Below are 69,365 nucleotides of genomic sequence, written 5' to 3' on the forward strand. Positions count from 1 at the left end.
AGAAATATTATGCCTGAAATATTTTCCACTTGCAGACTCAGCCCCAAATCTTCAGAAATAATTTTGTAACCCTCTCCAGTCTGATCTCTACCCCTTTTCTGAGGATCTTGGATCAAAGGAAATCTCCTTTGATTGTGGTATGACATTTTCACTTATGTGTATAAAGTTACCCAATTAACCACCTGCTTCCAATCACTCCCTTAATTGTGCTAAGTAAAGCAGGGGTTCACTTATTGTTCAGTACATACACTGATTATTTATTATTTCTTCATCATACATGGTTGAATCTAAAAAAATATTAAGTAGGTTAAACATGAACTCTTTTGGTCATTAAAGAAAAGGCTGGTTTTGATTGAATAAGGCGATCATGACGAAAATATACATTTCCCATAATTATATTGGGGGTTCACAAACTTTCTTGGAATTGTGATACTACCTGGGCATCTTATTTCACACTATCTGTGCAAATACCAACCCCTTCAATGATATCTTGTGCTCATGTTTTGTTTTTTGAGATAGCTTTAGGAATTCAGGAAATGGAGACATGTAACTAACTGAATTTCCTGGTATCATCCCCCTTGGTAAACTAACACAGTGGCTTTTTTTGCTTGGCAAGTTCATTTTCTGCAGAACCTAGCCTTTCATCTCCTGTGCTCCCCTATATGAAGTTAATTTTCCCATGGGTGTGACAGCCCTGCCCGCTGTGACACTAGACACCATGTTTTAGTATTAAATTTCACACTATTGTCCTTATCTGCCGAATCAGCATTGTTCTGTTTGTCACCAATGCAAGCCTACATTGAAAGTCACCATCAATGTCCTCAAGAAACGTGAGAGTGTCACAGTTACATAAACAGGGCCGATGACTGAAAGGCTAAAAGGGAAAAAAAGAATATTGAGAAATGTATTAAAAACCACACCAGCACAGCCTCTGATGGAGACTTAAAAAGGGGATTCTAGGCTCAATAGGCTGACCTATAATGTGCATATAGGCAAAAGAAGCAATATCATGAACTGCAATTAAAAAAAAATAGATAATCTCTGAAATTCTAATGCCTGTACAATGTATGGAAAAAGAGATATAATCTCTGCTTACAGGGAGAGTTCATTTTTAGACAGTTGACAATATTGAATTCTGCAATAATAAAGGTGACATGAAACAGTCCTCTAGTTTTGATTCACATCGTTGAAAGAATGTTGAAAGACTGTAAGTTTGAGGAAACAGGGTTTGATAGCAATATTGCATTATCCTTTCTCAACCCTTTGAGCTTGATGCAAGAGCACCTTTGGATTTGTTTCTATAACAGCAAGAATCCTTTGGCATGTACATTTAAAGCTTCAATTTACTGTATGTAAAGGAGGCAAGTTAAAAAACAACAAATAAAAACTTGTGGTCTGAACGTTCTTAAAATCTGTCATCTCGAGGGTCACAAATCGTCACGCAGATCTATTTTGTCAGAACACAATTATCAGAATTCCAAGCTCTAGGTTCAGGCACTGAGCTCTTTCCATGTTTAGGAGGAGAAAGACATTGTTGCAACTGGATTGAGGTCTACTTCGGAATGACTGGAGATAACTCAGCAGATTCATCATACATCATACATTCCTTACATTTATACAGAACTTTTCTGGACACTCCACTCAAAGTCCTGCACAGGTAATGGGGATCCCCTCCACCACCACCAGTGTGCAGCCCCGATGAGCCAGTTCACTCCCCACACACCAGCTCTCAGTGGGGAGGAGAACAGAGTGATGGAGCCAGTTCAGAGATGGGGATTATTAGGAGGCAATGATGTTACGACCACTCATGGCACCTGCCACAGCACCTCATCACGTCGTTAATCTAGCACACCTTCCTCCTTCACTATTTAAACCCTCACATCCCGCATTCCCGATATTCAAGTCTCTCACCATTGCCTGTGGGCAAACACCTTCCCTGCTTTTTCTCCTGATCTACAATCCGAGCTTTTCAACCCAGATCTTGACCTTTGGATTTCACGCCCCTCAGACTGTACTTTTCGGATTTGTTTGCCTTCAAGAATACCAACACGCTCTGCATAGGGTCCTGCTTGTTCATCGGTGTTCATCCCTAACAAATGATTGGTAAGGGCCAATGGGAAATTTGGCGAGGATGCCGGGGTTAGACCCTTTTCTTTTCAAGAAACGCCCTGGGATTTTTAATGACCACAGAGAGTCAGGACCTCAGTTTTACGTCTCATCCGAAGGACGCCACCTTTTTACAGTACAGTGTCCCCGTCACTATACTGGGGCATTTGGACCCACACAGACTGCAGGGTGAGCGCCCCCTACTGGCCCCACGAACACCTCTTCCAGCAGTACCTTTAGTTTTTCCCAGGAGATCTCCCATCCAGGTATTGACCAGGCTCACACCTGCTGAGCTCCAGTGAGGCTGCCAGTTGTGAGTTGCAGGGTGATATGGCTGCAAGCCTATGAAGGCAAGAATTGAAAAAGGTTTGAGCTTGCCATCTGCCAGTTCCCAAATGCAGGGGTGTTTACTTTGGGGCTGCTCCCAAGATATAACCTTGAAAAGCTCAGAACTCTCCTCTTCCTGCTGCAGTAAGGAGAATGGCCTCCTTTGTGCCAATACAAGGTTTCCCATATCTTGACTGCATTGGTCACATAGCCCACTTTAAAAACACTTTTGTAAATAGCTGCCTAAGTTTCTCTTCTGTCTGCACGTGTCGCTTTCATTATGGATGGAGACAGGGGAGAAACAAGGGTGACCTGTAATCCAGCAACTATCAGGAGTAGATTTCAACAGCTGATACATACAGTAATGAAGCTGACACTTAGAATGCTAGATGCATTCTATCCAAAGACTGAGATAAATACTTCCCGTCTGGTCATTGTTTGAACAGCAGAGGAACATCCACACAGTTTTTCTAAATCAGTTAATGCAATTGTCTTGCCTCGTGTTCATACAACACACAGCCACAGGACTCCCCACTGAGTGCTAGGTTTGTGCTTGCCTCTTTGCGATGCAGTGCATTCATCAGCAGAATGCTGCAGAAAAAAAAAAAGCAAAGTTATCGTCATCACCCCTTTCAGCTCTGGGGATTCTTGGTAGAATTTGTCAACAGTGAGGGCTAAATGTTTGGAATGGTTGTTCTACAGTAGGTGATCTCCTTGGTCTTTTGTGTGTGGCACGTTACGATCGGTTTAAGGTTAAATCTCAGAAGGTCACCCAGTCTGTGTTATTTGAAACAGACAGGGACATTGGCTACATTTCAGTTAGAAAATTACACTTTAGAAATGAATTCTCTGTGCAAGTCGTTTCACATTGTTGGCTACAAAACTATCAGATCCTTATATTTCACTGGACATTTGTGTTCTCTCGTTTTGTGATTCCTGTAGCTTCTTTTAGATAACCCTTAAATAGTGGTTACAAGTCTTAGTGATATTTATTATTTATATATAACCTCATTATGATTTTGGAATCATGCTTCACTAAGCACTATATTGGATACTAGATCGGTAAATAGAAACAGAAAATATCTGAGCGGTGGCTCTGTGGCTCAGGATCTGCAGCTGTGGCTGGAAGGTTGTCAGTTCAAATCCCGCGACCAGCAGAGGAATCCTACTCTGTTGGGCCCCTGAGCAAGGGCCTTAAACTCAACTGCTCCAGGGGCGCTGTACAATGGCTGATCCTGTGCTCTGACCCGAAGCTTCTCTCCTTGTCTGTGTGTCTCATGGAGAGCAAGCTGGGGTATGTGAAAAGACAGATTCCTAATACAAGAAATTGTATATGGCTAATAAAGTGATCTTATCTTATAACCACAAGGTGAAAGAAAAGCCAAGAGCAAAGCTAGAATTTACCATTGTCCTTTAATTAGAGTTACATAACAGGTTATCTGGAACCCATCTTTCACCACCTATTCATTCTAATAGCTTTGTTTCACAGAAAGTTTTTTTAAGACAAAATGTTCATTCCCAGACAATCTGGGCAGCTTGTGCTCATTAAGTTCCCAGAAAATGCAGGAGCATAGCACTGTTGATCTTTGTTCCAATTAAACCTTGCCTATTAAAAGTGCCTTCGCTAAGCAAATTAACACCACTTTTATAGCAGCTCAAACTGTAATAAATACTTAAAATTCAGGATAAAGAGAAAATGTATAGAATCTTTGATCACGATTGAATGTGTTGTAGACATAGGCAATGGTTGAGCCAGTTTCGAGAATGCCTTCAGCCTAAACAGCTTGTGTAAAGAAGTAAGAAGCGCTCATTGACTGCAGAAATGCTTCCACTGGAATGTTTGAGATATTTGTTTTTGTACAACAATATTTACAGGCAGAGGGAACATACCTGATAAAATATTCAATGTGCAGAGAGACCTGATTTTATCAAGTTGTCTTTTTTTGTTAAAAAAAATCCTTTTGTTATATGTAGAAAAGTGACAAGTTTCTGAATTTATTCAAGACAACGAGGAGATGTATTCATAGCATCGTAATGCAGGAACACTAACTCGAGTGTTCAATGATAAAATAGCATTGTATTTATGTGCAGCGAAACTTAAAAAAAAAAACGTCACGCAGAGGTAAATATTGCAGATGGCGAGCACTTTAAATGTGAATGAGATTCAGTTCTCAGTGGAATGCAATTTACTTCTGAATTTTTTTTTTTTTTAAGAGCTGAATCCTTGCCAGCGTGCCCCTCGATTCTGCAGTCCAATGTTCTGTGAGCTGTGACATCTCTCCTACTTCCTTTCTGCAAGAGAAAAGAAAGCTGAATTTCAAGTCCCGACGGGCCATAAAGGGTTAAAAACACACACACTTTAAAGGTCTAAAGAAGACATTGAAGCAATTCATTTCCGTTTCTGGACTTCTCACAGGGCAGTAAACATTTAAGTGGGGCCGATAACGCAGTAGACAGGCGTTGGGTGTTCCCCTCCAGCATATAGGTGTGTCCCTGCGGAATAACTTCAGGAGGCTCAGCGCGATGAGCACTAATGCTCTTCAAAACACACACCACAGCTGAATCTACAATCTGGGGAGAGGCTACTGCACGATACAACAAACATGTCCTTAAGGAAATGGAAAAAGAAGGTGTGGTTTTGCATGGAGGCGAAACGTTTTGGAAACAGTCTTGCAGGTCGGTGGAGAAGTCTCTTTTTGACCATCCTCTCCAGTGCTGTTTTGTGCTCCAAACTGGAATCCAACCATCCTCAGTGAATGACCAGATAGAGCCCCTTTTCAGCTGCGGATATCACCCCCCCAATCAGAGAGGTTTGTATGGTTGTAAAACAAAACTCAAAACCCTCTAAGCACATAGAAGGCAATCAGCCAAAGGAAACACCCTCACAATAATTCACTTCCATCATGCAACAGATGTCAACAGAAGCACGAGGTGCGACATTTACCTAGGCTGGGACAGCAATAAACCTTGTAGGTGTCCCTCCTGTATACTGATGCATTGCCAAATCGAATGGAGAAGTTAGGAAAATACATAGAACACAAAGTATTGATGAATCTGCAATAGAAATACATGCCTAGCTAAGTAGCAGTGAACCTGTCTGGTATTCTAAGTGCACAGTCTAAACTGGCAGTTTACCTGCAATGATAAACATTCATTGTACTGTACTCTTACAGCTTTTCCATTTATCATGGCCTGGCATGATTTCCCACACTATCCTTTATCTTTGGCACGTTAATGCCATTAGATCAGTGCGATCACTTGAAGATTGGAACAAAATAAAGAAGCCTGAAGGTTTTTGCTCAAGAAATAAAGAATGAAAGATTTTTAGAACACTTTCTTTCTACTTTGAAGCAGAAAAGGGTGGACTTCTCTTTTCAGAGAATTTGCAGCATGTACACTTAACGCAGAGAATAAATACCCCAGATAAATAAACCTGCGTGGTTCCGATTTGATTTCTTATTCCACCCAAGCACAGAATGGCTCAATAGGATTAATAAAATACAGAGTGGGGGTATGCATTACTATCAGCTTGGGGACAAAATGTAAAAAAAGTCCACACAATTGACAGACAACGCATCTTCTTCCAAATGAGAAAAAAGCCCCAAAACTGGTTTTGGTCTAACTTTACCCAGTGAGAAGTTTAATTTGAGATGAGATCACTTCATTGGCCATATACAATTTCTTGCATTAGGAATTTGTCTTTTCACATACCCCAGCTTGCTCTCCATGAGACACACAGACAGGGAGAGAAGCTTGGGGTCAGAGCACAGGGTCAGCCATTTATACGGCACCACTGGAGCAGTTGGGGTGAAGGGCCTTGCTCAGGGGCCCAACAGAGCAGGATTTCTCTGCTAGCCGCTGGATTTGAACCAGCAACCTCCTAGCCACAGGCTCAGATCCTTAGCCACAGAGCCACATTTGAGTCTAGTGTGGAATACTACATAAAACTAGAATAAGAGTCAATGGGATTGACACCAACAACCAAGCGTGCCAGATAAACACAGCAAGTGACATTGTTAAGGTGGTGCTTGGGCAAACATTTCAAGGAACAGATGATGAGTAGAACAAATAAAAACCGAAGTGAGCACATAACATACAGCATCAAAGCAAGATGAAACAGCTCATGGACATTATTAGGAAAGGTTCAACAGAGTGTTTCATCAGCTGACAGTCAAGGGAAAGCCTCTGTAGTTTCCTTCTAATGGAACCTGTTAGATTAGATTACACCCGTCACAATGAAACAGCCAAGGTCTCTTCACTTTGATCTTCCGATAATTAATTTTTAATGCATTACAAACAGGAAATGAAACACACAGGTGTGCAGCAAATGTTTTCAAAATAACCTTCACGTCAAACATCCTGACCCCAGCTGTTATAACTTTCAAGTCTGGAACAGGTTAATGGACGTTGATCTTCCATCAGTCATATCACCCTGCAATTCACAACTGGCAACCCACTGAAGCTCAGCAGGTGTGAGCCGGGTCAGTACCTGGATGGGAGACCTCCTGGGAAAGTGAAGGTTGCTGCTGGAAGAGGTGTTAGTGGGGCCAGCAGGGGGTGCTCACCCTGCGGCTCACATGGGTCCTAATGCCCCAGTGTAGCGACGGGGACACTATACTGTAAACAGGCGCTGTCCTTCAGGTGAGACATAAAACTGAGGTCCTGACTCTCCGTGGTCATTAAAAATCCCAGGGCGTTTCTCGAAAAGAGTAGGGGTGTAACCCCGGCGTCCTGGCCAAATTTCCCATTGGTCTTTATCAATCATGGCCTCCTAACAATCCCCCTCTATAAATTGGCTTCATTACTCTGCTCTCCTCCCCACTGATTACTCATGTGTGGTGAGCGTTCTGGCACACTATGGCTGCCGTTGCATCATCCTGGTGGATGCTGCACATTGGTGGTGGTGGTGGAGGGGAGTCCCCATTACCTGTAAAGCGCTTTGAGTGGAGTGTTACATGTAAGTGTAAGCAATTATTATTATTATTATTATTATTACCAGAAAGCTGCTGATCTTGGTGAATGTTACAGGAGGTCAGGGCCTCCTCCAGAAGGCTAGATTCTAGTCCATTGAAAGTCTATGGAGAATGGGACAGTTCAGGATAGTCATAGTCAGTATATCTATGGCAGGCGGGAAGAAACAGGAGTAGGAAATGTTAACACAAGCCTTCTGAAAAATATCAAAAGGTGTAAAAATCAATCCCCAACATTTCTCTCGCCAGTTCCTTCAGCATACCCCATTATTTGTTACATTTACATTTTTGGTTTATAAAAGATTTGCATTTGCCACGAGACAGTGCTTTGATAAGACACAGTATATGACCTCATGCTTGAATGTGCTTTGCAGCATCAAAAATTTCCAGGACAGCATTCTTAATTAAGCATTAGTATGGTCTTACTGTAAAAGCCAAAGGGATAGGAAACAGGTTAGATTTTTAAACACTTTGGATAGAAGACTCAGATCATTTCTAAAAACCCTAACGAGACCGCACACTAGAGATAAAGTAAGCAAATTTATGGTATCATGCAGGGACCTGCTCATATAGTTAGACAGCATGGCATGATAAATGTCACATTACAGTCTGGGCCTGTACGTCTGCCATTGTAATTCAAATTAACGGTGATGATGAATGTTCTTTTGTTTCACCACAATCCCCATACACAAACTTAAAAGGAGCGCTAGTTGGAAACTTGGAATATTTACTACATCATCAGTATCCTTGGCACTTTTACCAACAGGCAATATTCAAGATGCATTGTGCTAGACAAAATGTAATAAAACACACATTTTCTTATTAAAGCTCTCTTCAGCTTCCTTTCAATTTGGAGATCCTTTAAGATGCAAGCACATAAAAGCCTACCTCCCAGAAATCATGCCTTCCTTCAGACAAAGGAACGAGCCTACACAAGTGCCTGCAATGGGCCATCCACACACTGAAAAGGATATGTCTGCCTCTCCTTTGAGTCATTAAACTGCGTGCTGTCAACAACGTTTTGTTCAGACACAATTTAAAACGTCTTCTCAGATCTTCAGATGGGGTTTGAAAAGACCTGCAGTGTAGGCAACAATGCCACTGCTCTGAGGACAAAAGATGCCCCTCAGACAAAGTATTAATCTGAGGCAGAAAAATAGAATATCCAGACCCAGCAAGTGTGCAATGAGACAAGTTACTGCAGTGTAATCATGAAATTCAATTGAAAAACAGTGCTGACCATCTATCAAACAAGGAGTGTGTGTGTGTGTGGGGGGGAAAATCCATATATATTTAGACAGAACTACTTGTCCAGCTACTATCAGAAAGCTACTTCTTCCTGGTAAGGATCATGGTAACAGACAGCCCATACAGGGAGCACAGTTCACAACACACTGTACAAGACACCAGTCCATCACAGAGTACAAGGCTGAACTACACTCTGAACAGGACGCCAGTCCATCACAACATACACACACACAGGGACAGTTTAGAGATAGTCCACCTAGATAGCACGTCTTTAGAAAGCTGGAAGGAATGGGAGTACCCAGTGAAAACGCACACAAATAAAGGGCACCCCAGTGCAGTTTCCACCACAAGGCCTAAGAGGTGTGAGGCATTGACACAGCATTCAGTTTACAGAAACTAGCCTTCACAGTCTGGTTTACTGAATTCAAGCATGGTCTCTTCCTTCTCATTCAGCCAGCCTCCTAGAATAGAGCAGAAACCACCGACATCACAGTAGCCTTACCATAACAGATGAATGAAACCCGTTCAGACTGAGCGTATGGTGCAGAGCGCTTTCTCCCACGTCACGCTAATTCTGGACAATTTCCTTCATTTAAAGAAGTGTTTCATTTTGCATGCCAGCCATTCCACACCTCCCAGCAGACTACAAAGGCTTCCTTTCTTCTCAAACCTCCTGTTTTCCTTATCTTCGGTCAGGTAATGACCTTCACCTGGTGCTATTAATCTAATTAAACAAAAGAACTGCTGCAGGTGCAGCTAGTTCAACTATCATCTATTCATCGTGTTAGACCTGAGCTGGATTATAATATATAACTTCAACTTCTCTCTTAAAGTACAGGGTTGGTCAAAATGGAGTCGACAAGTATAAATGCAAAAAATTTCCTAAAGTTTTGTTTATTCCTCCACAGATGGCGAAGGACTGTAGGGTAACTGTTAGGAACTTCGATATCTATGCTTTTGTTTTTCTGCCACAGTAATTCATTTGTAATAAACGGTCAAAGTTGTTGACAGAATTTTGACGAATCCTGGATATTGAAATATGTTGTTTCTTAAATGTGATTAGTTTTGCCTAAAGAAACAAGCGAGAACCCGCCAAATAAAAAAGATACTAACATGAGTAGACATTAGACATTATTAACCTGCGATTAGCTACTATCCCACTGCTTGTGCACTGGCAGACAAGAATGTTTGTCGAAGTCTTTCCAAGTGCTAGACACATTTGTGCCTAATATTCAGTTGATTATATTGTAACATAACTTTATTAACTCTATACAATTTCTTGCATTAGGAATTCGTCTTCTCACATACCTCAGCTTGCTCTCTATGAGACATAAACAGAGAGAGAAGCTGGGGGTCAGAGATTGTACAGCACCCCTGGAGCAGCTGGGGTGAAGGGCCTTGCTTAGGAGCCCAACAGAGTAGAATTCCTCTGCTGGCTGTAGGATTTGAACCGGCAACCTTCCAGCCACAGGCGTAGATCCTTAGCCACAGAGCCACCACTCCACCCAAGTGGAGTAATGTAGCTCTTACATTAGAGATGAAATGTCCAATGGCTTGGATTCCAGCACCTAATTTTCAATTAGCAATTGATTAAGGCCCAAGCAATCTGGTGATTTAATGTTTTAGTCAAATGATTATTTCAATTAAGCAATTATGATCAGAAGTGATAAGAAAAGTAATGGACCCTCAGGTCCTCAAGCCCTGATTACTTATGAATCCCAGGGTGTGTTTTGGATTTTAATTCCTAATTGCATAACTGACATTTTCTGAGCTACACCATTTCATAATTCATTTGAGAGCTGAAAACAAGAAAGGCAAAGCGTCAAACATAGCTGCTAAATCTGAACTGAGCACATAATGAGTTTGATTTTTACAGTTAAGGTTTTCACCTGGAATAGAGACCTGCACTTGTTCAGGAAGTTAAACGATTGGATTTTTAGGATTGCAATGAAGAATGTCTTTAATTTAAAATCTAAGACAAAAGGCACTGACACGGTCAATTTCACTTTCAAACTTAAATCAGTTGAACTTTGTAAGGATGATACATGTAATGAGCAACAGAGTGGACAATGTCATTAACCAAGAGACAGTAAGGTGGATTTCTTCTCTGGTTCAGTCTTGCGGGATGAATATGCAATCAAAGAAAACTCATGTAGAAGCAAAACTTGGTGTGAAATTCTTTATTACTGTTCTTAACCAGAAGATATTAAGATATCATAAGAACAATGGAAAAAAAAATAAGACAGGAACAGTGAAGCTTGTTTTGTTACTTTCTGACAAAATACAGTATCTCAATGCACCATAAAGCAAAAATAGAAACATATAGAATAAAGTCCCTACACTTCACTATGACCAGAAAGGAAACAGTTTAAGGTTTAACAATAGGCATTGGAATATCTGTGCACCACGAAATTTGTCTCATTTTTTCTTCTCTTCAATCTGTTCCACTTCGCTGGACTCATCCACAATCTTGCCGTTAATCATGGTCTGAGTGACAACCTTCACAATCTTTCTCGTCATCACATCAGGCTCTGCAGGAAAACAGACAAGATTAGCAGAATGTGACACTCGAGGACACAGGAGAAAAGTTTTTCATGTACGGGAAAGGCCCAGAGAGGTTAGAAATCGTCCTGCTCCACTGTTATGGTGCAGAAACAACATGATTTCATTTCATTTCAAAAGCTCAGGTTTAAAGGGCATATGCATAACAGCAGATAGGAAAAATGTAGATTTTTGCCGATATATAGTCGTTTCCCCAATAAGGACCCCACATTTGTGAAAATAATTATGTAAACTGTTTAAATAGTTTAAATCCACAAATTCAGGGAGCACTCATCAGTTCACATATGTACTCTCATATATGAATTAACTGTCTTCATTTAGGAGAACTGAGCATGTCTCAGGTATTTCTTAAAATAGGTACAATAGGTAGAGCAATAGTGGTCTGTCTTTATCCTGGGGATCTGAATGTGTCTTTCAGTCATATTTAATCATCTAGATGAGATCATTACTGGTCTTGAGGGACTAATCTAACAACTTTCCACAGCTGAGCCTCAGGTGCTGATTCTTTAAGGAGACCTTCAGGTCAGTTGTAGGAACTTTAAGGGCTAAAGGATATTCAGCGTTTTGTTGCAAATGACCTTTCAATTATTCAATGTAATACACCATTACCCGTGTCCCTAATTAGGATCACAAGTAAATAGCTCCAAGTCTTTAAAAAAAGAGATTAATTTAATGATTGGTTATAAAACCTCCCGATTGGGGGTCTCTTGGAGCCCCCTTCTCCATCATCTCAGAATAAATCAGGCATGAAACCTTCATTCTTAAATGGGTAATTTAATCAAAGTCTGAATCAAATGAAAATACAGGACTTCATATTTCAAGGCTGGACTAAAAATGTCAATAATGAAAAAATGGCTTCAATTTTGTGTTCACAAAGCCTATACAAGGTTCCGGGCTACATTGCTCGTATTCTGTGGTAGTCCTCAAATCTGTAATCCACTCATTCCAGTTACAACCTGGCACATGAATAACCTTTCAGTTTTGCGTTTATTTGTATCAACGGTTTCTAGGGATCAATCTGGCTTCGGTGTCAATTTAAAATGTCATTAAAATAGCATTTATTTATTCAGTGCAACGCTGCATTCTGTCCATGTTAACGGTGTTATGATAAAGCTTTTGGCACAAGCTCTCAAAGCAAAGTGTGTCAAAGTTCAGCCCATTCAAAGAGCTAACACACATTATCACAAGGCGACAACAATTAAGACAGATTAGACTTTCACACGGGTTTCATAGGAGGAAGTAACATCCTACTTTCCAGTGACTGCTGTCACTCCAGGCTATAGGAAGTCTGCAAATTTAAGCCTTTACAGGGTGAGTCACCTCCAAAGTTAATGGTTTTATGATGATTATCATACAGAGTGTTTGTAAGTATTTTTTTTATGACATCATCTCAGGCACAGGCAATTGTCACAATCATCACCACGCAGACTTGGGCTGCTATGGAAACGACAGAATTCCCATTTCAGGGAATCTTAAGGAGGATTTAATGCCGATATTGCTAGGCAAAGAGTATCCCACATTGCTCTGGAATGTGTTGATGTGATGCTCATAGATACTGAATGACATTGAAGTCGTGAAACTGGCAAGCTTGGAGAGACAGGGGTGATCAATTCTGTCTTCACAATACCCATAGTACTGAACAGCTTGAATGCCTCTCAGCCTTAACAAACAGGAAGGCTTAGGAAGCCAAGGGCAGCTGTGCAGTGAGCATTCTTTCTTATCATGTGTAAGAGGGTAATGATTCCTCATGTGCCTCCTCTCTTATCAGTCTACCACTGGGTCAAGGATTCTCCTGAGTTATATCTCCTGCAGGATTGAGCCTCCATGTGAAAGAATCAGAGGACTGCCCTGCAGTTTGGAGGAAGCGTCGGGGGGGCAGGGTTGTGTGAAGTCCCTGTTATTGTCAGACTTCGCAAAGTGCTGTTCTGTTGCCAGTACATAACAATCTTGTGAAGACCTGTATGAACTACAAAGGAGTCTCAGACTCTGCATTGTATAAAAGCGAATCTGAGGATCTGACTGAAACTCTCTGTGCCTTAATTTTTTTCCTGCTTTGCCACCTCTTTGGGTGAACGCAGGATGGTGAACAGTGTACTTACTCTTGGGTGGAGGTGGCTCCTTAGGCCTGTAAAACCAAAAAAGAAATGTGTCACTCCAATGGTCATAAATATTCAGCAACAGAACTATTACCTTAGTGTAACTAAATCAGTTGCATCCCAAAAGAAGCACAAGACATTCATTTTCATTATAACTCGGGTGCATGCTGGGAGTCTGTGAAGCATTAATTTAATTTAAAAAATCCTGGACTGCAGGAATTGTTTTGGGTTTATTCCAAGAAATATAGATATCTTTACTTATAAATACCATGACTCATACAGTACCTACTGTGTATAAAATTAGCACGTGGAGCAAACAGACATTCAAGTACAATAGCTAGTTTGTACTCCACCCAGCTGATGTCTTTTGATCTTTCAACCCAGGTGGGAGTATTCTCGTCAAAAAAAGAAGGAAAACTTGATGTTGCAGATTTACAGCATAATCTGCACGTGAGGTCTTACATTCTGGGCAGAGTTCATAGGACCCTGACCCAGTCCTTTGAGAAGTGGAGAAAGCTTAGGGGTTTCCTTACACTTCCTCTCCTTCCAGCAGGCGCCTGTAGGTGGCGATCTCCATCTCCAGGTTCTGCTTGATGCGGAGCAGCTGCTCGTAATCCGTCTTGTTGCGCTGCATGTCCAGGCGCAGCTGGGAGAGCTCCTCCTCCAGATGGGCGATCTTCATCCGCAGGCTCTCCATATCCGCGGCGTACTTCTGGGTGCTCTCCCCCAGGTTGTCCTCCAGCACGCCCACCTGGAGAAAAGAGTCCCAGGAGATGTTAGCCCCTCTTCTCGGCTCGTTGAGCCCCCCCATCGGTCTGGTTTTTAATGTATCCATTCCACTTATTCCGATATTCGTAATCAGGCCACTTATTTGGCAGGGTAATATGACCAGGAGCCATATCAACCTGCAACTCATAACTGAAGCTCAGCAGGTGTGAGCCTGGCCAGTACCTGGATGGGAGACCTGGGAAAGCGAAGGTTGCTGCTGGAAGAGGTGTTAGAGCAGCCAGCAGGGGGCGCTCACCCTGTGGTCCATGTGGGTCCTAATGCCCAAGTATAGTGACGGGGACACTAGACTGTAAACAGGCACTGTCCTTCAGATGAGACGCAAAACCGAGGTCCTGACTGTCTGTAGTCATTAAAAATCCCAGGGTGTTTCTCGAAAACAGTAGGGGTGTTACCCTGGTGTCCTGGCCAAATGTCCACTTGGCCTTTACCAATCATGACTTCCTAATAATCCCCATCTGTGAACTGGCTTCATCACTCTGCTCTCCTCCCCACTGATAGCTGATGTGTGGTGAGCGTTCTGGTGCACTATGGCTGCTGTTGCATCATCCAGGTGGGGCTGCACACTGGTGATGGAGGGGATCCCCATTACATGTAAAGCGCTTTGAGTGGAATGTCCAGAAAAGTGCTGTAAGTGTAAGGAATTATTACTTATTTAATTCAGTAGCTGTTTTACACCTTTTCTCGTCTGCAGGTTCTGGTTCAGCACAGCACAAGGCGATGTCGGTTTTGATTTCTGCTATTCAGTCTTAGTCTAGTCCCGATCACGTGCTGCTAGTCTCTCACTTCCAGCCAAACAATGACCGAGTCATCTTCCTCCCACAGCAATCGAATAAAGAGAACAGTCCTTGTCCAATATCCTTGTCATGCTAAAAGACAATCCAGGAATTATATAAATATTAAAATGGCCCTACAGTAGATCTTCCAGTTAGACGCTGAAAAAAATATAAGCTTTAAAATGGAAGCTTGTTGCTTGCGAGAAAAGTGATTGCCTCGATTTAAGCCAGTCATGCAAAAGATTTACAGACTAATGTCTTTTCTCCGCAAAGTGACAGGTGACTCATGACGAGGGGTGTCCCTGGAAGACTAAAGGACTGACAAGCACAAGAAGTTAAGAATAACAATTCCTTACATTTATACAGTGCTTTTCTAGTCACTCAACTCAAAGCGCACAGCAGGAAAGCTCCCCACACACCAGCTCTCAGTGGGGAGGAGAACAGAGTGATGGAGCCAGTTCAGAGACAGGGATTATTAGGAGGCTATGATTGGTAAAGACCAGGGGGATTTGACCAGGATGCTGGGATAACACCACTACTCTTTTTGAGAAACACCCTGGGATTTTTAATGACCACAGAGAGTCAGGACCTCGGTTTTACATCTCAAAGTAAAGGTGCCTTTTTACAGTATACCTTCACTATACTGGGTCATTAGGACCCACACAGACAGACCGCAGGGTGAGCGCCCCCTGTTGTCCCCAAGAAATAAACAACCCCTTGGATCATTCTTGGATAATGTCCTTCCTGAGCAGGGAAGAGGCACGCTGGCAAAGACACTTGGAAATCCCTGTTACAGAAGCCTGTTTTGGGCCCTTCTCTGAGAATACTTCACTGCCTGTGCTTCTCCAATCATCCCATTGCGAAGACACATTTATTTTTTAACACTAGCATTTCATCGCTCAACACATTTTTTACATTGCTACAGCGCATGAGAAATTGCGTAGGATATCAAAGTCAATTAAGAAATATTTCACCATCTGTCTGCTTTGGTATGAGTGTTGAAATCTTTGTCACGAACCTATCGTCTTTTTTGTTGTTGCTGTAACCAGTAATGCTGGTAATGGAACCTGAGAAAGCCAGTTATTAATTAATAATTAGTGTCTGTAGGAGTATCAATCTGGATTTGCTGGATTAGACGTGTAATACGAATGGAACCTGGTTAGGAAATGATGTCTAAATCTATCGATTAACTGGAGATATTTTTGGAAAAGGATTATTTGTAATTCATAGTCATTTCTGCACACTGCAGAATAAAACACGTTCAAACTGAGGAAAACAACCAACTTCAGAGCAGAAGAACTCAAACCAAAGTTTGTGCTGTTTGTTCTGTGCCCTTCACACAAGAAGGGACACAGAAACCTTAAACCCAGAGAAAGCCACAACAAATGTTTTTTTTTTTCCAGGAGCACAAGACTTCAGTAATATCAATAGTATATGATATTATGTTATTCCAGATTGTACCTCACAATTCTGATTCTATCATAATTCTAAACTAGAAAAATGAGAGCTGTTTATCTCCTGCAAAAGCTGCCGATTGCAATGAAATCGAGAGTTACTAATTTGGAAAGGCGAATGACGCCCTTCAGTTGACAAAGGTGAGTCAACACTACATTTGAACAGATGCAATTAGAACGCAATCATTTGATCTTGATTCATCTACTGCACACAATGGCAGGGAAACGTTCCACTGCTTTAGCTGTGGCTGACGCACAATGGACTGCAGAAAAGTCTCATCCTGTGAAAGAGAATTTGAAACACATTTGTCCTTGGCATTGCTTGTTTAGCCCTGCTGGGACAAAGGTAACATTAATTAATCTGTCTTCATTCATTCAAGATAAAAGGGGAAATGTAGCAAATATGGGCTTAGCTTAGATGGGACACAGAGTCAATACAGGAACTGTCTGTCTGACTGTCTGTCTGCAGAAGTGATAATTTCAGCTATGAGGATAGCACAAATGCCAGCTTTTCAAGATGGGTCCCATTGTTTTCCAAAAAGTGCTAGAACTGAGGTTATTTTAAGAAGTGACATGAATCATCTAATCAACAGGGAAAATAAAAAGACATCTCCAATGTATTTTTGAAGTTTTAATATTTTCACAATCTCTTTTTCGGTAACCGTTTCTGCTTTGAACTGTAGCTAAACCTAGGTGTTTTTCACCCCTTCATCACAATCATCTTATTAAACACCTACAATAATGTAACTTATTAAACAAAACAACCCCAAACTAAGGGTTATTTCTGATGTGACAAATCTTCTAAAATTACCTCAGAGACACAGTTTAGTCCCCCAAGAAACAGGACCCAGAATACCTGACTTTTCAGCTTTTAGAGTTTATTTAACTTTTTCTTAATTTTCCTATTAGATTGTCATACTAGACTGTATTGCAAAGAATGAGTTAGGAACAGCTAACACAAACAAGTGTACAGCTGTACACCATCAGACAGATGGGCTTTCAAAGTTTTTTTTCTGCTCTGATTGAACTTTTCTTGAAAGTCTCCTCTTTAAGAAAAAAAAACCCCATCAAAAATACGACAAAGGATAAAAAGGCTAGACCTCTGTCTGACATCTTAGCCACCTTTATTATTTTGGTTTGGGGAGTTTTACAGATAGCGGTGGTGGTTAAGTCTTCTGAGGCCAATGCTAAACTGAACAACACAGAGTATCTCCAAATGGTAAAAATAGGCAAAAATATCATTTACTTTAGACGAAAGCACCAGCCAAACTAATTCACATCACCAGTCGCAATCATAAGCTGTGGAATCCTATCCTGCAAATTACAGGTATGCCCGGCTGTTAAAGTTGCAGATACCTGTGATCTACATGTATACAGTGTTAATATAGTCACCAGTTTTTGATTTAGTCACAGTCTTAGTCAAGTTGACTATGTCTATTAGACATAGTCACTTTCTAGTCACCCGCTTTTAATTTAGTCTAATCGACTACATGTTGATGATAAAACAGGTCGGGGAGGAACATTTTCCTCATAGGTTTCGTGGCCTTAACACTGCATGTGTATTCATGGGGATGACGATGATTAGGCTTTGTGATGCAACTCACACGGGAGGTCAGCCGCAGGGACAGACCGGACAGCGGCTAGCTGAGCCTCACCTGCTTCCGAAGGCTGTCCAGCTCAACTTCAAGCCCCTGCAGGAAACGTCGCCTCTCGCTCAGCTCGCTCTGGGCATTCTGCAGAGCCTCGTTGCTCTCCTTCACCTCCACCTGCACCGTCTCCAGCTGCAGAGAGAGAGAGAGAGAGACACCAGGCACATTGCTGGAGCATGACCAGCAGACCAACGCCAGGGAGTTCTCCCGAGCTTAAACCAATGTCTGCCAGGCTGAGGAAAAATAGGGCCAAGCATCAAAAGCAGAAAAAGTCATTACCCACATCTTGGCTCTGTGGCTCAGGATCTGCGCCTGTGGCTGGAAGGCTGCCAGTTTGTATCCCGTGGCCAGCAGAGGAATACTACTCCGCTGGGGCCCTGAGCAAGGCCCTTAACCCCAGCTGCTCCAGAGGTGCCGTATAAAAATGGCTGACCCTGCGCTCTGACCCCCAGCTTCTCTCCCTGTCTGTGTGTCTCATGGAGAGCAAGCTGGGGTACGCGAAAAGACAAATTCCTAATGCAAGAAATTGTATATGGCCAATAAAGTGATCTTATCTCTCACCTGGGGGAGGCAGTGCTTTCTATTTAGCTGTGAGGGTGTGTGTAAAGTGCTGCCTATTGTCGGTTCACAATTCACTTGTGGTTACAGAAATTTGCATCTGCGCCCTTTTAATTTCCATCCTTGGACTCTGAAATTTCCATCTGTCTTCTACCCACGAGAAAAGCACATGCCCTCATGCCGTTTCACCACAAAGCTTCTGTAGTCCTAGGCGTTTTTCACTTAACATTACATACAAAAAGGCTCTTGTTCGTGCATGATAAAGAGCAAAGAGCAAAACGCAGCTAAAATGCAGACCAGACACATTTACATAATTTAGTGCTATATCGCGTGGACGTGAACCCAGCCGATCACATCAGGTCCTTCACAAAGCCGCACCTGTCGGTGACCTCGAAGGGCCAAGCGATGAGTGATTAGTCAAATCAGCACTGAGCTAGTTTTGTGAATAAAGGCTGCTGCATACAAGGGAATATTGTGACAGAACACACTCTGTTTTCTGGACACTAAAGATTAATTCACATTAACACTGGGTTACATTTGGTTTTCCTCCAAAATGGACATTATTTTTAAATAGTTCAGATGTGCAGCTGCATCAGCATGCGTAGGCTGCAGAGGAACAAGTAATAGGTTTATTCCATGCTGAAGAGAGCAGAAACAAAAACACAACGTTTCGGCTGTGGCGCCTTCTGCGGGTGTGAGCGCTTGTGTTTTCTTTCTTTTCTTTTCAGCATGGAATAAAATTATTTTTATATACTATACATATATAATATTTTATATTATTTATACTGTATATACAATACCTGTCTGGGTGCTGTAATTTAGAGGAATCTGTGTCATACCATTTTCAGGAAAGGGTTTGGCTGAGGTAAAGGGCGGATTTGTGCGCCAGACATCATGGCCCAGTAGGCCTCACTGACCTTTTTCTGGTACCAGGCCTCGGCCTCCTCCTTGTTCTTCCGCGCAATGCCCTCGTACTGGGCGCGCAGCTCGGCCAGGACCAGCCCGAGGTCCGGGCCCTGCGCCGCGTCCACCTCCACGTTCACCTGCTCGTTGGCTAAACGATCCCTGAGGGCTGCCACCTCCTGGAAGGACAAAGCAGACACCCAACACCCGAGTGAGTGAGTGGCGGTGCTTTCTTTCACACAAGAGCCAGGTGTTGTAGGCCTCAAACGGGAAAACAACATTCTCTCAGAAAGAGGAAGGTGAGAATTTCACATAAATTATTAACCTACTTCCTCTAAATAGTTAACAGTACAATGTAGAGGCCCCAACAGGCTTGTGTCAAATTTCAGCCCCCTTTGACTTGCTTTGTATGTCATTTATCCTCAGACTCAGAGTGATAGTTTTACAATGAGGCTCCCCGCCCGCTGTCTAAATAAGCCCGTTTGTCAGCTCCCAATGTTATTTTATCTGTTGTGTTTGCTGTATGCATAACTGTATCTACACAACAACAAAAAAAAAACTGGGAGGGATTTTCTGTTTGCTATCGGATTTGCCAGAGGGAACATCAATAGCTCCCCCACCCTAACGGAGATTAAAATTAACCCCCTGCTTCCTCGACACTTCCATCTGTAAATCATGATTTTGTATTTCAATAACAAATCTTCCTCTTCCCCAGTAAAGTAGTAACAAAAGGCTGTGAACTAGGGATAGATTACAGTATTCTATTCCTTCCCTTCAGCTGGAGTTCTCTAAAGATTCATTTCAAATATAGGCCAACGAACAGAAGGCCTAATATTTTAACAGCTATCCAGCTCCATACTGCCTGAAGTATCACTCCGAAATTAAGTATTCTAACTCTTAAGAAGGCACTGCAGAAATCATGTTCCCAAAATGCCTTCTAAATGATCTTTAAAATGAATTGCTTCCTCTTCATTCCCAAAGAACTGTAAACGAAGTACATTTGCAAGAGATTAAAATCCTTATTAATCAATTTCTGAATGTGCTGTTAAGTGTGTTAGAAACAGGCTGTGTGGTAGTGACCAGGGAACAGTCAAGCGTACATTTCTAAACTCAAGGCCTACTGTTTCTTATTGATCCTTACGGTAAATAAGATGAAACGATCCGGGCTTTCTTTTTTTTTTTGGCATTCAAAAAAGAGATTTGGGTTTAAAGCCACTGAAAGACAAAGCAACCCAAAGTTGATATGGTACCGCCCTTATCCTCTTGCTGCCTCACACAAAAGCTATGGAACAAATGGAATCTGTTTGAAGCCATGGGGTCATCCCTTCAGCTGTGGGATAAAATGAACCTGTTGTTGGTCAATGACGAAGCACTTTCAAGGTCACAGCAAAGATCGACACAAATGGGATATATCCATGCCTGTTCACAGGGCTCTAATTCAGTAGGGGAGTTTGTAGACTTTGTTTGTAGGGCTTGTAATCGGAGGCTGGACCTACCTCCTCATGGTTCTTCTTGATGAAGTACAGCTCCTCCTTCAGGCTGTCCAGGTCCCCTCTCAGAGAGGCGATGATCTGCTCGTGGTCAGTCTTGGCCTTCCTCAAGGCCTGGCAGTCTCTCTCCACTGACTGGCTCAAGGCAGCCTCCGTCTCCCACCTGTACCCAGCGACGACAAAAGGGAAATCGTTTCGACCTGTGTCCTCTTTTATAGACTGTCGTGACTCCCGTAGAAGTAAAAAATTGTTTTGGCGAATACAAGCGCAGTGATTCATCTTTCCTATCATCTCAATGGCAGTGATTCTTCGTCCCACTTTAAGAAGCGCTGGCTGAGCTCCTAGCTGAAAACTGAGCAGAAACGCACTGAAAACTGAGCAGAAAGTTGTGGGGGACTGGGGAGGAGTTCATAAAAGAGGCATGGAGTTATTTCATGGAAGATCTTTAAAGCATGGATTCATGTTATCATGGGGAAAACCGGACTAGCTGCTTGTAGGATATGAGGGTAGCCAAGCGTATTATCTGTAAACACATTTGAAGAGGATGTTTCAGAAATGGCACTTGCACGCTTCTGATTTTATATTGTCCTGTTCATCAAAAAACAAAACATGAACGGAATTGAAAGCTCTGAATTGAAAACATTGAAAGACTAACTTTCACTGCTGTTTTGTGCTGCAAACAATAAGGATGATTACCTCCTCTTTGAAGCACACTTGTGAATCATTTCCTACATGTACTGTAACTATATTAGAGGCACATAATGGTTAGTTTCGTCCCATTACTGGTCTTAGTCTGTACTTTGTACGATGCAGGAGAATTATAAGTAGAGCTGAGGTACAACTGAGGTTTAACCTTTCGCTGTCCTAAACTGCCCCTCTTATAACCAACACCAGGTGGACAACTGGAACATCCGCAAGATTACAGCTGGATTTAGCCCCTACCCTGGAAGGCTGTCAAAGGGGATGGGAACCTTAACAGCTTTTTTTTCTTCCCTCAGGGCACTTTCTCCAAATCACGATTGAATGATTGAATAATTCCTACTTTCCAGTAGGAGTTTGTTCTTTCGTCACAAGTTCCTTGAATCCTAAATCGTAATGTGCAGAAACTGGAACAGAGAATGTGATGTAATGCGCTTACGTAGAACATGCTGTTGTCACAGATTGGTTTTACCACGCTGTCGGTCGTAACTTTTGATAACCATGATTTACTACTTTTACTGTGCTTTACTACGGTATACCTTAGTATGTAAACTGTTGTTTACAAACACTATTAATAGGAAATCAGGTATGGAATTTGCTAAGAATTTGTTTAAAAGGAGATTCATCGCAATGTACAAAGTTTGCCATTGAAATGAAGTCTTTCTCGGTGGAACGTACTTGTTTGTATGCCCTATACACACTTACTTGACTCTGAAGTCATCCGCAGCTAGTTTGGCGTTATCGATCTCCAGCAGGATTCTAGCATTTTCCAGGGACTTTTTTCGGACCTAGAAAGGCAGGAAGCGAGAATCCTGAAGCGCTGCATCCAAGCGTGACGTTCAAACAAAAGGGCAATGTTTAATGCCACGCTGTTGTACTGTCTCAGTAACATCCACCTTAACTTGTGGTTAAGAGATTTTGCTTTGTGCATGTGAAGTGACTGTGTAAATATCCAAAGAAAATATCAGGACAGAGAAGATTTGCATTGAAGTATGTAAATACGATTTGTTTATATTTGCCGTGCAAATTGTTTTAGCTGCAGTAAACCATTCTAAAAAAATGGTTTACTTCAATAGTGCAGGGGAAGTATATTAGTCAATTCTAGACATTACCAGTGCATGCCAGATAGCATAGGATTACACATACAAAAATATATCATTTCCATGAATCTTTCCACAAATGTTCACCGACCTCTTATTTTTCATTAATTCAGCTGACATGTTTATCCAGAACAATCTACTTTTGTATCCATTTATACAGCTGGGCATCTTAACTGGAATAATCTGAGTGTAGTACCTCACTCAAGGGTAAAATATCAGTTCCCCACTCAGGCACTGACCCAGAGTCCTAACCACTCCATCCACAATTTAAAAATCTATAGCCGGATGACTGTGCTTAAAATACTAGCAAACCATTTTCCAGGATTTACATTTTTTTGTAACGATACTGTAGGATGTGGTAACTGAAACCTCTCATTTTATCTGTCGTTACACAGCTCTGTAACACATATCTGTAAGATCCTTAAAAACATGGCAAACAAGACTCATGGCAAGTGAACTCTGGGGAATTGGGAGCTATATCCATTAAATACATCCATTAAAAAGATAACCTTTTAATCCTTACATTGGTACACAGCCTGAGTTAACCTAATATTTAAACATGGAAAGCCCCAGAAATACAGTTGATTTACACTCTGTATACTGCATAAGTGCAGTGTAAATAGAAAAAAAAACACTTACAGGGAGATTATGTTTCTCCAGTGCTACAGGGCAGAATACATAAAAGTGCAGAACTAAAAAGACACCGTGCCAAATTTACTAATTTCTTCTCGTATGAAAATCAGCGAATCGGAGCTACATTTGCCTCTTAAACAGTCATAAAGACAAAAGCAGTTGTTTAACCTTCAAATTGCTTTCCAGTGATGACTCACGCTGTAGCAACCAGCCACTATTTATAATGCACACAGTTTCTGACAGATTCCTACTCAAACACAAATTAGAAAGAGGAGAATGCCTGACATTATTAGCCTTGCTGTAAGAAGTCGCAGTGTTTAAGAAGTAGCTGTACCAGTGCTCTTTTAATAAGGCGGTTTGTAATTCAAAGAGAAGAAATGATACAATACGTTATAAGAACGTCAAGAAAGGACACCGATCAGAAGGGACTTTCTTCATCTGGCCACTTCAATGTAAAAAGACCTAGGAATGACAAGGAGACGCAAGAGAAACAGGGAAGAGGTCAGAGGTGACAAGGGGGCTAGGACTCACCTCCTGACTGAGTGCATGGGCCTGAGCCATCATGGCCTCAATATCGCGGGGCTTGGGGGCTCTCTCAACCATCAGCTTCTTGATCTTGAGCTCCAGCTCCGCGTTGGACTTCTCCAGGGAGCGCACCTTCTCCAGGTACTTGGACAGGCGGTCGTTCAGCCCCTGCATGGTCTCCTTCTCGTTTGGGACCCCGGCGCCGCCGAGCACGGCCAGCCCGTTGAGGCTGTTCCCCACGGAGGTGGCCCGGGACAGGGAGGCGGAGGTGAAGGAGATGGGCGCCCGGGATCGATTCCACGAGCTCTCTCGCAGGGACGCGCTGGAGAAAGAGGGCTTGCGCCCGCTGGTGCTGAAGCTCCTCATGGACATGGTCGACGTCATGGTAACCGCTGAGGACGGCAGAATGAAAACAAGGGGCCCGTTTTCAAAACCACAACTTCTGAGTCTTGTTTTTGAAATACTTTCTTTTTAATCAAAGGTTAAAGCGGCAATTCAATATACCAATACTTTCTTGACTCTGTATTATTGCTAAAAAGATAATATTGCGAAAAAAGGTTGGACAAAACAGGACCGTCATACAAAGAATGGATTAAAGAGGCTGTATCACAAGAAAAGATTTTATATAATTAACAGAAATATAGGAATATAGTATAGGAATGAGTATAGGAAAGTTTTGGGGCCCGTGAGAGACATACTTGAATGGCACAGGACGTTAAGAATATCAACAGGAAGTTTTTGAATTAATCTTTTTTTTTCTTGTTGTTTTTTACTTATTTTTTGTGAATGTAAGAAAAAAACAACAACCAAAAAACAGAGTGACAAAAAGAGAAAGAAGAGAAAAAAAACCCCAAACTTTTGAGTCTTCAAGTGCCCCAAAATGACCTATCAGAGAATAGAGAAAGGACATCCATCCATTTAGAGGTCTGGTGTCGGTCATGGTTCCCTGTTTCATGGCTAGTTAAAAGAATCTCCTTGAACGGTTATGATTTGTTCTAATCTGAAGAACGATAGATATTTCCTGAGGGATTCGTTGAGACCCTAATGGAACAAAACATAAATTGCCCTCTTTTTCCTGAAATACATACGGCGCAGGAGGGAATACTGACTTTAAAAAAAAACGGAAATGGGAAATTAAAAACAGCAATCCGTTATTTTCTGTAGGCATTTAAGTGTATTTTTGTAAATTAACACCTGGTCACTTAAAAAGTAGAGAATATCACTTGCGATATTAGCTTTTAAAATTAATATTGTGCAATACAAAATATTGTTTAAAATTATTTTAGAATCTTTATACATATATATTTAACAAAGGAAGGTTGTGTACAACACCACCTCCACAAGCAAGAACTTGATGTTTCAACCTGGGAAAGAAAAAACAATACAATTTAAGTCTTAGAAAAATTAAACATATTTAATACCAGGTGTCTAACAGACAACATACAAGTCCATCTTGTACAGATTCACAATGATGCAGCTGAAATGAAACTTTACCCTACAGAAATCAGGTAAAAAGATTAATGACATACAAAACAGGGACATTTTTTTAAAGAAAGACGTATTATACAGGTTCAGAAGACAACTAGAAAAAATAGAATCTAGGAATCAGGTATACATTGATCTTTGTAGTATCCTCACAGAAAAACTAAAAAGAGATAAAGTGTTGTACTTACTGAGATACAGTATAGCCCAGACTGCAGTAAATAGTATTTCTCAAGGAAATAGTCTCTCCTCTGACCACTGCTGAAACCAGTGACCTGAATATAAAGGACTCGCATTTGCATTTCCTACAGACACCTGGCTGAGGCGTGGCTTCAGATGAAAGCCTACACTGTTATCTCTCAGATCTGCATGCATGACTGGAGCGACTACAGGATCAGCCTCTCACCAGCAGCCTGTGAGGAGAACCTGCACGAAAGAAAATGCTTAGCAGAATTAAAAACTGTACAGGGTGGGTGGTTGTCACTTACTGCTGTGAAGAGTCCTGCCATTCCCCGAGTGAACAGCCGACACCTGTGAACTGAAGAACGTGAAGACAAGGGCATTGGTCCTTGAAGTAAAGAAGGCTGAATGCAGTTTGGTGGATATATCGATATATAAAGAATGACAATGCTAAAACTTCATGGCCAAAGTTGAGTTTTATTTAATATAACAAAGGTACGCACTTTCTCAGTTGTTTGCAAACAGCGGGGAATGTGGAGATGAACTTCACTTTGGTTGATATTAAGGTTAAAGATGACAGTGACAAAGTCATACAGTGAACACCACTTAAAATAAACACTCGGTGATCTTCAGGTGATGATTTTCATGATATTGTAGAATTTAAACTACTAATAGCAAAAACAAAATAACACCTCTTTCCAATTTATTTACAACGTTCGGGGGCTTTTATTACATCGATTCATAGTATATACAATTATAACCGTAAGAACATCTGTACGCAAATGGTTGTAGGAGTCTGGAACAAGCTACCCAGCTTACATTGTTGAATATTCTGTTTCTTTCAAGAAATAACTGGATGAGATCCTTGCATAGCTGCCAGAAACCAAATGAAGTACAGTAGATGTGCTGAATGGTCTCTTTCAGTTTGTATAATTTCTTATCTTCTTATGTGTGACATGCAAAATATTAAATAATCAAAAGATTGTTAACATTTAAACCACTTGTCAAGTCTAAATCCAATTGCTACCTTTGTATTTGCAATTCTCTGCAACTACTTAAAATCATACCGAATCCCCGAGTCTGTGAAACAGACATGAAATGTCAGCTTTGCTCTGCTCCTTATCATACTGAATCAGGCTCAGTGTGTAGGTTAAGCTACTGCAATGTAATTAAATGATTAGAAATTTGAACAGATGAAGTCCCCAACCCAAGACATGAGCTGAATCACTTCGGAGTTGTGAAAGATCTTCAATTTCAGCTTGTTGAAATAAAGTGCATTAACGACGTTAAGTGGGAGACTTGATTTATGACGACCATGTTTTCCTTTGAATTGTTATGTTTAAAAAAGTTTTTTTTAAAGGATCACAGAGGAAGGAAAAACTAACGACTACTTGGTTTGCGTCAGTTTTGGTCTATGGGAGATTTAGCCAAATCCCTTTCATCAGACATTGGGAAGTCAGATTGCGAGTATATATGCTCACCCCAGCCTTAATTCACCATGACAGCCACTCCAAAAAAAATTACACATTACACACTAGTAATTTTTAATGCACTTTTTCCTATGTCAAGGTAAAGAGTGTATACTGTAATTATAAATGCAGAAGGAAAGGTGATATTGATTCAAGGCTGAGAATGTTTATTGAAAAAACACTGACTCTCTCACGAATAACAGGTTGGAGTTTGTCTTTGTCAGGACCACCTACTGTACCTCAGGCTGTGAAGCTCAGGACTGATCTTCGGATACAGCTGCTTTTATCTGACATGTGACACAGAGTCCACACAGGGAATTTTCCTTGATGCTACAAACAACCATTCAACTGAAGGGGTAGCACTTAATAAACAAGTCTCTAACACGTTAATAACTCATGCATGCAATAAAGTATTCATGTAAGAGAAAAATTTCTATTAAACACAGAATTAAGCATTAGTTAGCAATTAATTTCTACTCGTTTTTTAACACTCTGGCTATGCTCTGTTAATATGTTACAGGATATAAAGAATTTGCAGGCTAAAATGGTACATGAATCAATTCTTGTGTACAAACATTTTCCTATATATTAAATCCCATATAATATCTTTTTGAACCTTAATTTCACTTACTAGCATTGTCTTTTTTAGAAGAGCCAGTCTGTAATAAGATAAGATAAGATCACTTTATTGGCCATATATGATTACTTGCATTAGGAATTTGTCTTTTTTTGCATATCCTCAGCTTGCTCTTCATGAGACACACAGACGGGGAGAGAAGCTGGGGGTCAGAGCACAGGGTCAGCCATTGTACAGCGCCCCTGGAGCAGCTGGGGTTAAGAGCCTTGTTAAGGGGCCCAACGGAGTAGGATTCCTCTGCCGGCCGCGGGATTCGAACTGGCAACCTTCCAGCCACAGGCAACAAATAAAAGGCAGGTTGTTTAGGACAATGAGATAAAAAAAATACACATTTGAATTTCAGTGCACGACAAGGGTAAGGATACATATGAAACTTGGAAGCTGAAACAACATTTTTATTTGGGCTTGATGGCATTTTTTTTAATCTCCGAGAGGAGGTTTCAACGAGATTCAAAATCCTGACATTGCAAAACCTGCGCAGAAAATGGATTTTTGTTGGTTTTGGACACAATGGTGCAGGTACCATTAAAAAAAAAGCAAATGCTTGGTATTTTAATTTAAAGACCTGCTGATCTGGATGATTCCCAGGAGGCAAGCAGTTCTTGGAATGTGTCAAAATGTAAGCGCAGTATATGTGGCACCAACTCGAATTCTTAATTCTTACACTAATGCAAACAGGATGTGTGTCAGATGAAGCTGCACCCATTATTTGACATGGAATGCTGAGACGTGCATGAGAGTTATGTGCAAATGCCAAGCACACAAACTACAAATACGAAAAGGGCAACCCTGAGCTCGAAGACATTACTTATGTAAAACACTTTGATGTTCATGCTGACACTGTCTTCTATACAATGCAGGAAAGCAATAAAAAAATAAATAAAAAATTCAAAGGCAAACATAATCATAGGAGGAGTTTTAAGAATCTCCAGGCGGGTACATTCCCAAACTATCTACTGGCATCCACTGGCAGGGATTTTTGGACTTGAACAAAATAGACTATAAGGGCACCTGATTCAAGCATGCGAAATTCTCAGACATTGATTGACCAGGAGGCGTTACTTTACATGAAGGCCTGTGGGTGTGTGGAACACGCTCCCTAGCCATGTTGTCTTGGTGGATACCGGTGCTTCCTTCGAAGAAATTGAAGGATGAGATATTGGAACAATTAACTGCTCGGATAACCAAACGGGTCTGTTGTTCGCAAACCTTAGGCTCCTATGAAGACCTGAGTGTTAGATTTGATTGGCTATTTAGGGCTGATCTCCATATGAAAAGCACCGGCCCCCTCATTTCATTTGCCAGCGGGTATCAAGTCACCAGGCTGAAACGAGCCATGTTTTTTCCTCTTGTTTGTTTAAATATGGAACCTTTTACTGTATGTTATCTTTAAACAACATCTTTAACCTTAATAGATTGCTACACAGCCTAGGACATAAAGATCATTGAACGAACGGGCAGACAAAGATGGAAATGTGAGATTTCAATGGCTGTGCTGAGGAGACCAGACTCCTGACAATGCTATTTTGCAATCCGGAGGAATGCAAGGGAGTTCCAGTAATACAGCTCGGACAATGCAGCGAAAACACACAGGGAAAAAGAGACTCCTGGGAAATAACCTGACGTTGTTCAAAGAACAGCTCAAGGGAGCACAGACCAGAGGCTTTAACCAGAAGCTTCTGTTGTGGGAAATCCTTCATCAAAGGAGCAGGACACAATCTTGCGTGGATTCAGTTGTTTTATTGAGCTCAATAATGACATCAGTGCGCGTTGGGTCTGCCCCGCAGGACAGACAAACTGCAAGGGTTTTCCAGCTCTTATATACAGTATGATATCAGGAAGATGTTTTGTTTCACTGCTTCATGGGTATTCATCTTGCCCTTTGATATGTAGCAAGAGTTGACAGGTTGGTCCTGTCCCAAGTCCTGTCCTTTGATATGTAGAATGAGTTGACCAGTTTGTCCTGTCTCAACTCCTGTCCTTTAACGTGTAGCTGTCCTTTGTTGGAGCTGCTAAAGATGTTAAGACAGCCGACATATTACACAATGTGCTTGAATTAATACTGTAGTGTTGAATACGGATACATCATGTATATATTTTCCATCAATAATATATCTATATATGTGTGTTTTATGTTCTACCTCACTTAAGATGTTTTTAGACAGCACGCCTCTCATGTTTTTAAAGAAAACTGGGAACTGTTTTATTTCACTTGCTGATCGCTGGTGGCAAGAAGGAAAAGCTCTGGGCTGCATGAAGTGAATTCTACAGCAGAGATGGAGTTGCGTGCAAAAATGGAAAATGATGGAAATGTCCAGCATTTGGTGCTGCACACATCGGTGGATGGCGACCAGCGTGTTCAGGTGTTCTTGCTTGACAGCTCTCACTAACTCGAGATCTGCTTTGTTGGTGCACAACTGGTGGAGGACTGGGCATTCTCTTTGCTATTCAAAGTGCTCAAAAGAATCTTCTACTACATAAGCCCTAATACGGGGTTTCCCAACCTTTTTTTGGTTAGCTGAACCCCTTCAATCTAAATTATTTGCCTCAAGTACCCTCCTTGAGATTCTAATTAAATCAATCCTTTGAAGAAATGTAGATAAAATGCTACAGCAACTCTCTTAAAACGTTTCTTTTCACTTGGTAAAATATTAATATTACTACTGTTGGTTTTTTTTATTCGGATTATTATGTTGTTATGTATTAAGAGGACTATTTACCAACTCAAAACGAGCATTTAATAATAATAATAATAATAATAATAATAATAATAATAATAATAATTGCTTACACTTATATAGGGCTTTTCTGGACACTCCACTCAAAGCGCTTTACAGGTAATGGGGAATCCCACTACCACTACCAGTGTGCAGCCCCCACCTGGATGATGCGACGGCAGCCATAGTGCGCCAGAACACTCACCACACACCAGCTCTCAGTGGGGAGGAGAGCAGAGCAATGAAGCCAGTTCATAGCGGGGGATTATTAGGAGGCCATGATTGGTAAGGGCCAATGGGGAAATTTGGCCAGGACGCCGGGGTTACACCCCTACTCTTTTCGAGAAACGCCATGGGATTTTTAATGACCACAGAGAGTCAGGACCTCGGTTTTATGTCTCAGCCGAAGGACGGCCCCTTTTTTACAGTACAGTGTCCTCACTGTACTGGGGCATTAGGACCCACATAGACCGCAGGGTGAGCGCCCCCTGCTGGCCCTGCTAACCTTAGTTTTTCCCAGGAGGTCTCCCATCCAGGTACTGACCAGGCTCACACCTGCTGAGCTTCAGTGGGCTGCCAGTTGTGAGTTGCAGGGTGATATGGCTGCTGGCTCACACAATGGCTCATTTGCACTGGCATAAACCTGCTGCCGTTGTAAATTGGCTAACTTTGCCTTGAAATATTCAACTGGTTTTGTGGCCGGGTTTGCATGTCATGTTTCCAAGTGCCTTTTCAAGAAAGCTGGTTTCACACTTTCACATTTGTTTCGTTTAGCCTTGTCACTGTCAGTGCAGGTGTATCCAAATTTTAAGTACTCCTTGCTGTACTTACGGAGCGTTTCCAGCTATGGTGCTTTTGGCAGACTTTCGGCCGCCTTCTGGTGATTTTCTATCCATTTTGCTACGCATGAGCACGTATGATAGACGTGCTAACAACATACTGTATGATCACATGGCATTCAACAATTAGGGTAATTCTATCGGCTAATTCTGTCATTGGTTTTCGCATATAAAATCACTATAAAGTGTTACATTTGAATGTTTTAATGTAATATATTTTACTTAAAAGTATATATTGATTTTTAAAATTGAATTGAATCTGACATTGACGTTTCTCACGAACCCCCCTGCAGTACCGTCAGGAATCTCTAGGGGTTCGCAAAACGCCGGTTGGGAACCCCTGTCCTAATAAATTAAAACACACCTCACTACAAATACAACAGGCTCTGTGAGCTAATTCACCCCTATAATAAATATATCATGAGCAAAATGACTATGTACACATTTGAGGTAGCTCAGGTGGGCAGCTGCATCAGCGTGCGTAGGCTGCAAAGGAAGGAGTAATAGGTTTCTTCCCTGCTGAAAAGAGAAGAAAGAAAACACAACGTTTCGTTATGTACAAATTTGTCATAAGAACCTCATCTAGATGAATTCATTTAGTTCGATTGTTGTGCTTCAGATGACTTTAGGAAGTTCATGGCTTTCAGACCTATGTTTTAAATCCTCTTTACAATAGCTCCATTAGCTACTTTATTATACATAGCTAATTTCCAGATACATAGTGCTTTAGGAATTGAAAAATCTCACTGAAATCTTGCAATGGGAAGACTCCTGAGGAAGGAGATCATTAAAAAGCTTTATCCCAGCTGCAGAGCTAGGAAGTGACATTTAGTCTCCAGTAAGGTCTGTTTAGTCTGTTCACACAGAGTTGAACTTGAACCAGATTACCAAAGCCCCTCTGTAATAACCTATTCCTGATACATTTCCCATCATTACGATAAATGTCAGCAGCAACTGCCCCAGCTTAAATTGCACATTGAGGAAAACAGCTGTTTGTGAGTCAGACAAGGTGTCATTATCATAAACCTCACTTAAGCATTTCAGTCTCATTGCTAAATAAAATAATCTGGGTGGCAATGAATGTGCACAGGTTCAGTAACAGGTTCCTGTAGGGTGAGCTGTTAAACCTGAACTGCTTACATGCTTAAGGGGGCTTCTGTGTTTCTGATGCCCCCCCCCCGCAAAGAAACATTTTAATTTGTGTAGCATAATAGGAAATTGTTGACTAATTTCTGACTCCTTTTTAATTTCTCTCCAGTTCTCATCTAACACTGCGGTGTCTAACCAGTATATGCTGCGATATAATAATGGAAATGACCTACAGCACAAATGCTTATTCGTTTTGCCTTGGTTTGGCTTTGTTTTATGTCAAACACAAAAAAAGTATTTAAAAATACGTGTTATGTATAATACATAATAGAGCATCTTTCAATAAATGTCTGTGCTAAGTATAGTACTAAAAGGCTTTACGAAACCAAAAGCATCAATACACCTGCATTGCAAATTAAGCTCCTGGGAGATACTAAAGCAATTATACTGTTTACATAGATGTTGAAATTTTGAGTTTGAAAACGGAAGGTTTTTAGACCATTTTTACATGACCGAAAAACGTAATTTTTCTATACGTTTTAGGGAGGCAAGAATTCTTAGAGAATACATTAGTCATCGACACATCGACAGGTTTAGTTATTGATACATTGAGGTGACAAGCAACCTCCAGCTATTCAGATATGGAAAAATAAGAAGACTAGTTTGGATTACATCTTTCCTTAAAAACAAAAGAAAACACTAAAACATCCTGTTTGTTATGGCTATTCAAGATAGAACGTGTTTCGCACTGCATAGCGCGGTCAGTGGAGAATGATGGAGATAGTATTGTTTCATGCCATCTGCATCCAAAGAAGTGAGCTCTTCTAATAGTCGATGCCAAAAGTGCTATTATTTCTAGCTAGTTACTAGGGAACTATGGAACGGTTAGAAAGCTGTCTGCCTTCAGTATCAGACCTACCCCCAGAGATAAACACAAACACAGCAATCCCTTATCCGGCTCCTGTGGGCCAGAGTGTGTCTGTGGGTGTTCAGCCCAGCTGTGCTTATTAATTATCAAAAAGCTTAATTGGACCAATTTATTAATTAGCTTAATTGGACTAGTGAACAGCTTTTCCTGGCTTTTCAGCTGTTGCTTTGAAGAAATCTACAAAGCCTGCAGACACACTCCAGAAGATTGGGGAACTGTAAAAAATATCTTCTCTCCATTCACTGTGGTCTAGAAGGCATAGATAGCGAGTGCTGACACAAACTCCAAGGCACTTCTAGAACATGAGAGGACGAGCACCTACCATCAGGTTATACCACCGGACAAGTAATGTACAATGCAAATGTACTTTACAGGGCATGTGTTTAGAAATTTACAATACAAAAAGAATTAAAGGCAGCATGCATGCAATTTTGCTTGACATCAATATCCCAGCTCACAATGAACAGAGGCTAAAAACAGAGCAGACGTTAGGAACATCCTGTAGCAGTGAAGACAAAAGAATATGCCCAACTGCAGAAGTGAAGCCAAACGAGAAACAACTAGGAGAGAAAAAGTGATTCTGTGAATTATATTTACAAGAGAAATACAACATCATAATGCGTTATATGAGCTGATTAGACTTTGTCTCTGCAGCACTGTATGTGAACTGGCTTCAAAACCATTTTCTTCAGCAAACAAAACTCAATTAGCAGCAAAGTACTGGAATGATTATACCTAAAGCAGTTATCCCCATATTTGACTTCAGCTATTAAAGTAGTCAAAGGAACCCTGATTAACCCTGAAATATTCACACCTATTTAGATATGTTCTGTCTACTTTCACTCCTCTAGTGTCTGACTTTTTTATTATTGGAAGAAGCAGAAGAATACATGTGATCTCGGGAGACTCGAAAACGCAGGTCAAAATTCTGTTTTGCCATTAACACAAATGAAATACGGCTCACTGTAAGAAGCAAAACGCACCGAATGACAGCATATTCCTTGAATACCATGGCCGACAACAGCCGACAAATCTGAGCAAATGTAAAACAAATGTACAAACAAAAACTGCACAATGCTATGTAGACAGGTAATCAATATAATCAAACTACCACATCAATATTCTTCCAGGACTAATGCACCTGAAGGGGAGACTTCATTTTGAGACTCAGCCTCCCGAGTCCCCTAAATTCAGTTTAAATTCGGTTTTCCTCTGCATATGGAAACAGGAAGAACGAAGGTCTAGACATTTCTGGACTGCAGAGACATCTCCTGGACTCAGAGAGCTACTACAGTAAAGCTTGAACTCATTCTATTTCAGGAAAACCTTAGTCTAGAGACAATCATTATTATTATTATTATAATAATAATAATAAGCCCGATATAGACGATACAACAGCAGCCAGAGTGCACCAGTACACTCACCACACACCAGCTCTCAGTGGGGAGGAGAGCAGAGTGATTAAGTCAGTTCAGAGGTGGGGATTATTACTTGAACTTGAACTTTATTGCCATATGTAACCGGTACTGGTACAATGGAATTCTTACTTACAGAAAGTCTCTCGATTATAAAACAAGTGTAAAAAACAAAACAAAGTGCAAACAGTGCATCAAGACAATGTACAAACAAACAATAGACAATGTGCAAGTAAACATGCAGACAGTTTGAATGTAAACAATACAGACGTGTAAACAATGACTGGAGACGTACAATTAATAAATTACAATGAGGTAGATGGTGATGGTGTAGGTGTGGTCCGAGGGGGATGGCTAAATGTGTTCGCCAGTCTCACTGCTTGTGGATAGAAGCTATTGAAGAATCTAGTGGTAAGTGTCCGTATGCTCTTATATCTCTTGCCTGAGGGCAGTGGGGTGAAGAGCTCATGCCCTGGGTGGTGACTGTCCTCTGTGATGGCCAGAATTCTACCACGGCAGCGGTCCTCATAGAGCTGTTTAATCTCGGTGAGACCGCAGCCGATGATCTTCTGGGCCATATTGACCATTCTCTGCAGTGCCTTTCTTTCTCGCGAAGAGGTGTTGCCATACCACACGGTGATCCCGTTGGTGAGGACGCTCTCGATAGTGCAGCGGTAGAAGTTCACCAACACATGTATTGGCATCCCCCATCGCTTGAGGCACCTCAAGAAATAAAGGCGCTGCTGAGCCTTCTTCATGATAGAGTCAGCGTTCACAGTCCAGGTTAGATCTTTAGAGATGTGAATTCCCAAAAACCTAAAGCTGGTGACTGTTTCCACTTCCGTTCCATCAATACTGAGTGGGCTGTGAGTGTGTGGCCTGTGTCTCCGAAAGTCCACTCTTAGCTCTTTCGTTTTCTTTATGTTCAAGTCCAGGTTATTGCTATGACACCACCATTAGGAGGCCATGATTGGTAAAGGCCAGGGAGGAAATTTGGCCCAGACGCCAGGGTTACACCCCTACTCTTTTCGAGAAACACCCTGGGATTTTTATTGACCACAGAGAGTCGGGACCTCAGTTTTATATCTCATCCAAAGGACGGCGTCTTTTTACAGTAAAGTGTCCCTGTTACTAAACTGGGGCATTAGGACCCACACAGACCACAGGGAGAGCACTTGTTATTGGGTCCACTCATACCTCTTCCAGCAGCAGCCTTAGCTTTCCCAGGAGGTCTCCCATCCAGGTACTGACCAGGCTCCCACCTGCTGCGCTTCAGAAGGTTATTAGTTGTGACTTGCAGGGTGATATGGCTGCCTGCCAATATTTGGACATCTGAAAATTAGGTGCTACAGTACAGTCATGCAAGAGAGATTTAGTATTATATCACAGATGAAAACTCCATTCAACACTGTCCCCACTTCAGAAGAAAACAAAGAATGCATTTACTGTCCTGTGGTCTTATTTGTTTCAGTCTGTCTGGTTCATTTTTGCTTTGTCCTTTCAAAATAACAGGACACACACACAGTATTGTTCGTCACTTTCAATAGTTGCAAAGGGTTTCAACACTGACATTCTAGTGTATCACCCACCATCTAAAAACAACTCATTTAAAAAACTGCATTGCATAATAGACAATCAATGCATAGAACCAGCATAAAAATAGTAATGTAAACAGCTCGTCCCTGTGTGCACACCATCTGTTGTATTTCTAGAATATACACAACACCCTGTCACTTCCTCTCCCATTGCCAGAAAGAAAAGAGTTCTGTACCTTTATTATTTACCATCCTTTCACGTTAGCTCTGTGAAACATTGTGCTCATTCATTTGTTCCGGTAAAGCTTGAAAGATGTTGTAAAATCTAATGATGAATCTGCTTGGCGTGGCAGCAAACCACTAGGTACCGTATGTTACTCATTTACTCCTGCTTCCCTCTCTCTTTTACTCTGAGTTGCATTCTTTCCTTTGACCAAGGGAAAAGTAGCTTGTCATTGTCACTGAGGCAGATACACGGGTCAAACCGCTGTCTTTCGGATTATTTTGTTCCATGACATTATGTAATTTTTGTTTTCAACTTTAGCAGTTATACAGCATTTCTAGGCCATTACTGATGGGTATCAAATTCCACCTGGTCGTTACCAATCTTCGCCTCCTAATAATCGCCATCTATTAATTGGCTCCATCACTCTCCTGAGAGCTGGTGTGTGGGGAGCATACTGGCTCACTGATGCCGTCGCATTATCCTGGTGGGGCTGCACATTGGTGGTGGTAGTGGGATTCCCCATTACGTGGAAAACGCTCTGAGTTGAGTGTTCAGAAAAACTCTATATAAGTATAAGAATGCTGATTATTATAATTATCATATGACACAACAGTCAAAAACTACCATCCAAGTATGCTGTAGCAGATATATGAAGCCCCAAGCAAATAAAGGCACATTTAGTGAATACAACACCCTGTTTGATGTTTGTGATTGGCAGTCTGGTGTGGAATTAATTTCAGTCAAATCAGAGCAGAAAGGGACACATCACCTGCCAATGCTCTAATGCCAGACCCCCTCTTCTCCTGGTGACCAGGAGTGATTTGTTCTATATCTGTGACTGTGGTGGGCACACTTTTTGAGGCTATGAGTTCACTGCTATTTCTTAGTGACGATGCAACGGGCATTAGTGGCTTGCAATTGCAATATGAGAGAAAGTTGGCAGGGAGGTTGCATCCTGGGACAGATTTTCTTCTAAATTACTGCCTTAGGACATAGCCGCCCCCACCTGCTGCAGCAAAAAGACTTTGCATGTTGCTCTTGCACCCTGGTTAACACCTGGGCACAGAAACACCAGAATCCTCTTGTCATGACAAGAGTTCAGTTCAGCTAATTTGTCATGGGCACAAGGGCACTGAAATGCTTATTTGCATGTATGCTCTGGTACAAGGAAATGCCAAAACAAACACAGAACAGAAGCAACAACAACAAAGTTAAATAACACACAACTTAAATTCAACTCAGCACAAGGAGTGTGGAGAAAAAAAGAAACCTCAGTGTCAGTCAGTGGTGGGGGTAGAGTTCAATAGTTTGACAGCTTGTGGGAAGAAACTGTCTCTGAATGTGGAGGTTCGTGCCTTTATGCTGCTATAATGCGTACCAGAGGGAAGGGGAGAGGAAAGTGAGAAACCAGGATGATTAGCAGACACAATGACATTTAAGTTCATGTGCAATGAAAATTGAAGTGCATCTGTCTTGGGGACACACCGACATTGCTACCAGAGGAGAGTGTGATGAGTATGGCATGCGATGAGTAAAAAGCGTACAGTCACTGAAGAGAACTCTTGCACCTACTACACAGGGTCTACTGGAGAGAACAAAAGGTGTCTTTCTGTCACCCTGCAACTCATATCTGGCAACCCACAGAAGCTCAGCAGGTGTGGGCCTTGTCGGTACCTGGATGGGAGACCTCCTGGGGAAAACGAAGGTTGCTGCTGGAAGAGGTTTTAGTGGGGCCAGCAGGGGGCGCTCACCCTGCAGTCTGTGTGGGTCCTAATGCCCCAGTATAGTGACGGGGACACTGTTCTGTAAAAAGGCGCCCGACCTTCAGATGAGACATTAAACCGAGGTCCTGACTCTCTGTGGTCATTAAAAATCCCAGGGCATTTCTCAAAAAGAGTAGGAGTGTTAACCTGGCATCCTGGTGGATGCTGCACATTGGCGGTGTGGAGGGGAGTCCCCATTACCTGTAAAGCGCTTTGAGTGGAGTGTCCAGAAAAGCACGATATACCTGTAAGCAATTATTATAATTATAATAATAATAATAATAATAATTATTATTATTATTATCCTGGCCAGGTTTCCCCCTGGCCTTTACCAGTCATGGCCTCCTAAAAATCCCCGACTCTGAACTGGGTTCATTTCTCTGCTCTCCTCCCCACTGAGAGCTGGTGTGTGGGGAGCGGACTGGCGCATCATCCAGGTGGGGCTGCACACTGGTGGTGGTGGAGGGGATCCCCATTACCTGTAAAGCGCTTTGAGTGGAGCATCCAGAAAAGTGCTATAGAAGTGTAAGCAATTATTATTTTCAAAAGCCAAGAAACCTCCTAATGTCATCACTGCGCAGTAAGAATGAATTTCCAACTGGCCCCATTCTGCTTTTTAAATGGGTGCTAGTCTGTAATGCTAAATCTTTGGACCTTCAAAGAAGTAACGTTAAAATGCATCACCCTGTGTGCTGCCTAGAGATGGCCGAAATGAGACCACACCAGATTTGGGGGCAGAAACTGGAGGTGTTCAGGGTGTGTGTGTGTGTGTGTGTGTGTGTGTGTGTGTGTGTGTGTGTGTGTGTGTGTGTGTGTGTGTGTGTCCTCAGCAGAAAGCCACGGCGTCTGGGTGGGGAGAACAGAAACAGTGACATCATCTGATGAAAGGAAGCCTTTGGGTTTTAGTGATTCCAGCAGGATCTGCATTTGTTTTCTGTGTGTGACCAAGAACACTTTTTTTTTCTTCCAGTTTAGCCACAAGAGGAGGTCTGACTGAAAGTACGTCAACGACAAAGTCTGGGACTTATTTCTGCTCGAGAACATTTACAAAACAAAGAGCACATTCAGAATGAACCTCTGAGAACCTAGGGCTATGTAATACACAGAACTCAAGGACAAGAAAGAAGCCTAGAACACTACTACTACATCATTGTATTTTAAAAATTCTTACGTGAGACTCTTAATCCACATCACAAATGTATTCTACAGTGGGGGCTATTTGAAAAAGAAGTTGCTATTTTCTTGGAATAATTTAGAACTTGGTTTATTTGATCATTTCTTAAAATAAGTATTATAAACCCCTGCTTTAAAGTTGAAGACACAGGTACTGGCAATTTTTCAATGATAAGTACTGAGCACTGTAATCATCCCAGTGAGCAATGGTTAGGAAGCAGTTAAATATGTTTGGGTGATTTGACGTATTTAAGAAACAGGCCTCCAATTCTGTCTGAAATGATATACAAATGATAAAATATTGTGTTCTCAAAAAGATGTTTATCAATGTATTTCAACACGCTGTATGAAACAGCATTTAACAGCTATGAGAACAGCTTTAAACTCAGGAAAGGATTCAGCACAGAACATTTTGGCCAGGAGAGTTTCAGTTTGGCCAAGAATGGAGTGTTCAAATCCTAAGATCTTGCTGAATTTTGTGCTGGTAAAAAGGCAGTCTTTGATAAATCACAAAGAAGCAATGTACACTTTCAAGGGGCTTTGTTGTCTCAGTTAATATGCAATAATATAATATGCGGATCTACAGGGTCAATGTGCACATCTTTTCCTTTACTTATACTGACAGAAGAGAAATGTCTCTTCGGTTGTTAGTCACTGAAGTCTCTAAATTAAACACCTTGAGATACTTTCTTCAGCATTTCATATGTACACACCACACACTCACAGTCATTAAGTTGGAATGCCACAATTAATTCATCACAGGAAAATAATTATATATCTATATAATATAAATAAAACACACAGTTTAAGATTATGACTATAGCCCTCTGTGTCCATGTTTGTGTTACCTACTTTATATATTATTTAAAAATCCCCAATGCATATTTGAAAATGTACCATAAAAGTGAATTATCAAGTGAAATGCCAAGTAACGTATTAACCGGTCAAATACTGAAAGAATTGAGTTTGAATTCTAGGTCTTTTCAGATATAAATAAGCTCTCGTCGTTAGTATTTTTGGATAAAATGTTTTTATTAATGAACAGTTGAGGGCGATGTTGAGCTGGTTTAAAACAATGCGGATGTACCACTGTCAATTCATAGAGCTTTATAGATCGCTAGTGGAGTGCTCAAAATTAAGCAGTTTAATTTTAGCATAATAAAATACTGAAGCTTTTTGTGGTAGAAACGTGTTACGTTTTCTAAATCCACAAATATAGGATACAACTTAAAAGGGTAAATATAGATGAATAAAATATGGAAGTTTTTAGTCACATGATCATTGTAAAATACACTAAATATGTAAAATTCCTTATTTAGTGTAGACCAGTATCTGATAAGTCAATACAATTAAATTTCCTATGACATGTTATAATTTATCTTACGTCTTGTATGTATATAGTCTTTTATCTTCATAAAATCACCTTCTACACAAGACAGAATGACAGATAGGTGTTTTTCCAACTCCTACATATGATTGAACACTTGTAATTGTGCTATTTTAAGTTTTTGCCAGGAGATAAATCAGTTTTTATTTTATGTACTTTTTTTGGTCAGAATCATGTTCTAGCATACATAAATGTGTAATTTACATTTGTCAAACTAAAGCACAGATTGATATAAAACTATTTTCAGAAGATCTTTTGGAAGGACGATATGAACAATCTCAAAGGATTCTCAAAAATCTAAAAAGGATTTATTATCCAAACTGTGGAACAAAACATTGGTTTCAAATTAATTTCAAACGGCTGCAAAAAGTTAAAATGAAGCTAAAATGGTAAAAATTGGTTATCAAGATTCTTTAATACAAAAAATGTACAGTATGTTTGCTCTAGAGCTCAGCTCCTGCTCCCAGGATAGGATTTGTAGAACTTCTAAAGATGTCAGTCTATCATGTAAAAATCAACAAATGAGAAAAAAGATCATTTCCAGCTAATACGTTTAGAAAATTGTATTATAGATAAGATACTTTCATAAAACTTAAAAAGAGAGTAAAAAAAGAGTTCTAAAGGTTTTCTACCTCTATTTTAATATTTCACAGCTTAAATTATACATGCTTGAGCACCTAGGTAAAGTTTGTTTAACATTTGCCCATAATTATACAGTTTTAAACAACAACAACAACAACAATAATAATATTTTTTATTTATATAGCAGCTTTCCAAACTCAAGGACGTTGCACATTGTGAATAAAGAAAAAAATGTAAAAGGTACAATACAAAGTAAACAAATAAAAAAAGAGTTAAATAAGTCTGAGGAAGGTCACTCCACAACACTGGAGCAGTGACAGAAAAGGCACAGTCACCAAAAGTCTGATTTAGTCGTGGGGACTGTGAGTAGAGGACTGGCCTCAACTGAACAGAGCCTATGAGGGGAGAGTAAACATGGAGGAGTTCAGAGATGTATGATGGAGCCAGATTGTTTAGAGCTTTGAAAGTCAGTAACTAGATCTCATATTGAATATGTGACTTTATAGGCCACCAATGTAGAGACTTGCTATAAGCTATAATCCTGGAGTCCTTGCACTGGCTTCCGGTCAAATTCCGTGTATGTTCACCTACATGGCTTGGCACCTCAGTACCTGTCTGAACTATTATCGCCCTACTCCCCACCTCACAACCTTCGCTCTTCTAACTCTGGTTCCTTACTGTCCCCCAAGCCCGTCTACATTGTATGGGTGACAAGGCCTTTTCCTGTTATGTCCCCAAGCTCTGGAACTCTCTCCCCAAGGATATCAGAGAGTCACCTTCTCTAAACTCCTTCAAATCCAGACTCAAAACCCTCTTCTTCAGAAAAGCCTTAACTTAACTGGTTCCATTCTTCATCCCTCTGTTTTTCTTAGTACCACCATTCACGGTCTCCTCTATCTATTGTAATTGTGTATTCTTATTTATTATTGTTGTCATCCTGTAAAGCACTTTGAGAAGCCACCTTTAAAGGCGCTATACAAAAGAAAGTTTATTATTATAAGCGCAGGAGTAATAAGCTAGCAGAGTCTAGTGTGAGTTAGTAGTCTAGCTGCAGAGTTTTGAACATATTGCAACTTGTTTTTGAAGAGAGTTAGGGAGCCCATACAGTAGAAATCAAGTCTTAATGTTATAAATGCATCCATCAGTCAGGCACTCAGCATCGGACTTTGATCGAAATTGCCAATATTTCTAAGGTGAAAGAAAGATGTTTTAATCCAATTTTTCCACATGTGGCTCAAAGGACAGGAGAGTTTTTTTAGAGTAAACAAGAGAACAGAGAGATTGACAACTGCCAAAGAGCTTGGCAAAGTCATTCATGACACACACGGGATTGTTCGACTGCTCTCTCGAGACAACCAAGTCGTTTCTGATGGATTAACACGTGGATAGCATCACCACCCTGGAAACCAAACACGCAGGTCAATTAAACAACACACAGAAGGACCTTTAAATCAAAACGCCCTTTGACCTTTTCCCTCAATCACAAACCAGAAAAAAAATGGAAAACAGCTTATCCGCCAAAAAAACAAATTATCTAACAACTGGCACAGTTTTTTTTTTGCCGTTATCCTCAATTTCAGCAAATGTGTATTTTATTATTTTCCAGTTCATCTTTACTTTAGAGCCTAACAAAATAGAGAGTGACCTAGAATGCATTTAAGAAATTATTGTTATCGAGATATTTTGAATTGGTACATTTTAAATGATGAATCTATAAAAGTCCAGAAACCAAAAAATACACACGATCCTGGGGATTCAATGCTATTGGCACTAGAAGGGGCCTCTTAATATTAATATAACTTTTTCTACAAACTATCATGCTTTTGTAATTTTTTGCAGGACAGAGTGGACACAGGTAAAGTCAAACAGTTCTGTAGATGCACTGCAATCTTTAACCTCCGGCAATGTTAATTTGTTTCCAATTAAGAAGCATTTCTCCGCTGGAGGTTTAGTCTGTGGCCTTGATTGCCTCCATTCACCTGATACTGGGCAGATTTGGAAACAGTATCTTTTCATGTCACTTGATTAACATTTCCTCCTGTCAATGTAAAAGTTGGGGCGCAGCGGGATGAAACGCGCTGCCTCACTTAACCTGACCCCCTCTGCTGGCTTTTCCAATTACCCAGTCGATAGGGAATATTGGCAGTTATCCCCAGACAATGGGGATCCTGAATGCAGTTCAGCCCCTGCTAATTTCGGGATGTGGTGCAGTCTTTAGCTCACCAAAGCACGGCAGCGGTTCCGATTAGCCCATCATTGATGACCGAACAGGAAAAGCCTTTGCTGGAGGACCAAAAGACGCATAAAAAAAAAGAAACAATCAAAAGATTCAGTCGGCTATTAGCGTTCCTCTAATCACGGCCGTGAAAGAAAAACCCGTCTTTTTGCAAAACAAGCCATTTAAGATGATAAAATCCCTGTGCTTTGTAAAAAAAAAACTGATTTCTTACATTACCTGTAGTATAGCAAGACATCAGAGGATAGCAGTGTGTCTGCCTGCAGCCTCCCAGAATCAAACAATGAACACTAACGCATGATAGGGCTGTTTTAGCTCTTGGGAAGGACATCTACTTGCAAATAACAAGCTCTCTTTTACCATTCTGAACACTTGTCCACTGGGAAAATATATGCTATATTACATACTGCATAAAGACATTTGCATGGGGATATTCATGAAGTGCACACACCGGAGCCATAGATGGAACAAACCAGTGCCCTGAGCCACAACAGTTTCTTTGACTTGTTCTGTTTTTGTTCAACTTATAGCAGCCCACGCCATGCCCTTTTATAGAAGCCGAGATGCTGGAAGGGTATTTATTGTTTAGTTTTGAAAATGCACAAAGTGGGCCAATCAACGCAATTAGCCCCATAATTACCCGAGGAGATCTCTGGCGTAATCGCTTCGCCTGCGACTCCCAAAAGGGTCGGCATTTACTCTTGCCAGCGGAGGCCGGGGAATCGGATTTTGGGCGACGGTCGGAGAGGACAACCCTCGGCCGTCAGGATCTCCTGTGCTGCGTTGTTTCATTGCCGTAGAATTGAACTTAAAAAAAAAAAAGAAGTCAGAATAATTCTGTGGCTAACCTACAAGCCCGAGCCCAGATGTTTCATGTCGCTGCCCTCTGCACACCGCGCCTCAGTTTGGTTTGATTCACTTCCAGTTAGGGCTTCAGGAAAATCGCTCAATACGGAAACAAACTGCCAGGATTTAAGTGATAAAAATCTCTGCTTCAAATTGCAAACAGATTATACCGGAGGTCAGCACCTGCAGACTCGCAGGGCTCTCTTTTTTTTCAGGTTACAGGTTGCTTGAGTGACTCCGAAACACAAAAGAGCCTTTGAAATGTGGACAGGAGACTGGGGAGTCGCAAGATGGGACCAGTTTGCTCTGCACTCCTAATATCTGGATGGAATCACAATTAAGAGCTGATTGGACGAGAGTAATACAGGATATCTGATAGATCTAACTGTGTCTAAAATTAAAATGATCTTTATATACTACGTGTTAAAATTCACAAAAGAGGATATAAAAAGTTACTGGAACCATCTATTTAATTTTATAGAGAAAACGAGTTTATTGTAGCATTTTCTTTTTACATTTTTTAGCCTGAACATCTTGTGGGCTACTTTTTGTTTCTAGCAATATAATATAACCCACCCACCCAGTTTCTAACAGCTTAATCCAATACATGGTCAGAGGGAAGCTAGAGCCTATCTAGGCAAGCAATGGGTTGCAAGACACCTGTCCATCACAGAGCAGAGAGACACAAACACAGACGTGTGAACAAACTCCCCGCAGATGGCACCCCAGAAACTGAACCCAGGACCCCAGCACTGCGAGGTAGCACTGCTAACCACTACACGATCCTCAGCAATAATATAATGTATTGTTTAGGACTGTCTGCTTATCTGATTATGTACTGAATAAGATACTTATGATTAATACAGAATTGAACTGCATCAAAATACAGTAGATCAAGGTTTATCATTATTTCCTTTGGCTTCTGATTACTTTTGACTCAAAGGTTATGCTTTTCTTACCCTTTCTATGGCTTTAACCTTCCCTGTCTTAAAAAAGCTGGAATGTAATCTTGGAACCAGAGATTCAAAGAGACATCTTGTGTGACACGGAGCAAAAACAGCTTTTATGTATCAGAGGATCATTTGAGGAAATCCAGACTGTGACACTCCCCCAGATTCTCAAGTAAAAGAACTCGAGAGCTACTGGTAGCTGTTTTAATTCAGTTTATTTAACCAGGATAAGAACTCATATACAAGACAAGAATAATACCGTGCTGAAATGTGGAAATAAAGAAAAAGAAATGATAACAAATTAAGAGATTTACATAGATTTCGCAAACAAAGTGTGCCGGGCAGATATAATGAAATATTTTAATTGGATCCAGTAATTCAGTAAAACTGTAATAACTGATCCCTTTCAGATGCTTGGTTTTTTTTTTAATATCCTTAATTTGCCTCTTTGATGTGATCAAGGCATTCTTTTTTTTTTGTCTGCAGTATTAGAATCTTTGCCATGTGGGAACAGAAATGTAAGAATAATCATTACAGAAACCTACACTGGCTCTTTGGAGAATGTACACTGTGTGTTTTATAAGCGCAGAGAGTAATGTTAACATCTATGGGGCAGTTTTCAAACCTTTTTTTTTTCCAAGCGAGTGCAAAATGTTCTGCTGTTTTTTCAATCTTCCAACGAAACGCCTGAGACTTCCAGTTCCTTGAAGAAATTAAAACAAATCTTTTGTTTCTCAGTTCTAGACTGCTATCCTTTGCAAACTATGTCCTTGTAAACATTTAAATTAACACATATTGGTCAGGGGATAAACGTTTTGCAATGACCTTCATTAACATTCAATTCACATAAAACGTGAACCGTTCCGTAACAAGGCCAGAAAAATCTTATAGTGCCATAACCATATCAGATACGGATTTTTAATTTTTCTATTTTCACATTTGAAACAACTCAGTTATAAAATGGCTATTAGGTGTATTTCTAAATACACAAGGGAAAATTGGCAAACTTTCAGAAAAAGTTTCAGATCACAAATTGTTTTCTAATTATTAAAAATAAGGCACATTATTATAAATTGTAATGTATACCATTTTAAATGTATTTATAATTGAATGTATATAGTCAAATTTATTTGTAATATACTGTACAACTGCTTCATACCTTTATACTTTACACTAATAAACTGTATATATGTGTGGTTTAAAATCGTTCACGAAATTACAAGCTTAGTCCGACAGAAAATGTAACTGTGATAGTTTCAATCTGATAGCTCCCCTTCAATTTGATCCTTTTCATATTTGATTACCAATTTGAAACATTCCACTTTTTTAACTTCATTTCTCAGATCTACTTGCGGTAAAAGGATGAGTTGTTTTATGCATGAAAACTCAACTGAAATTCACATTTCCATTATTTTAATAGCAGTAATAGGTAAATACGATACAGATGCATATTGTGAAGGTACATCACAGACTTAAGTTTTATGGCTTGAGCGAGAGACATACTTTCTAAGAAGCAGAAAGTATTATTGCTCTCCTCTGAAGAGCTGCAGAAACACAGACCTCTGCTCTCTCTAATTTAATACAGAACCCCAACTCTCCATTCCTCAAAGAATACTGTACACATTTTGTACCTTTAAAGTCTAATTTCTGTTTTGTTTAGACATTTCATTTTATTTTTGTAATTGTTTCCACAACATATCCATTTTCCCAGGCTAGAATGCTTCCAGTATTTTGGTTTTGTTAGTTTTCTCATGCGCTGTCGTTATTACATTAAATTTGCGGGATCTTTTATTGACTGGGCCATTTCAAGCTTCAAAGATGCTTCACTAGTAATTCTTTCTTTGGCTATTTATGTTGCGGTTTCAGTTTGTCTTTCAAAAGCCATTTTTTTTATTTTCAGGTTGTATTCAAACACTGCTAACTTGATATTTTCTTTTTTGTCAAGCCAATAAAATGATTACAGTATTTAAAATCAAAATGCAAACTAATGTGGCGTCACTTTTAGAATTACCATATAACCATAAATAATATATCCCTGCTGAAGTACATCTTTGCAGAAAAATTACTGTATAAATAATGCAAATTGCTTCTGAAATGATTATGGTTCAATTAATGCATTGTATTTTAATAAGTCCCACTTTAGTGCACATTTTAATTTTTGCTTCACCTATTGCAGAGTTGACCTTTCTGTAAAATCTTAAAGTATTAATTTTCTTAGATCTGGTATATTGATTTTTAGCATTAAAAATGTCAGAAAATGTCACAAAACATTAAAAAAAACTGAAACCGTGAAATCCATTTTCCAAACACCTGGATTTTTCTATTGCTATCTTTTGGTTGCTAATTGCAAACATTGCAGGAGGCTGTTTTGGGGAAAAAAAGCAAAGTGTTTATGTAAAAGCAAATGCAAACCATAAAACATTTCAGTTTTTGGAACGTTGTACTCGGACAGGGGTCAAACGCCCTTTTCATTTGCCAGGTTATCAATTCTTTGATGGACTGATTCAATTCTTAAACGATGCAAACTGCCTTACACAGATGTACTGCATTAATTGATGAAGGCAGGATTGGTTAATGTAGGATTTATTGCTGTCAGGGCAAAAGCCCACAATGGCATTTTATTTTTTAAAATACACTTTGTGTCAACTTTCAATTCATATAGATCTGCACAAGCGCATTAGGGGATAGCGGAAAATCGAATGTTTTATCTGTTTTTGGTTTGGGGTTTTTTTTCCCAGAAATTTGAAGCATAAGGGAATCCAAACCTACATCTGATCATGTGTGCTTAAATGACAACACTACGAATAGAAGCTACAGAGGAATGACTGACATATCATCCCTTTTTTATATCTCATAAATTTTATGCAATCTGTGAAATGGCGTTTATTGGTCTCAGATTTAGGTGTGTAGAACCTGTGGCAATAATACAGCAGTTTATCCATATGTTACCTAAGCAGCCTCCTAGACCTGTAAAATTATATGATAAAAAATATGGCAAAATAAGTCTGGGAAGATGGTTGTTCTGAGAATACATATAGGATATATCAATCATTTGGGCTGCATTCACGTTTTCATAAAGTGGACGCAAAAAGATAAGTCCAAATATTCATCCCAGACAGGGGCTATTCCATGAAAAAACAACAGGAAAAAAAAAGAAATGCTCTGAAATATAACAGTGTCTAACTTCAGCTTAAACCTTCATTAGCTTTAATTTCAAAGTCTGCTTTAGACAGCGGGTGTTAATCCCTATGCAAAGCAGATGAGATGAATATGCAGTGTTTGGGAGGTAATTGCATGGCTACATGACACCACTGTAATTTTCAAAACTGGATCCTGCAATCAAGCTTCTATTCATTAGTGCTGGAGCAATTTTATTTCCAAGTACTTGTGTGTGCCAATCATTCCAGCAAGACACATGACATTACAAAAGCGAAATGAAAAAGTTTCAATTACCAGGCACAACTATGTGTGGTATAACAACCCTAAACACTATATTTAGGAGGCTTCTATGCTTTGAATGGCTGTTTCTGCATTGTAAAAAGGATGAAGGGGGAAAAAACTTAATGAAACAAAATAATCTTATGCATTTATATCACATTTTTGCTGGACTGTAGAATGTGGCACGAAAGCTTGTTATCTTTTTTTGGCCTTTTTTTTTTAGAGACAGACAATTGCTTCAGAGTACAAAGAAAAATAGAAAGACTAACACATTGAACAGGGGTGCTCGGCGTGGCTCTGAAGTGTGATTTCCTTCATTTATCCTAGGTGGTGCTCATCCACAAATTAAAAAAAACAAAGGCAGCCGCAAATGTACGTCTTTGCACGTCTATCACTTGGAATTAAAAATGACCCATTGATATAAAGAACATTTTGGAGACCACAAAATTAGGTCGTCTCTGAAAGGCATGTATTCCTCGTGAGGCTGGCAGCAATCTGGAGCCTATACCAGAGGCACAGCACACACGAGAGGACTATGACCTGCACACAACGCCAGTCCAATGCAGGGCACACATACAAGGGCAATTTAGAGAGACCAATTAACCTAGACAACCTTATTTTGTTAATAACAGAAAAAGATACATGATTCAGTCAGCTATGTAGGTCTATACAGTATGTATACATTTAGTTTGATAATTACATAGACCAATTTCCACCTGTCTGAGATTAGATTGGCTTTTACCTTTGAGTAGGTAAAGTGCAACAGATCCATTAACACAAGCATTTCAGAACATGGGCTATTGATTTTCATAGTAATACCATACAAGTAGGATCAGATGCTAAGAACGGAAAAAAGCCTCTAAGGGTATATTTAGATCTAATACAAGACATGAGTAGGCGGCTCAGCAGATTCAATGGAACCCTGAAAATCTAAATTAGAAGTTGCCCTCATCAGAAAGGCGACGGTAACATCATAGCCCGCGAAGGACAGAGAGACATCCATCTGTATGTCCTAGAACCCATCTTGTTTTCTTTTCCAAAATGTGATTGCTCTGCCTTCCAGCCAGCTGTAATCAACCACTGTGAACTCGTGTCCCTTCCAAAAATATAAAGCACAGGTATCCATTTTTTTCCTTTTTTTTTTTACTGAACACATTAATCTCCCATTTAAATGGCTTCTGGCTTTTCTCCATAGCATATGGTACAGTTTAAATAACTTGCAAACACTGATAACGGCAAAGGACCCTCACACTTGCCCAGCAATAAGGGGAAAAAAACGGAAAAAAAAAACACTGCAATGCAACTGAGGACATGAATCTCCTTTGCGCCACAGAAGGACAGAGCTGAATGTTAAAGCGAGCCTCATTGTATTTTATTTTTCCATGCATGGGGTCGGGAATGTTTATTTTTGGTTAAAGCTTTTCTCCAAGGACACAGGGCGGGATATATACTGTAGATAGCTGATGTGCAGCAATGAACTGATTTCTATGCCAGCTAAAGTAGAGCCCCTGACACAAAGATGATACCTGACCTTCAGAATTATGACCTTCAGTTATAGAAACAATGAAAGATTATCAAGCCCAGGGAAAGTCCCAGAATTGAAGATTCCCCACTGTCACCGTCGGCGCTGACAAACCCATAAATCTGCCCTCTGGTTTGCTGGTGCTCTGGTCCCAGTCAGGATATATGTCACCTTCTTATTGCTCTTCATCAGACAGTAGGGAACACTTGGAGGAAAAAAAAAAACACTTCTTCCCAAACTCAGGAAGGGAGTTCCACCGCGCAGGGAAGAAAAGATCAATAAAACGTTCTGTTTCTGTCAGAGGGACGGCTCACGCTGTGAATCCGCTATTGTTTCCCGTGACAATGTCAGGCCTCGGAGTGGAAAATGTTTCCTTGGCAATAAATCTGCCGGAGCTCTTTGCTCTGCGCTCAAGGTGTTGCTCCCATTGTTTTGCAAAGGAAACTTGTAGAGACAGGGCAGCAGCATCTTTGAAATTCCTTCCACAGCTCGGCCTGGATTTCTTTGAGGCAACACAAACAACCACACATGCACAGCTCTCGGTCACCCTCTGGGGCCACCGCACATCCTCCTGTGCTCAAGTTAACAAGAAATGAAAAAGACAAATTGAAGCAGCGCTTTTAAGTTATATATATATACAGTATGACTACATGTACTGTATATATAATAATAAACTATTTTATATAAAAGTAGCTTCCCAGAAAAAAAAATACACAATGAGAGAAGACAGCAGAATTACACAGTTAGAGTGAGGGTTTTGAAAAGGAAAGAGGCAGACACAGAAGAAGGTTTTCTTCTTTTGAGTCTGGGATTGAAAGAGCTCATAAGTGACTCTGATATTCTTGGGGATAAAATTCTAGAGCTCTGGGTCGCTGCAGGAGAAGACCCTGTCACCCATAGAGCGCAGCTGGACTTGGGAGACATATAGGAGACCGGAGTTGGAAGAGCGGAGGTTGCAAGATGGGCAGTAGGACGATAGTAACTCAGACAGGTACTAAGGTATTAAACCATGCAGAGCCTTATAGGCGAGTATGAGGATTCAGAAGTCGACACGAAGACTAATAGGAAGCTAGTATATGTAAACCAGACTAAGCAACTTGCAAAAAAAAGCCAGAGGTAACAGGACAAACGGATAAAAAAGTTGGCCCAGAGTATATTTAACAGATATAACATTCACACAGACACTCCCCCCCAGAGTCTCTCAGTACGTTAATTCAAAACTTAGTGATGCCAGATTTTGCGGGTTGATTAAAATGCATGGTTTACTCCTCTGATTCTTAAAACAAAAGTCCAGCAGTCAGTGGTTGACAATCCTTCAACAAAGCACATAGAGCTCTGGCCACAACCAGGCAGAACACCCAGCAGTGAAGGTGTGTGATTAGCATCCCAATACACAGCGCTACCTAGTGGCACACATAAGTTAGTCCTCCACCATACATGTCTACAGTACATGTATATACTGATGGAAAAAAAGAAACGCAACATTTTCTGGAACGAGAATACTATAGTTATAGCTCATGTACTTTCACAAAAAGTTGTCAATTTGTTTTAAGCCCTCTGCCCAGCAATACAGCTTGTGCAGTGAGGCATTGCAACTTGCCAATCACACAAAAGCTCGTTAGGTGCACTTTTACCCAATGAGGTCTCGGTGGAACAATGCCAGATCAGGTCACCTTTAAAAAGGCCACACTTAGTTTTCTGTGCATTTCATAATGCCTCGAATGTCACCAGAAGCAAGGGAGAGGGCTATTGGCATGCTGCAGGCAGTCATGTCATGTGCCAGCGTTGCCAGACAGTATGGAGTAAGCTGCTCCACTGTGTCTTGACTGCAGAGAACGTGTCAGCAGACCACACCAGAGCAGGACCGACACAGACTGGTCCATCTGAGAGATCGTTTCAGATCTGCCACTCGTACTGCTGCTGAAACTGCTGGCAGATATAATACTCGCATCAGTGACAGGACAGTGAGGCTCCATGCTGCTGGCCTTAGAGCAAGGCGACCTGTCAGAAGCCCTCTGCTCACACCTCCTAGACGTCACACCCGACTGGCTTGGGCCAGACAGAGGCTGCGATGAACTCATCAGCAGTGGCTTTGGGTCCTCTTGACTGATGAGTCACTCTTCAGCCTGTCCCACGCAGACGAGAGGGCCTGAGTGTGGAGGAGGAGGAGGTGTTGCATTTCTTTTTTCCATCAGTATATTTACTGTATGTTTAGAGAGCAATGCAGAAAGGAGAATGACCCTTTGCCATAACATTAGGAATGATTATGTGGTAATTTCACAGACTGGATTACTGTATGGGTTTTAGCAGTTGAACCAAATTCTGGGAACTGGGCAAACAGAGTTCAGAGTACCCTGCCAAGCTTAGTCCACTCACTGTAGCATCTTCAGCATAGTGGAATTATACCCACAAACAAGCTGAAACATTTTTTAGTCTCCAAGCTTCCATTTAGTAGAAATATGTTTAAAGAATTCTAATCAGGGCATTTTTAAAAAAAGAATTCAACTTTTATTAAAAATAAATCTTGTGATTCATCAAATCTTCTGTAATCTGTGGCTTACCATTTGAGATTTGTTTCACGATAACACCATTTTGCGACCACTAAGTTGAAAATCGGTAGCTTTAGGTGCACACTGTAGCAGATATTACAGTTATGATGCAGTGAGCCTCACTCTTTCTGAATTACACCAAAGCATTCCCAATGAAAACAGACAAAACCATCAACAAACCAGTTAGCCAGTAGCAATATAACAAATTTAACAATGTTACTTTGCATCAGAAGGTGCTTTGCGTGCTCTGTGAATACTGGACATTAATCCACAATGAGACGGACTAGGTGATGGACTTAATCAAAGCGTGTGGTAAGGAGTGAGACCTTCTGTCCCTCAGTAAAAGGTCTCTTCCTGCGTCAATATCAATGTTTGTGTTTTTTGAGTGCTGTATGAAGTCTCCCATGAAGAGCTTTTATAGTCCACTCCTCTGTCCTTGACTTCACTTTCCTTCTCTCAGGTGTGTGATCTTTTCCAGGCAGAAGAAATGGGAGAACTTTGTCACGACAGACTGCTTCCTAATGGATGGGTATAATTCCTTATTTTTGGTATTATAAGGCAGGGTGCTGAAGGGAGCCTGCAAGACGGCAATCCTTTTCACAGTATTCCATTCCACAGGACCAGGAAAGTACATTAAACGAATAAAACCGTATTTTTTCCCTCAGTTATTGCAGCGACTTTGCCCTTTGTAGAGAGAAACCTCTGTAGTTTTCAGTCCTCATGAAACATCACTGATTGTTATGTTTCCTTAAATTGAATTTACTATAACCTGAGTGAATGAGGGGAAACCTATTATTCCCCCATCTTCTTCATTGTGTAGCTCTGCTCTAACCAGATGAAAAACACTGATGGAACAAGATCCACAAATATAATGAAGTAATCCTGTGTCACACCATGCTAACTTGTGTTCTAAACCCATGGGGATCTCTGTGTCACAGGTTCAAGTCTCTCATGGTATTCGTAAGGGTTTTTTTTTTTTAAAGGAACTCTTGTCATGAGGGAAGTGGTAATTGCTTAATGTGGAACAACAGTAGGCACAAATAACTTCACCAAGTGTCCAGAACGCAAGAAGTCAGATATTATATCAGGTTCTCCGTTTTCTGCAGCATGCCACTGGATGACACTGTTGGCTTGGTTTCCTTGATTCCACTGTAATGTATTTATTATTTTTTATAATAAGACATGAAAGTTTATTGTCCACATATTGAATAAAAGGACTTTAGGGGAAGTTTGGGGGGTTTTTTGTTGCTAAGTAACAAACTGTTCATTGCCCGATTATGTTTCACTTGGTCTTGGTGTTGTATGCGGTGCTCTTTACAGATACAGTGGAATGAAAACCACATGTGACCCACTCTTCAGCAAGGCAAAAAAAAAGTGCTAGAGCATGGTACTTCTTGTACACATACGGTAAAATCTCTCCATTGCACTGCATACTTCCAGTTTTTTTTTGCTAAAAAAGCAAAAAAGTTCTCACAAGCTCATCTGCGAGCCTGGTAACTTCGTAAACTGATTCAGTAATTCACCATATGGCTTAATGTGTTTCAGTTCTAGACTGTAGCTCACTAATGAGGCTTAGGTGCTGAAAATCTGCTCCATGCCGAACAAATGCACTCTGATCACTTACTACACATGCAGTGCTCCCCTAATATCCATCTCATACAGTGGCTATTTCACCCCACCCACTGGGAAGATAGACATTAAGACCTTTTCTTTTAGTTTTTAATTCTACTATGTTTTTATTTGCTTTTGAGACGTATTCAGACGAAAACCCCTCACCTCTAACAACTTTAACATTGCATATTTTGTGCGGCTATTGTATTTTGTATTTATGTGTAGTCTTCTTGGATAAGGGCATAAGACAGATAAATAAATCTCAGTGGTTGTGTTTAAACACAATAGCTATGACCCCATCCTCTTGATTTTAAAGAAATATGTGACGTTTGCTGAGCCTAACAAGTGTAAAACAGGCTGAATAAAATCTATCTGGTAAAATACGTAGCAGGCAGGGACAGAAGACTCGTTTTGTGTGCATTTTTTTTTTAAATCAGTTTTCTGACAAGTTCTTGGGGGGGCAAGTGGATTCTAATGAGTTCAAAATAGCGAAAGATTGAAAAATGTTGTAAATGCGATTGAAAACGGAGCTTTAATTTCTGCTGTGGAATAAGTGGTCAGAATATGAATTCAGGCCAATTAAGACTTTCAGCCAGCAATATACTGTATTTCATTATTAAGCCAAAGCACAAATCCTCTTCCAGCACACAGGTCTCAAATGGAAAGGTAAAATAACGAAACATGCCAAGCAACTGTTTTTCTTCAGTAGCTTTAAATAACTTAGCAAAGCCTTTAGGGTTTCATCCCAACTCTAGATATAAAGGCTCGGAAACTACTTACACTTTACTGGAGATCTCCTTATGAAAGAGCGCACAGAGAATCCAGAAATCACATCATTTCCCCTTAAATGTCGCCTGGAATGTTTTTATTTCCAAATTTCCTCTTTGACGGGGGTTATGACGATAGGTTTCGCACGATTCACAGAAAATAAGCTCAGATGGAATTGTCATTAACTTAACAATGTGTGTTTGTTGGATTGACCTTGGATGAGCACATCTCTTTCTCAGGAATTGAACCGCAGTAATAATAATAAATAATACATACAATACAAACAGAAATACATATAAGGAAACGTGGCAGAAAAACATCTTCATTTAAAAAATAAAAAAAAACTGCTATATTATGCCTTGCTGTTAATTGACTTTCTGGGAAAGAAAATAGTGTGCTCATCCAAGCATAATTAGACGTAAACCAGCAGCCCCAAAACAAACAAGAAAAAAACGAATAAAAATTGATCAACGTGAGAAAGCCTAGCACCCCACTATCAGTTAAGGGGAACACAAGCAACAACAAAAAACTGAGGAGTATTACTACAATTTTCAGATCACCTGCGCATCGTTCTTAGAAGTCACAAATCTTTTATTACTTTAAGTGCAGACCTACCGGTTTGATAAATTGAACACCCGTGTAGGATGCTATTGACAGTGCAGTTGACTCCGAAAAAAATGTTTGATTTGGGTTGCTTTGCAAGCCCTTAAGCAGCAACATCGTGTCGATTTGTTTTCAGCCGTTCATTAGGGTTCCCCAGCCTGTAAACGTCTTAAAATTGCAATTAAAAACCCTTTGTTTTTGTGCGGGTTTTTTGTGTTTGTGGGATTTCATTCTTGAATGTTTTAATAAGGGGAAATTTCTCATAAATTCATCCATGTGAAACCCAAACCGCAATCATCTACTAACACCGCGGTAAACTCCGTTGCGGTATGCGATCTTGAAAGGTGTTTCTCAGGCGCTGGAATACCTCGCCAGCGCCGGAGCTTCTCCGTCTCTTCCTTGACAGTTACCTGTCCGAGTGGTCCGTCACGCCAGCCTCAGACAGTGGGTGGTAGTTGCGAAGGATCACTTAATTTGACAGCAGTTATTTCGGTAATCCAAAACAACAGCTGTGGGATTCTAGAAAGTGAAAATTAAATCAGTATGTGGCCCACAGGGACATAACCTAACACTTTGTAAAAAAATTAATGCGATACAAGTCTTTTGGTAGAGCTGACATAACATCGGCTTCAGCTGGCGGTTCAAAAGTAGCCAAGAACTACAAGGAAATTAAATATTAAGTCGATAGTGGAGGAGGCTTGTGTGATGCAGGCAAAATCTTATTTTTTTAGCCGGGAGTGCTTTATATTATAACGTATTAGGAATAACACTATACTGTCATTCAGGAGGTGAAATAATAAATTGTGTTCTGCGAATCAGACATATGGTTACTTTTCCCCGAGATCTGTATGGAATGGTTTACCGTGTACAGTATGATCCAATTACAAAAATACTGAACCCCGCCCCACTGGGGAATACGAAGAAGGAGAGATCTAATAAGCAATGTGAATTTAGTCATTACAATAAACTCTAAGCAATTAGTATAAAAACAACAATTTGTCATGGATTTGGAAATGGAACTTAATTTAAAGGCATTCCTTTTCATACTGCACAGTGCACAAAATTAACACTTCCATTCGCTTGTAAAACGCATACGAAAATGTTTTGTTATTACAGACTCTGCTCACCGTATGGCTACAATAAAGCTGATTGGTACCATTGAAAATAGTGAGTATCAGACAGTTTTCCTCCTGTACTGTATCTGGAATATTGTTTCCTTAAAATATAAAAAATACAAAGCAGTATTTGAGTGGGGGCAAAGACTGTATAATTTTGTTCCTCTTTGCCTTATCTTTCTTGTCATCTTGAAAACAAGAATATACCATGATGAAGCTGTACGTTTCCTCTATGATCATTAACTTTGTCATTAACCATTTATCTGAAGTGCAGATTGTAATATGACGTCGGACAATCATCTCTAGATTGTGCTGTGCAGAGCAATGTCTCATTTCCATTCCGTCTTCATGACCACACGGCATAGTACGTGTTGAAGTTTCCGATATGTTAATCAATATGGTTTTGCTTGAAGACGCGAGCAACCGAATGCAGCATTTGAATTTTAAATAACGCGCCTTTCCTTTCGCTTAAAAAATGGGTTTTCCGTCTCGCAGCTACAGAAAAAAAAAATTATCCTGGAGTCACACAGTAATTAGCAATACACCTCCGCATATCCGCAGATTCACATAAACTGAGACTTCCACAACGCGGTTCAACTTGTAATATTTACTCTGAGGAATGCAGCAGACGAGCACTTTGACAAAAAATAAACAATCGCATAAAAATACGTTTATTTCCCCCACACACAAGAAATAAGATCTTTCTATGGTTTTTATTTAATAATAATTTCTAGAACTATTCGAGAAACCCCCATTTTTTACCCCGAGCGGATACGTTACAGTAGCTCCATCGAGCCCACCAGAAACGTAATTTTGGCGCTGATCTAAGTCTGTGTTTTAGCTGTGGGAAGGTAGTCGTGTTGATTAAGGCCAAAGTGGGCTCTTGGATGCAAAGTATGTCTGGATTTGTCCATCCATATTTCGTTTTCATTCAAAGTTAAATTTCTCCTTTAACAACTATTAACATTTAAGAGATTTATTTTAAAAGGGGGAGAATCTGCTTATATGGTTACAACACGTGGCAGAATAGACTGGAAAGATTGAACTGCGACTGATGTTTCCATTACAGAGAAAAAAACAGCGCTTTTTTTAAAGATTTGTCCTTTCTGATAGGAAAAATGGCAGACCGGCGTGCTGCCTTAGAAATGAGAAGTGCCAGTAATATTATACAGCGGGAGTCAGGTTACTTCAAATCATGAAACAGAGTAAAGCACTCCAGGTTTTGGTCATCACGTGTGGTCTTTGAAGATGCTGCAGTCGTTTCAGTGCGAGTTTTCTGATTTGGATCTGAGCGCAGCCCTGGTTACCAGGGCAACCCACACAAAGAAGCCCTGCATCTTGGAAATAACTAGCAACAGATGCTGCTTTGACCTCAGCTACTTCCTGGAAACGCGAATTTGTCAAAATAAAAAAAAAAAAGATTAATGCAGTGAAGGGTCTTCTAGCTCGGGGAATGGGTAGAGATTCTGTTTTAACTTGTCCCTTTCAATTCTCCTGGGTTGTTTTGATAAATTCTACACAAACAGACAAGAGGTTTCTGCAAAATTAGATACCATATCCCTCTTATGGTTACTAATCTCCTTCACGTCTGTTTCTCCAGTAGGATATTTCTTACCTACTATGATAGAGCCCTTCACTTATTACAGATGTGAAGAGGTGTCCATTGGGAAGGTTTAGGATGTTTAAGGAACCTCACTGTGTGTGAAGTCTAGGAAGAATTTACAGGAATACCACATAAATACATCTTCAGTTAACTACCCTAAATGTAAGACATAGATATGAAACTATTTATTCACACATCTATTTTAATCTTTGAAATTGTTGGATAAATTGTACTGTGCAAAATGAATTGCTTTCAGGTACTTTTTTATTTGTAATTTATAAATCATCAATGGCAACTGACAAAAGAATGAACAAGGATCAGAGCACAACAGTTTTAGCTGCATAAAAATGGACTTTAATCCACTCAGAATTTTACTGGGCTGTTTTTCTATTTTAGGTAACTTGAAATTTGTTCTGACAAAAAGTCTAAATGCTTTGAATTCATGAGAAACGTGCTCTTGCCAAATTATAAGTGTGAGTCCTACCGGGGCTTTTGTCACATAAAATGACACCCTATCAGTGACATTGTAAAGTCAGAGCCCTGAGTACCAAAATTTTAGGGCGACGCACTTTTTCAAAATTTCACCTCCATAAAATTTGTTACCCATTTTCTGACCGTAAGTTTTAACAACATAGATCTACGCATCAAAACGATTGTGTATTTCTGGATAGTTCCAGCCGGGTCCCACAGATGCTAAGCGAAGTGTGTTCTTTGCTTGAGAAAATTGTTAAAAACATCACCAAAGCAAAATTCAAAGGCAAGACGTTATTCTAATGTTTAACTCACAGTCCTCATCATAGAGATGATAGAGAAGTATGCTGTTTAAATTACCCTAAAATCTAGTCAAGGGAAATGCTAATTACTATTGTTATGACCAATTTCCTTGCTTGTTGTGAAGTAGGAAAAGCCATTGACAGCCTGTGTTGTTGTAGCTCAGTGGCGCAGTTCCAGAGCTTGTTCAGAGAGATAACATTCTCCTTTTGATGTTTACACACTATTTAATGCTGTAATGCCTTTTGTTCCTGGTAATTTTTTGATCAAAACTGCTTGGCGGAAGCAATCAGAGAGTCAGAAGAATGCTTTGGCCGCATGATATCACAAAATTGTGGAAACATGCGCCATTAAACTCAGATGCGATCAATTATTTCACAATTTTATGCGAGGAATTTTAACCATTAGCTCGAAGCAGAGTCGAGCCAAAGTAACAATTGGCCGCAAAATAAACACATTGAAGTAATGGGTCTTTGTAAAAGTTCAAAGAGTAATAAAGCAAGACCTTCGAACAGTTACACCTGGGCATGTGAGAAAGTCATTTCGAAAGCCTTTTCTAATGGGTGAGATTAACATGCCTTTTTAAGCCATATGAATCCATATTGCAGAAATCGGATGTTTCTAAATAATTTTAAAGTACCAAGGCAGTATGCTACTATTTGAACGATAAAACAGAAAATACACTGCAGAGTTCAAGTTGAATATGCTGTCATACCTAAAGTCATTTAGTTGTAAATTTGTGCTGCACACGTGAATCTCACTGTTGTGAATTGCTTGTTCCTGCTTCTCTGTTTATTTTTTTTTTACATCTAAGCCAAATTCTCTGCCCAGAGGAGCAAAGTTCTCATACATTGGTTAACTCTATAGAGAGTTAATATCAAAATAGTTTAAAAACAAAATTGTTTGATTGTTCCCAGCATCCCCCTGAAACAGATCCAGATTCTGGACTTTAAAACCTAAACAAAACAAGTTTCAGAGAAAACAAGTTCTGTGAACCTGCTTTCTGTCTTTTTTTTTCCAGTAGCAGGCTCAAAAGGGAAGAAGGACCACATTTTACAGTAAATGTCAGTATTTTTAGACAGTCATTGAATCATACGGCAAACATGCCTTTTCCAAAAATGTACTGAGATGTGAGAATGGACTGTCAAGTTAAGTTCAAAATCGAAAGTCTTACATTGGATAAAAAATACGGGATGCCATAAATAATATAGCATAAAAAGCAAAATGTTCTCACTTCAGGGACAGACAAAAACACAAATATACTTTATTATAAATATTGTTTTGAAGCCACAGAGAACCACAAAACAACTGTTTGAGCCAACCCTGGGACTAACTAAAAAGATCCTTGACTCTAAAGTACTAACACAATTCCTCAACACTCAGAGTTATAGGCATGCACATCTTCCAATGCAGGAAACAGAAACCAAAGTCCTACTGTACCTAGCTGTTCCCAGTTTCTTTCTTTTCCAGTCCACAGTGCTGTAACTCTAACTGTAAAGGTCTTAAGTTGATAAGAAAATCAACACAAACCAAATCCTCTGTTTTTACAAGGCAAAAGATCAAAGACGTCCCATTCTCTAGGCCAAGAGGTTAATTAATTACATTATTCAATCTGACCCATAGCACACTCATGATACCTTTGGAGATGAAGCTGCATGGGGAAAAAAAAAATCAGCTAATGACATTTTCATGACTGTGGCTCTGTAGACTCTGGCCTGCTGGAGGAACTATTACCCCCATTTTGAAACGGATAATGGCTCACATGACAGCATTTGAAGCAATTAAACTGAATTAAATCCGAAACTGCAAATGAAGGGTTTAGCCAAAGAAAAATATTGGTTGAGGAAACTGGGCCGCCTAGGTGTCAGGGTAATTGTAGCAGGATTGGCAGCTCGCATCGAACATTCCGAGAGCTCGTTGGGGAGAGGAGTCTCAACCAGGGATACAGAACATCCCTCGCACAAGGATAGATCCTGCAGCATATCAACAACCCGATTACTCAGAGCCCCGTTTGCAGTGCAGAGGGAAGAAATTTGAAAGGCACCCGCTGGCAGTAAAAAACACACGCTTAAAGAAACATTTTGACCAGAACAACATTACTGTTTGCATTCAATTAAATTCTGCAGTCTCAAGCCAAGATTCCAGCAACAAATATTACTTCTGTCCCTTTATCCCCTGTTATTCAGGATCATAATCAATACTTCAGACAATATCTTTCACCTTTTTTGTTCTTCATTGACTAAACTGCCTTCCATGAACTCATGCTTTCTTGCATTTTTAATGCCACTTTATTTCAATTAAAAATATATTTGAAGTGGTGCATGAAGAATACTGTACAATTAAACATGATTGTGAGGGCATGCATTCACTGCACTGAAAGTGGCCTTTATTTGCTGTATCACCTTAAATGGACTAAATTAAAAGTTTTGAAAGTTTTATTTTCATTCATACAAAACTGGTAGGTATTACATTTATCAAATTATCAATAGATATGAAATTGCAAACCACATATTTTTAAACTTTGTTAGTTATATCTAATGTACCACACATTAATCAAATCTGTACTTAAACAAATCTGAAATAAATTACCGGTATTTCATCTGCATTTTTGCTTTAATGTGAATAGTTTATTTGTAGAGTTTTCAAGACTACAGAATAAAAGACTCAACACGGGAGTAGTTTTTAATGAAAGTCATTGATGACTACTGTGGGAAGTAAATACAATTCTTACAATCTGAAACAGACTTTGCATGGCACAAAGATATATTAGCACTCTACGAAAAGGAATGCTCATAATATGTATGGATATATTCCTGTGTCCAAAAATCTAATAGAGACTGAGGTTATTTTAAACAGTATAAAAAAAATGTACCATCTAAATCCAAAAACCTTCTTTTATGGAATTCATATAGATATTTACAGCTTATGACTATTTTTTTTCCTAAAGAAGCTTCAAATGAGGTTTCTTGGTTTATCTTGCACCTGTCTGGGTTGAAACTACATCTGCTCTCCAAAAAATATGGTGTTCAGGTAAAACCAAATGGTAAAGAACACAAGACAGCGATGGTTCAGCTCCAGGAATTTGCACCTCAGACTGTTTAAAAATCCTCAAATCCAGGGTACTGCTTTACGGAAGTCCTTAATTGCTTGGCTCAACTGGGAAACATCAGTGAAATTATTAGTGATCTGTCTGGGAAAAAAAACAGTTTTGGCTGAACAGGAGACACTATAAGAGCTCCACTCCCAAAGACTTGAGCAAAGAGCGATTATCACATGAACAGAACATAAGTTCCAATTACATAAAAAGATTTCATAAGTACGTTGTCAAAAATACTTCTCTTAAACGGATTTCTCCTTATACATGAAGTTTTCTGTATTTCCCCCCCCAAAAAAAACAATTTTACTGTTTGGTTTAAAAATATTTCACCAAACACTGTGTTCCCAGTGTGTTTCTGGGAAAAGCAAAATATTGCACACTACAATCAACAATATTCTGAAAGCATATCTGTTGTTAATACTGTACATGTATAGCTGTGTAGTTTTCTTAAAGCTCTGAGTGTGGCAGGACAATGATTACAATAGAACTAATACTAATACTGAGCAGTTAAGCATGTGTAAAAACTATTTAGAAGACATTGTACTCTAATGATGGACTTTGCGCTATTAACCAATTATTCACACAAGGTTCAAGGTCAGCCCGAGTAGTTTGTAATCTCTGCCAAACGTCTCAAGAGAACATTAGCTTGGTGGTATAGTTATCAGGGCGTTTATAGCTCTTTCTAGATGTGCAAGGATGTCAAGTAGGCTAAGAGGTGTGACAATTGTTTTGATCTCTGCAACCGCTAGGAAACATGGAGACTTGCTTGTAATGACCTTTTTGTGGTTTTCTAGTGTTAAAATACATTAGCCCTTAAACTTGGAGTGTAGGCTCACAGGAATCAGACTAGACTAAAACTAAAATTTTCTTGTTACTACCAAACCCCCCCTCAACCCAACCCAACCCCAGCACCCTCTGACCATTTCAGTTGTCTGTGTTAATTTCTTCAGTTATACAACTCCTGGGCCTGTTCCACATGAGTGCCTAAAACAAGCAGCACATTTCACAGTTCTGCTATGAGACCAGGACTCAAGAGCCGGCTGAATTAAATTGCTTATTAGCTTCTGTGTGAGAAGGACTGGCCAGACTCTTCCTGCTGGAGTGGAGGGTGGCCCTCATTACTCACAATCCGGATGTAGAGTCATTAAGCAAACACAGCCAAGACCCCCATTCTGCCAATAACAGAGCTCTGGCCAGCCAGGCTGCTGGAAGTGTGTGTGTGTGTGTGTGTGTGTGTGTGTGTGTGTGTGTGTGTGTGTGTGTGTGTGTGTGTGTGTGTGTGTGTGTGTGTGTGCCTCTATGTGCTTGTGCCCTCTGGTAGACTAATACTGAACCACTGCAATGTGAGATTGCTTGCAAAAATGAAACAGGAGTAGTTAAATCACGTTAAGAACATAAGAAAGGTTTTAATAAAAATGCACGGCTAGTTTTTTTTCCTATAAAAAAAAGGTTTTATATCTGCATTAACACTGAATGTTTTCCCCCTGAATTATCCCAAAACAAGGAAAATGACAGGGATTTAACACAACTTTGTCACCACTGAACCCAAGTGTTTTTTTTTAAATGGCAAAGTTTTATTGCCACTCCTTTAAAAGCATTTTAATTCATTTGTTTTGATCACCGATTTAAATTTCACTCACTTAAAAAATGTAATTCATTAGTTACGATAAAGTGATGTCAAAAAATGTAAAACGCTGCAGCTTCTGAGAGACACTATCATATTTAGCCTGCATTAGAGGATTCATACACACATAGGCCTCTACAGAATGTAAAACGGCATGCACACATTTTATTTTAAAATTATCAAAATTGCCAAAAGAATCTGTGGCCTGCCTAGATGAAACTATCCCAAAGAAATAACCACAATGGCTTTGCAGAACTGCACGGTACAGTGGGAACCCAAGTAAAGAAGGATAAACACAGAAACTTTCCAACATTTGTTTCTTCTATTTATTTTTGTCTGTGTTGTTTTCTCAGTATTGAAATGCATCACTTGATATTACCCAAGCAAGTTTGAAATGCAGTGTATCAGCTGAAAGCAATTTACTACGAAGCACAGCTGCCAGCAGGATAAGATTTTCCTTCGCCCGTTTACTTTGAAATGCTTTTTTAAAATCCAAAATACACAAGGCAGCCAAATTGCTGACATGTGTGTGAAGCGCACCAAAACCCTACATTCTTACATGCCCCTCTATGCAAAATGCACCGTTGTTTATTTAAAGAACGCAGAACACTTTAGCACTATTAAGAAACATGTCGTATAGTAAACTAAAAGTTTCCTCACAGGAAAAGTGCTGGACCGTTTATTTTTCTTCGGAAAGTTATTTTAGTTTTGACTCACAAACTCCCTGCATCCACAATTAACTCAAGTGTGCTAATTGGGTTGTGTACTGCAAGATCCTAGCAATGAAAACAAATAAGGAAGCTCACTGCTTATTTACCTACAAAATACAAAACCGGCACCCTGGACGTTCTCGGACAAAGCTCTGTCATTCCAGAAACAGTAATGTTGCAGCAGATGAAGATCATTTTCATAAATGAGGTCAACATGCATCAAAACCCCAACAAGGACCAAATGGTAGCATTGAGCTCTTCAAGGAGACATGAAATGTTTATATACATTTTACATCAGACAGTAATGCGCTCCACTTGTCAGGCCTGTTTGACTGAGATGACAGGTTTTTAATTGAATGCATCTCGCCCTCTTAGAATGCATACTGAGGATATTTCCATCTACATTAGGAGATGGCAAAACAGCAAAAGCAAGAATTAAAAGGCTCATAAAAAGATTATAGACCCTTTATATAAAGTTGTCATAATGACCAACGTCACATGTTTAATTTGTGCAGCATACGATTTGCACACCAGTATATTGCATGAGGTCATACTTTTTTGTGCAATTACTGAAGCAAATGAAAGAAGAAGGAATTCATTTGATGGTTTGGATTGTTTTGCAACTACAAATTGACTGGATTATTTCTGCATTGCAAAAATGAACAGCCCTTCACAAAATGGGGAAACGGCACAGAAACATGCACACACATCCAAGTTGCACACAGTTGCAAAAAAATGGACCAAAAAACGTCCAAGTTCAATTTTCATCATCACCGATTGCATTGGATCGGTACATAAATGGCGAATTACTTGCATATAAGCATATAACTGCATATAAATACAGGCATATAATTGTAACATACAAGTAATTAATAAGAACGTGCTTGGTGAAAATAAGTGTCATAACACTGTGATAATTAGAATTGTAATTTTCATGGATTAGGCATAGCGTCAAAGAATAAAACTAACAAAGACAGGATTACCAGAGTTCCTCACAAGGCAACAGACACACAAGCAGGTCTGAGGCAGGAAAAGACTGAGCTGCAGTGTCTTGTGTAGCTGGTCAGCAGCTGGGTATCTATCTACCAACTCTCATAAAGCTCTCAGCAATGCACAGCCTCACAACACAGAACAAAGGGCACAGCGCCACAGAGACAAAAGACAGAAGTTCATGTGACCTGGTAGGGTTAATAATAATTCCTTTTTATCCCAAGAGGAGCCTAAAGAGCTTTCGATACAGGCAGGGACCCATTTCACTCACCAGTTAAGCACAGTACCTGCCTGGGTGACTCAGAGTAGCCATTGTGTGCCAGCAAGCCCTGCTGTTCCAGCTTAGCTCATAGTTATACCTTTATTTTGACTTAATAACCTGATTGATTTGATCTGTTTGACAGTTTTCAGCTCTTAAATGTGGTGAAGGTCTCCTTTTAACTACCGCATTCCGTAAGCGACACAAAACTCCATCCTTTTGCTTCTAAACGTACGAGTCAAAAAACGTGTTCGTTAGATTAAAGCTCCAGTTTAGTAACTAAGCTCAGCTAGAATGAAAACCAGCAGGCGTGTGGGCACAGTTTCTCTGACTGGTTATTAAAACTCAGTAACAAAAGAAATTCATTGACATCATAGAAACATTTTACACATTTTGAATAAAGCACACAAATCATGAACTTTGTGAAAGTACTGTAAGTCGTCAAGTTGTTGCAAACGCCTAGTCTTGCCACGGGCGAGAGTGAGAGTTCCCAAGAATTGTGATGTGATGCAGCCCTTCCTTCTCACTAGTCACTAAAATGGCTAATGTAATGCACTGTATGAGTGAATAATCATAATAATCATAATTGCTTACACTTATATAGCGCTTTTTTGGACACTCCACTCAAAGCGCTTTACAGGTAATGGGGATCCCCTCCACCACCACCAGTGTGCAGCCTCATCTGGATGATGCGCCAGTACGCTCCCCACACACCAGCTCTCAGTGGGGAGGAGAGCAGAGTAATGAAGCCAGTTCATAGATGGGGATTATTAGAGGCCATGAATAAGTGCAGGCTGTGCTGCAGACATTTCACCACAGAAAGTTTCCAGAGTGATCTGCATGCAGAGCTAACGAGTAAGCGCCATGTATCGACAAATCCATCTCAAAATCTAAAGTAATATTTCTATTGGATAAAAAGAGATGTATTCACAAGCCTGCTTGTTTACAATGTAATAGGGCCACTTTATGTCACCAGAAGTTTTGTTGCCTCATTCTGAATCATAGAATATGGCGGTGAGCATACCTGGAAATTTTGTCTGCTTAGCGATGTAAATTGGAGGTTTTACAAGTTACTGTGTACATTTTACTTTCATTGTGACTTGAAATGCACTCGTCAGTGCTGATTCTTTCTAACCCCGAAATATAAAAATAGTATGTCAGTTTCCCTTTGAGTGACAAGATATGTACAGTATGGTTCAAAATACTGTAGCAGGTCTATACTACATAGATTTTGAAATTACAAGATGTGCACCACAACTATAAGTAAGCACTAATATGCACTCACTTTTCTTGGCTTCCTCTCAAAGTTGTGTCCTCAAAGACAGTCAATAGCAGGACAAAACTTCGGTTTTTCCTTCGAAACCTCAAACTTATACTTAAAGGTGGGGGCTACACATTGGTGGTGGTGGAGGGGAGTCCCCATTACCTGTAAAGCGCTTTGAGTGGAGTGTCCAGAAAAGTGCTATATAAGTGTAAGCAATTATTATAATTATTAATTATTATTATACCAACTGATTTAATTAACCCCCCAAATGCTGAATGGTTCTTTTGCCTTTATTTCTTTTCATATTAAAATTAACACTAATATTTAAACTGTTCTAATATTGCTGTATTATCTAATTCTTTTGTAGGTTATACTTGAGTTACCCTTAGAAGGCTTTTCCCACTCAGTGTACTCTTAAGTTTAGAAACTGGCACAGTAAATGCAGCAACTGATCCAAAATCACAGGCCACCGGCATTTGGTGAGAGGCCATTACCAACAGGCAACACTGAGCTCAATTGCAAAAATGCGTCAAGAGTGGAAATCGTGAACCAGGGATACATAAAGGGTACCGCCATGATACTACTGATTATGAGGCACGGAGTGAAACTTTAAAACTTTACATGTGGCACTGAAATCCATCCTGGGTCCAAAAAAAAACTAACAGCAAACCAATGATATATGAGTTCCAAACATGACAAGGCAGTATAGCCTCTTGGAAACATCTCAAGAAATAGAAATCCATCTCATTCATAAACTATTTCAAACCGATGATGTCGAGAAGGTTTGAGACAATGGTTCGTTGCAGATAAATCATTCAAGTTCCTTGCCAAAACTCTGTGACCATTGTGCTTTTACAATTGACTGTGCCTTCCACTTCCTTGTATCCTACAGGAGGGCTGTTTCCTATAAGCAGCTGTGTTCCGTAGGAGTCTGCTGTAAACAGGATTTTACCATCCCACACTGTTTTGCGGTTGCCTTTCGAAAGGAAAATAGATTACATTTATGGTGGTTAAATCTGATGTATGGCCCATTCCAAAGAGAGGGGCAATGTCTGATGACACTTGTGGGTGATGGAGAAGTACAACTCCGTCATGCAAGTTAAATTACTTCATTGCAATGGAGTACACAAATGCAGTTCAGAGGCCCTGTACGTAATGATTTCTCTTTTTGCATGTAAAGAGAAATACTCATCAACTGCATAAAACTCATGGCCCTTTGGAAAATTAAAAGCCATTTCCACTTTAGCATAAATAATCACAGATATGACTGCATGACAGCACTTCGTGTAAGTGTTCACACAAATGACCACTTTAAAGAACATGTACTGCACAGTTACAGTATCTAAAGAATTGCTTTAAAAAAACATTTCCCTCTGTTGCTTTGGAGATTCTGAAGTAAGGGTATCCACTGGAGGCACTATTAACAAGGAAACACAAAAGCATTGCATGTTTCTCGACAGAGAAAGCAAGAAAAGGCACAAGAGAGACTGCTGAAAGCCGCAAAAACCTAGCTATGAACCACAGAAACCTGAAAGAAACACCTCAAATCAGAGCCACCCAGCTGAGCACAATGTGCCGTAAGAGGAAAGTGATCCTATTCTGCATTAAAAAAAAGAACACATCAACAACAGCATCCTGTAAGTTTCAAATTCAAGCCAAGACTTTGATTAAAATAGGACAGGCTAGCCAGGCCAAGACTACAAACCAGGTGCATCGCAGGAGCTGATGCACAAAAACCCATCAACGCGATAACCAGATGATTCCTAACTGCCCCACGAAACAAACAAAATGATTTACAGCACCACCACTGATGCACAGTCCTGCATCCTTTATTCCAACACAAAAGCAGGCAGTGCCGAAGACAACTCGATGCCTTGCCAAGCACTTGGAAAGGAAATTCAGCCTCAAGATGTGAAGGATTCCAAAGAAATGCACCTGGGAGAGGAATGGGATGCCGGAAAGAATATTCGAAAGGCGGAAAAAAAAAGAATTCTGGGATTGAGGATGTTCTTATTGGTAGTGGAAGACGAGAGGTGAGCCAAGCGCACACTTTAAAAAAAAAACTGAGGAATTCTGGAAAACAATTCCCCAACTTGACAGAAGCA

The 69,365-nt window shown here is 40.1% G+C and overlaps 1 protein-coding gene across 1 annotated transcript; it reads right to left on the reverse strand.

Moving 5' to 3' along the window:
* Positions 1-10,816: 10,816 nt before the first annotated feature.
* Positions 10,817-25,712, reverse strand: LOC148643926 (keratin, type I cytoskeletal 18). Its single transcript, XM_088614620.1, has 9 exons — positions 25,556-25,712; positions 23,889-24,274; positions 22,330-22,412; positions 20,932-21,088; positions 19,450-19,614; positions 17,981-18,106; positions 13,843-14,060; positions 13,313-13,338; positions 10,817-11,182 (listed from the first exon to the last, which is right to left on the reverse strand). Exons 2-9 carry the CDS (start codon positions 24,264-24,266, stop codon positions 11,070-11,072), a joined length of 1,266 nt encoding a protein of 421 aa, XP_088470746.1. The 5' UTR covers positions 24,267-24,274; positions 25,556-25,712; the 3' UTR covers positions 10,817-11,069.
* Positions 25,713-69,365: the final 43,653 nt, after the last annotated feature.

Source organism: Lepisosteus platostomus, chromosome 21, assembly GCF_059453375.1.
Source record: "Lepisosteus platostomus isolate fLepPlt1 chromosome 21, fLepPlt1.hap1, whole genome shotgun sequence".
Lineage (NCBI taxonomy): Eukaryota > Metazoa > Chordata > Actinopteri > Semionotiformes > Lepisosteidae > Lepisosteus > Lepisosteus platostomus.

What these genes read in the sequence shown, in the direction of transcription:
- LOC148643926 (XM_088614620.1), bottom strand. Translation starts at nt 24,266, where the DNA reads ATGACGTCGACCATGTCCATGAGGAGCTTCAGCACCAGCGGGCGCAAG. An exon ending in CCCATGCACTCAGTCAGGAG is followed by an intron (nt 22,413 to 23,888) that starts GTGAGTCCTAGC and finishes CTGCCTTTCTAG; the next exon opens with GTCCGAAAAAAGTCCCTGGA. An exon ending in GGAGCCACCTCCACCCAAGA is followed by an intron (nt 11,183 to 13,312) that starts GTAAGTACACTG and finishes GTTTTCCTGCAG; the next exon opens with AGCCTGATGTGATGACGAGA.